Source organism: Gossypium hirsutum, chromosome A12, assembly GCF_007990345.1.
Source record: "Gossypium hirsutum isolate 1008001.06 chromosome A12, Gossypium_hirsutum_v2.1, whole genome shotgun sequence".
Classification (NCBI taxonomy): Eukaryota; Viridiplantae; Streptophyta; class Magnoliopsida; order Malvales; family Malvaceae; genus Gossypium; species Gossypium hirsutum.
Genome location: NC_053435.1, coordinates 89,754,406 through 89,826,494, shown reverse-complemented (window position 1 = coordinate 89,826,494; position 72,089 = coordinate 89,754,406). Strand labels below are relative to the sequence as shown.

Below are 72,089 nucleotides of genomic sequence, written 5' to 3'. Positions count from 1 at the left end.
AGACGACCTATATGATCCGAATGAAGTCGAAAGTGATCAAGGATCAAACATAAGTGAAGGACGAAGAGGTCGAAGGAACCGAGGTAATCGGGATCAAAGACGTGTGGATGACGACTTAAGGAACATTAAACTATCCATTCCATCCTTTCAAGGAAAGTCTGATCCGGAAGCTTACTTGGAGTGGGAAAAGAAGATTGAATTGGTCTTCGATTGTCACAACTATTCCGAGATCAAAAAGGTGAAGTTGGCGACCATAGAATTCTCCGATTATGCTATGATATGATGGGATCAACTCACTACGAGCCGAAGAAGGAATGGGGAACGACCAATATCCACTTGGGCCGAGATGAAGGCCGTGATGCGACGTCGTTTCATTCCCTCCTACTATCATCGGGAACTCTATCAAAAGCTTCAAAATCTCACTCAAGGTTCAAAGAGTATTGAGGATTATTTCAAAGAGATGGAGATCGCAATGATCCGAGCCGACGTCCAAGAAGATCGTGAAGCAACAATGGCGCGATTCCTTGCTAGTCTCAACCGAGATATCGCTAACATTGTGGAACTCCAACATTATGTTGAGATAGTGGACATGGTACACATGGCCATTAAGGTGGAGAAGCAACTCAAGCGAAAGAGTACCACTCGAAGTTTTCCTACCCCAAGCACAACTAGATGGGGGCAAAGTTTGAGTAAAACTAATCCACCAATCCGTGCCAAAGAGCCAATGGTGCCTACCAAAGCAAACAAACCTATGGGCGATACGAGCAAAGGTAAGGCAACCGATTCATTTGCTAATCGTTCAAGAGATATTAAGTGTTTTAAGTGCCAGGGAAGGGGCCATATTGCGAGTCAATGTCCCAACCGCAATGTCATGGTGGTTCGAGCAAATGGAGAAATCGAATCGGAGGAGGAAGAACTTGAAGACGAGCCCAAAATCGTTTCTGAAAGCGATGAAGAAGTTGAACACGCTCTTGATGGAGAACTCCTCGTTGTTAAAAGAAGTCTAAGCATCCAAAGCATCGACGATGAACAACAACGAGAGAACATCTTCCATACTCGTTGTCAAGTACAAGGAAAGCTATGTAGTGTCATCATCGATGGAGGAAGTTGTACGAACGTAGCAAGCACTCTCATGGTGGAAAAATTAAATCTACCAACCACCAAGCATCCAACTCCGTACAAACTTCAATGGCTTAACGATGGAGGAGAGTTAAAGGTGACAAAGCAAGTTCTAGTCTCCTTTTCCATTGAAAAATATTCCGATGAAGTGCTTTGCGATGTTGTTCCGATGCACGCGGGTCACTTGTTATTGGGCCGTCCATGGCAATTCGATCGTCGAGTTATGCACGATGGTTACTCAAATCGATATTCTTTCAAGCATCTGGGGAGAAATGTAACCTTAGCACCATTGACGCCAAAGCAAGTTTATAAGGATCAACTTAAGTTGAAAAATTCTGTAGATCAAATGAGAGAAAAAGAAAAGAAAAATGAAAAAAGAAAAGAAAATTCAAAAAAAGAGAATGAAAAGAGAGCGATAAAATAAAAAGAAGAAAAAGAAAAAGTGAGTGAAAAATTGAATGTCTTTGCAAAAGCAAGTGATGTTCGAAAAGCGTTTTTGGCAAAACAATCGATCCTTGTACTTATGTATAAGGAAAATTTGTTTAATACTAACGACTTATCCGGAGTCCCCCTTCTTCTATTTTGTCTCTCTTGCAGGATTTCAAAGACGTTTTTCCGGATGAAGTGCCAAGTGGTTTGCCACCACTTCGTGGGTTGAGGACCAAATCGATTTAATGCCTGGAGCTATTATTCCTAATCGGCCAGCATACCGAACCAATCCCGAAGAAACCAAAGAGCTTCAACGTCAAATCAACGAACTCATGAAAAAGGGCTATATTCGAGAGAGCCTTAGCCCATGCGCTGTACCGGTTTTGTTGGTACCAAAGAAGGACGGAACATGGCGCATGTGCGTCGATTGCCATGCCGTAAATAAAATCACCATCAAGTATAGGCATCCCATACCGCGTTTAGATGATATGCTCGATGAGTTAAGTGGTGCCAAGTTATTCTCAAAAATTGATCTCAAAAGCGGATACCATCAGATTCGAATGCGCGAAGGTGACGAGTGGAAAACCGCTTTTAAAACGAAACATGGTTTGTATGAATGGTTGGTAATCCCATTCGACTTAACCAACGCCCCTAGCACTTTTATGAGACTTATGAACTATGTTTTACAAAATTTCATTGGTAAGTTTTGCGTTGTGTATTTTGATGATATCCTTATTTATAGCAAATCGATGGATGAGCATGTAATTCATTTGCGAGCTGTTTTGGAAGTTCTTAGAAAAGAGACTTTGTATGCTAATCTTAAAAAGTGTACCTTTTGTTCTGACAAAGTTATCTTTTTAGGTTTCGTGGTTAGCTCGGAGGGCCTCGAAGTAGATAGCGAAAAGATTAAGGCGATTCAAGAATGGCCGAGACCGACGAACATAAGCCAAGTGCGAAGCTTCCATGGCCTAGCAAGTTTCTATAGGCGATTTGTACCCAACTTTAGCACGTTGGCTGCACCGTTGACAAGCACTATCAAGAAGAATTCGACTTTTCATTGGGGCGAAGAGCAAGAAAATTCTTTTAATATTATTAAAGATTGTCTTACTAAAGCTCCGTTGTTAGCACTGCCTGATTTTTCTAAAACATTTGAAATTGAGTGTGATGCCTCAGGTGTTGGAATAGGTGCCGTGTTAACTCAAGACGGGAGGCCAATCGCTTACTTTAGTGAAAAGTTGAATGGTGCCGTGCTAAACTACCCCGTTTATGACAAGGAGATGTATGCACTTATCCGCGCTCTCGAGACTTGGCAACACTATTTGTGGCCGAAGGAGTTCGTGATCCATTCGGATCATGAAGCGTTAAAGCACATTAAAGGACAACACAAATTAAACAAACGCCATGCTAAGTGGGTAGAGTATTTGGAGTCATTTCCCTATGTCATTAAGTATAAAAAGGGTAAGGAAAATATCGTAGCTGATGCTCTTTCAAGAAGGTATACCCTTTTGTCGTATTTGGACTCTAAACTGCTTGGTTTTGCATTGTTAAAAGATTTATATCTTGCTGATGATGATTTTGGAGAAATATTTGTTGCTTGTGAAAGTGTTGCTATTGATAAGTTTTATAGGAGCGACGGATTCCTTTTTAGAGAAGGAAAATTATGTGTGCCGCGGAGTTCTATACGAGACCTATTAGTACATGAGGCGCATGGCGGAGGCCTTATGGGCCATTTTGGCGTTGGAAAAACCTTAGCAACCCTCCAAGAGCATTTTTATTGGCCGAAAATGAAAAGGGACGTTGAACGAGTGTGTGCGCGATGTGTGACGTGCAAGAAGGCCAAATCCAAGATTAAGCCGCACGGGTTGTATACGCCGCTCCCTATACCCGACGCATCTTGGGAGGACATTTCCATGGATTTTGTCCTTGGATTGCCTAGGACTAAAACGGGGAAGGACTCTATTTTTGTTGTTGTTGATCGTTTTTCCAAAATGTCTCATTTTATTTCTTGTTCAAAAACTGATGATGCCATTCACATTGCTAATCTTTTCTTTAAGAAAATTGTTCGTTTGCATGGCATCCCGAGGATGATTGTTTCTGATCGAGATGCGAAGTTTTTGAGCCATTTTTGGAGATCGCTTTGGGGAAAGCTTGGAACTAAGTTGTTGTTCTCAACCACTTGCCACCCCCAAACAGATGGACAAACGGAAGTGGTCAACCGAGTGCTATCAACTTTGTTACGAGCCATCATACGGAAAAATCTTAAGTCGTGGGAGGAGTGTTTGCCACATGTAGAATTTGCGTATAATCGATCCGTTCACTCGGCAACCAAACACTCTCCTTTTGAAATTGTTTATGGATTTAATCCGTTAACTCCTTTAGATTTAGTATCTTTACCTAACGATCAACTTATTCATGCAGATGCTAAAAAGAAGGCCGAGTATGTAAAGGAGTTACATCGGAAAGTTCAAGCAAACATTGAAGCAAGAACCGAAAGTTATGCTAGGAAAGCGAACAAGGGTCGTAAAAGAATTATCTTCGAACCTGGTGATTGGGTTTGGGTTCACATGAGAAAGGAACGTTTTCCCGCCCAACGAAGGTCAAAGCTACTACTGCGTGGTGATGGCCCTTTTCAAGTCTTGGAACGAATCAACGAGAATTCTTATCGACTTGATCTACCAGGTGAGTATAACATAAGTGCAAGTTTTAATGTCTCTGATTTATCCCCTTTTGATGCAGATTCCGATTTGAGGGCAAATCGCTTTGAAGAGGGGGAGGATGATGCGGCCGCGCCTCAAGTCCTACCTAGTTCGAGCAAGGAGCCTTTGGAGTTACCTCAAGGTCCTATCACCCGATCACGAGCCAAACAATTTAAGGAGGCAGTTTCGGCCTTAGTAGATCAAGTTTGGGGCGAGACTTTAGTTGGACACATCGAAGAAGCTTGGACTAATCCGATGAGCTTTCCGTGCACTTTACTACGAGCTGAATTAAATTCCATTTCAGCTCAATGAGCTCGAATCAGCTCAATTTCAGCTCAAATACTTACGATTCAACTCAATATCAATTGGACATTAATTTAGTAGCTGAATAATTATTTTGAGTCAATTTAATTAGTTTATTACAGCTCAATTAATTTTAGTTGTTTGCATAATTTAAAATCTGGAGAAATTTAATTTTGCATCTTAATTGAGTTATTTTTACATGTCATTAGTTTGTCTTAATTTTTACAGCTTATTAATATGTTTTATGCATTTTTAATGAGTCAAATTTCATTACATGTTTTAATGTGTCTTGTCCAAACTAAATTATATGTGCAGATTTTTAGTGCCGAATTAATGTGTTTAACTTGTCAAAGTTTTATTTTAATTATGTTCAGCTAATATTACATTAATTTGAGCTCATTCATGTTTTATGTAGGTTGGCCGAATGTGGATGGAGCATTTAAGCTTGGTGCATGCACAATAGATTCAATGAACCTGGAGATACATGCATCAAATTGGTGAGCTGAATTTGGCATTCCTAGGTGACTATTCAGTCAAGAGAGCTAATGTTTCCAACTCCAAAGCTGTCAATTAATCCTTTCACATTTGCTGGATGCATATTGGCTTTTCGGTTCCATGTGTTCACACTCCATGACTCTTCAATGTTGAGCTTTCACACTTGAATTGGCTGCTCATTACCCTCTTAATTGCTGGTCACTTTTCAGCCAAAAGTTGCAACATAAATGAGCTAATTTATGCCCATTGGCCGAACCTAGCTATCCATGCATCATCCAAGTTTTTTCCAAGTCCAATGCTTCATCTAGAAGGTGTCTAATGGAGTTCCATGTTCAGCCGAATCTAGCTAGTTCATTTAAGTGATTCATTTGCTTAATTTTTAAGGAATGTAAGTGACCATTCGGCTAGCTTAGGTGTTGCTTATAAATAGCTGAAATTTTACTTTGTAAAGGACTTTTGACATTTTTTTAAGTAACGAATTGCTGCCAAATTTGTGAGGCATTTTCTCTCAAATTTCGTTCGGGACCCGTAAGACTTATCTAGCTTCTAGTGGCGTCTTTCCGAGTCTTTCTTTCGAACTTATCACTCCCTAAACCCGAGTGTGGCGTTCACCTTTGATACCTTTGGTTCATACTTTACTAAGTATCGGGTCAAGGTCCTTATCAACCATTTCCAACTCAATTTGGTCCTATAAGTTTCGGGTCGACACTTTTCTTTAGTGTTGGTTCACTCTTGACCTTTTTGAACCCTTACCATTTCGTACCAAATCCCTTACCATTTCGTACCAATTCCCAAATACCAAAACGTACCAAAACCAAATACCATTTCTTAATTAATCCTAAACCGAACTCGACCATTCTAGTCATACCATTTCGACTTAAACCAAATCCATATCCAACTTTGCACGGACTTACTTTACTTCTTTGAACTCAAATATATTCTATCTTCTTCTGGTCTAATATACTTCTTCGTTTACGATCGGGAACTAAACGACTCGGGTTCAACTACTAAACCGAGGTCGTATCATATATGGAGTATACAATAATCTCCCTATTGAAATTCATTTCAAATATATAAAACTATATATTTGAATTTATAATAATTGTTTAATATTTAAAATATAGTTTATATAATCAAATTAAATGTTAGAAAAAATTTATATATATTTTTTTAAAAAAATTATATTAATTACTTAAAATGTATATAAATTTATATTTCATATATTAAAATATTAATAATATATTATTTTATTAAAATAATATAATATTAACGAATTTAAATATATATTTTTATTTATACTATCATATCGAATATTTTTTTCAAAAATATTTCTTCACCACACTTTATTAAAGTTTTAAGTAAAGTACCATCCTGTTTCACTAATATCTTTTTGTTTCATTTTTCTAATAATTAAGACTTTAATAAGAAATTTATGTGAAATTTCAACTTAAAGCTGAAATGATGGATAAAAAGAAAAAAAAACAGGTTATTATCATAATGCATGCTTTTAAGATGGAGGTTTACAACTCCTCGGTCTAGCCCGAAGGCCCGTTCGAAATGTGCGAGGGTTTAGATAAAAATATAAATTTAAAAAATAGGTTTGGGCAAAAAAATAAAGCCCGTTCGTTGGGCATCAAGTAAGACATTTTTAGCTCGAGTCCGGCCCAGCCAGAATTTACTAAAGGAGAAAAAAAAATCTATTTTTCTAATATTATTTTCTTGTTATTTTCTTCCTAATTTGCTACCATTTTACTATTATGTTACTACTATTTTGTTGTTATTGTCTAGATATTATATAAAAATTATTTTATTTTTAATTTTGTTATTATTTTAAAGACATTTGTTAATTTTGTTATTATTTTAGAGACATTTATTTGTTAAGTTGCATCTATCTTATTGTTATTTAAGTATACATATTTTTTAAAATTTATTTTTAATTTGTTAGGAAATAATTATTTTGATGTTTTTAGTATTTTTGATGTATTATATATTTTTTAATATTATATAAAAAATAATATAAAAATTAATATGGGCAGACCGAGTCGGGCACTGATTTTAGCATTTTTATCCGAGTCGGCTTGAGCAAAATTTTAAGCTTATTTTTTGGGTCAGGTCTAAGCCTAGCAAACGAACATAAATTTTTAGTTAAACTCGACCTAGCCCGGCCCATGCACACTTTTATAGAGGTTGAACCAAAAATTATTTTATGATTACAATTTGAAAGTGTTGTTCAGTTTTTGGTTACAAATATAAACAAGCCAATTGATTTTTTTAAAACTTTATTGCAAATTAAAAGTTTTGTTCATGTATTGGAGATGTAGTTTTCTAATTTATAATTTTAGAAAATTTCACTAAAATGAATAGGCTAATTTTAAATACAAAAACAATAGATTGAATTTGGTGGCAAGATGAATTAAAAAAAGGGGTTAATATATATTGTTCCATTAATTTATATATTTGTATTTAGTTGGGATCTAATATTTTTTTTATTTAATTGGTACTTGAATTTGAATTACATCACTTAAATTGGTACGTGCGAACTAACACTGTTAGTTCATCTAATGTGATACTAATAATCAATCTAGAGATGACGTGTGACGACCTCTCAATATACCATGAAAAACATAAATTAAAAAAATATCTTTAAATATATATTGTATATTGTATATTTTTCTTTGATGTATTTTTAGTAATTTCATATATTTTATTTCTTTTATAAAATATTATTTTTTAGGTTGTTATTATTATTTTGAAAAATAAATAAAAATAAAATTATAAACATATATAAAAAGCCTATAATATTTTTAAAAATATACAATAATTATATACATTTATAAAAAATTAAAATTTATAAATTTATGGAATATATATAAAAGAATTAAAATGCAGTCTAGAAAAAATCTAGACAAATGGTCATCTAGATGCATTTGAATCTGGATATAAGTTCATTATTTATGTAAAAACTTTATTATTAATTTATATATTTTTAATTTCAAAATAATCATATAAATATCATGATATTTTATTAATATATATATGTAGAGCATAGGAGGAATTAAATTCCTGGTGTATTAGAGTTTTGTAGATTAGAAGCTAAAATCTGACTAGTTGAAATGGTTTTAGTATAGGTTGAAGAACAGAAGTTATTAATAGAGAAAAATGTTATCCTGGGCTGGGGAGATCAAAAGCCCATTGGAAATTTTCCCTGCTTTTGAAGATGTACAAATTCAACTAGTCCAAGGGGAGGAAGGCAAACAAGATTTGAAAAAGAGAAGCTGGTGGATGCTGCTCTTGCCCAACATATCTCCCATCAACTTCCTTGTGCTATTTTGATTAATTGAGTATTTGGAATAAATAGAGTTGATTTAAGCATTTTAAAATAATTTAATTATATTATTATTTTTCTAAGTTTGTAGTAATCCATCTTAATTAATCATCCTTTTAACTGCTATATGTCATAAAATATGAATTTGGAATCTTTGGAGTTAATTGGGTAATTTAGGTATTTTAAAAGAATTTAATTAAAACTTTAAAATTTAGCATCATATTAATAAAATAAAAATATTCCATAAGTTATTATTGAAAGTTTCAAATTTCATATAATTTTATTTATTTAAAAGTAACTTTATTATTTTTAATTGTATTTTTCTAATTTTTTTACTATATATATTCATTTTAAAAAAAGTTACACAATTTTGCGAATTGAGTCTTAACTCGATTGGCATTGCATTATTGTCAATGTAGGAGGACGTAGATTCGAGTGCATTGAAGCGCATTATCCTCCTATTTAAGGGTTGATGAGGGGTTGTGAGTAGTCCTAATATTGTATCAAAAAAGATAGATATAATAAAAATCTATAATAAGATAAATGTTAAAAAAATTACACAATTTTAAATAAATTTAATACTATCATTAGGTATATTTGCATACTATAATTGATTATGCCATTGCTTGTAGGGTTTTTATGATTGAATTTATAATTTTAAAAAAATTATCTTTATTTTCCTTTTTATTATTAAATTGCAGGTAAAAAATAGGAAATTTTTATAAAATTTAAATTTTATTTTGTTTATCATAACAACACAAACTACTTAAAATGGGAAAGAAAAACATATATAAATTGAAAGATACATGATACAAATAATTATTTTTCATAGAATGGTAGGTATGATTTGTAATATAACTATATTTTTGGCAACATTTATTAAAGTAAATCCATACAATCAAAGAAACAACAAATTGTTAAACTTTATTATTATTATTATTATTTCATTTTAACTCCTTTATTATAGTAGTTTATTAAAAAAATTTAAATTGTAAAATATTTATATTTGTCACAAAATGTCTTTGATCACCTATTTTTCAAATTTTTAAAATTTGAAAACTTAAGTAAAGTGAGTCACATTATTTAGCATATAAACTTTATATTTAAAACTAAAAATATTTATATATAATTATTAAAAAATCACTTGTGAGGTTATATTCCTAATTTTAAAAATATTATTAAATTGATATGGCCAGCAGAAAAGTTTTAATGACGTCTGAAACCACTCTCTTTTTTCATTTCTTTTCTATTGCTTGAAAATTGAATAAAAAAGATTCAAATTTCTATGTAGATATTGCTTTTATTATTATTTTTTATTGGAAACCTCTATGGTTTTATAATTTATTACACTACGTTTCGTTCATTATAATAGAATACGGATGTAATTAAATAAATTTTAATAAAATAGAGCTATTAGGGATGTGTAAATTTCGAGTAAAATCGATTTAACAGACCGAACTGAATTAATTCGATTAATCGAATTAATTCAGTCGAGGGTCGGTTAATAATATTTTAGAAATTCAGTTAACTATTAATACGGTTAGAAATCATTTAATTAATCAAAATTAATAAATAATATTATAATATATAAATATTAGCCCACTGCCTACCTAGACCCAGGCCCCAACCACCAACCCACCCCCAACACTTCTAAGTCCTATCCAATATAAACCCAACGCAACTCGATCTTAAAAACTAAAATAATAATAATAATAATAATTTAATAAATAAAAATAAAAATCCAAAAACTAAAACAAAAAAGCAGTACAAAGACGAGAAATTCCTAACCCTCAAAATTTAAAGTTCCTAATTTGAAATCTCTCAAAATCTCTACTACTAGTACTAGTCACCTCATCATTGACATTCGTCTACCATCGGCCATTGCAGTGACGCACCTTCTATTTGGACTTCATTCACCACCGTCAACACTCACTTGTGGATTTTTCAAGTGTGTTTTGTTAAAGATGTTTTTTTTAAGGGCTTTATTACTAGACTCGAGTGATGAAAAATCTATGGTTGTTCGGTACTAGCCATCCACATCTTTAACTAAGAAATGGGTAATATATGTTTCAATACTAATGGTAAAGGTGCATGCTAATGTAAGAAATAAAAAACAATAATATTATGAGAGAAATGAAATTGTAGAGTTGAGATTCACTGTAATTTCCCTTGTGCCTGCAACTTCATTTCGCATCTCAAAACTGTTGAATTCAATACTCTTTAGCATGAACTTTGTATGGCAAATGTTGGATTTTGAAACTGGGCATCGCTTATCTCTCTTTCGATTAATATATATGATATTTGTTCTGCAATTTTGATTATATATATAAAGAAAAACCAAAGATGATAATCTGCAACATTTTGGGATCCTTGTTCAAGATCAGTAGTAGAAGATTTGATTTAACTTGCCAAAGGTTTCAGTTTGGTCTCTATTAATCAGTTACGATAATAATAAAGTCTAATTAATTTGGTTTATAAAATTTTGTTTTTAAATTAATTTTTAAGTTTTATAATGTGAAAAAATTAAAGTAATAGAGAAAATATATTTAAAATATTAGAAAGACGGATGATCTAATGAATCAAAAGCAGTACTATTAGCATTAAATGGTGTCAATACAGATCCCACTCCAAACTAATGCTAATACAAAGCTTCAACCAACACTTTCCATTTTATCAAATGGAAGAAATACTTCTATCCCAAGTGAAATGAAGTTGCAGTTTGGACCATTTTTTTGTTTCTCTCATTAATTCAGTTAAAAACAATTACAAAAATATTATTACCTTGTTGCTGCTGCTTCTTCTTCCATATTCTTCCCTAAAAATCTATTCCCTATCTTCTTCTTCTTTTTTTCTTTTGTTAATTATTATAATATCAAAATACCTTTAATTTGAGTGCAGGGACTTCTAGTTTAAGTCTAAACAATGCTTGATGTTATTTTCTTCTCTACATATCTAAATATATTAAGTTTTGTGATTCTAAATTTTGAAAAGCTGACCAAAATTTTAAATAGCAAAATGTTAAATATTTTTAGGTTAAATTATTCAAATGTTGACTTAATTATGCTCGTGATTTTGTTTTGGTCATTCAACTTTACATTTATTTTAATATTTTAAATGTATTTTAATTTATTATATAAATTCGGTTAATTCGGTTAATTTTTAATATATTTTATACTTGATTTAACTAAAAATAAAAAATATATATATAAATTTCTGTTAATTCAGTTAACTAACCAAATTAATCGAAAAAGTTCGGTTCGATTTTTTTTTTTAAATTCAGTTAATTCAGTTGACGATTAAGGGTTTAAAAGGGTCGGTTAATTCTGTTAATACTAGTTTGGGTCAGTTAATCGATTGAACACTCCTTAAAGTTGCAATCAATAATTCAATTGTTTGGTTGAATGGAAAGGAATATAGTTGTAATAGTATTTTTATGTTTGGTTAAATAGAATAAATGTTGTAATAGCATAAAGAAAAAGACTTAAATGACCAAAATACCCTTAGTAGATTTTTTTAGGTAGATAATTATTGTTATTGTTATTAAATTTTAATAAAATTATTATTAAATATATTTTAATAAAAATAAAAAATAGAAAATTTAATCATATTTTAACATAATTATTATTAAATACTATTTAATAAAATGATATATAATTTAATAACATTCTTGATATAATTATTATTAAAATATGAATTAAAAAATTATAATATATAATATTATAATATATATAATCTACTTTATTATTTTTAAATTACAATACATATTTCATGTGCTAAAATATCATTAGCGAAACAAATAATTTAATTATCTTCTAAAATAAAAAGTAAAATATTAGAAGTAATAAAGAGCTTGAGAATTATATTTTACATTCAAACATAATGTGCATATATTAACAAAAAGTTATATGATGTCATTAGCTTATATGTCATAATCTATATGTTAAATTTTATAACATAAAAAAGTTACAACATTGTAATGACATTCTATCATGTCATTATACTATACAAATATTACATATACAAAAAGTTACCAAAACATCACCTACACAACCATAATTTTTAATCGTCAGAAAAAAATCTTCTCACCCATTCCAATCGCACAAAATAAGATAAACTAAAGAAAATGAGTGTTTGCGTTGGATGGTCTAGAATTTTGCTCAACGCGCGGTAGTGCTTATCCTCAGTTAATCATTCTACTTCACATAAGGTCGGATGTAATTTTAGAGTATTTTCTTGAATAACCATTTCTGAATTTTGTTGAATTAGCACTTCAGAGGCAATGCTCCTACTTATTTCAAGTCCAACAGTCTGTATGTTTTCTGCCAATAACGTGGCTACATCAATAGATGAAGTAGAAATTTGTTCACTTTCATCAGAAATCTTTTTTTCCTTCTTTGAAAATGTGGAATCATCTTGGTTTCTAGATGGTTGCGGTTGTGTAGTTGAGAGATCCATCTCATCCAAAGAAACATCAGCTTCGCATCCATGGAAACGTGGCTGCACCAATAAATAAAGTAGAAATTTGTTCACTTGCATCAGAAATCTTTTTTTTTCTTCTTTGAAAATGTGGAATCATCTTGGTTTCTAGATGGTTGTAGTTGTGTAGTTGAAAGATCCATCTCATCTAAAGAAACATCAGCTTTGCATCCATGGAAATCACTTCTTTCTTCATGATTATTTGCTGTAGTTACATCCTCAGCATCTATTTCTTCAATAATATCAGTAGCTGTTTGAGTATCTTTCCCAGTGGCTTGATCTTTTTCATAGATGACAGTGAGTTGGTCAATAAGGAAAACTACAACGTCTGAATTGACTGGCTTCTTTATGACTCTATAAAGCTAGTTGAATGGAGTTCTTCTTGTAACACCCCTAACCCATATCTGTCGCCAGAACAGGGTTTCAGAGTATTACTGAGTAACCGTAATTTAAATCATTCATTTTCAAAAATTTTAAAAAAATCATAATATAATTCATCATTAACATGCATATATCAAGCATTGCTTCAATTCACCATATCATACTATGGCTTCAAACACAAACACATGTTTATATAAATACTAAACCAACATTACACTTATAACCTCATTTACAATCTATCCACAAAATAACTAGCATCTAGACATCCTAGGTACATGTCGACACAAAAGATAAACATCACCACATTTGAGTTCGGGATCATTGTTAGATGTTGAATCGGCGATAAAAAGTGAAGTACCTAACCTACGCATGGAAAAACAAAATCGTACGCTGAGTAAAACTCAGTGATATTTTTATATTCCGAACATTTAAAGACAAGAGAATACAAAATGCACAATTTAATTATAAATACATGTTAGTGACTAATATCACAACTATCATATGCCAACCTTTTGAATTCATACATATTAGCACATCATTTCATACTACATTCAATTTACACATGCTATCATATTTCATTTGATTAACAATGTCCCAATTTACACAATTTCTATATAAATAACTATTCACATGTCCAACCACATTTCATTTAAACAAGAGCATTATTCTTTCCATATTCAACTCATGAGTATATAACTTATATATTCCATGTGTTTACAACATATTTTACATTCCATTTTCAATTTACTATATCACTTCCATTTCTCATACCATGCCATTTCAATATCAATTATAGAACTTTATTATTTATTTATCCCCATTAACACAACTCGGATTTGGACGGATACATGGATCCAACCAACACACTAGTTTGGCACCCAATGCCTCATTGGATAAATCTAAAGTAGTAACTGCGCCCAACGCTATAAAAATTGACACCTAGTGTCTCATTAGTTAAACCAAAGTAAATTGACACCTAGTGCCTCATCGACTCGAAGTCAAAGAAACCCCTAAACTCTTCCTATCTTATGGCATGCCATCTATATCTGACTCTGTAACAGCCAAATTTTTCAGTGGTGTCGGAAACAGTGATTCGAGATCACTAAATTCAACGAGTAAGTTTAGAAATTTTAACAAATAATAATTATAGGCCAAGCACGAACTTAAAAGAATTATTTTTAATTAGTGAATTTTGCGATTTTAAAAGAATTAATCAGGTAAATTGGGTTGAAAACGAGGTATCGAGACCTCGGATTAATAAACCGAGCCATAAATATTTTTATAAATATTTATGAAGTGTTATTAAGTTATTATTAAAGTTTCGTTAGAAAATTTTAACGTTTGGTTAGTCAATTAATTAAAAAGGGCTAAATTGAAAATAGTGCAAAATTTATTAAATTGTGATTAAATAGTTTAAGTGATTAAAAATGAAGGATTTAAAAGGCAATTGGACCCAAATTGTATGGGCTGGACGGTTGGGCAAGAAAATCAGCAAAAAAGACAAGGAGAAACAAGGGCAAAATGGGAAATTTTGCAAATTAAACATATAAAACAAGACAAATTTGAAAAATCTAGAGATATCATCATTTTTCTTCAGAAAAAATGCCATGGGAAGTCTGAAAGCTGCTAGTTTTTCATACTTTGACATCTGTGAGTTCAATTCTTGCCCTTTTCTTTGAGATTTTTATGTTTTGTGACTTTTACAATTAGGTCCAAGTGTTTAACTCATTAGTTTTTGATTTTATGAACAAAATTAAAAGCTATCAATGATAATTGTTGGTTTTTTATGATGAAATAAAATGAATTTGAAGCTTTGATTTTGTTGTTTGATGATTTTATCAAGTAATTTCAATAGAAATTGATTTTAGGACCTAATTGTGAAAAAGTTGTGAATTAAGGTTTAGAGTTAAAATTCTGATTTTCAAAGGTTGTGTAATAGCTTAGAATGATGGCATAAAATGTTAATTGAGAAGAATTAGCTTAATAGATGGGCTAATTGAGCAAGGACTGAATTGTATGACCTGTGAAATTTAGAGGAAAAATGGTAATAAACATCTTGAACTAAAACAGTTTTGGACAGAAGCAGTAGGTTGACTTTGAAAAATCACCATAAATTTTAAAAATTGAAGTAGAGGATGAATAATATATGAAATTAAAGCTTATTGAGTCTAGTTTCTCATAGAAGAAACGGTGTAAGCAATTGAATTGTAAATTATGAGATATAATGAATTTTGTGAGACAAGGTTAGAATGAATTTGGGTTCCCCTGTTTTGACTTTGGAAAATCACCAAAAATTGGAGAAAATTAATTAGAGGCTCAAATTTATATTCTTAGAATCCGTAATGAGTCTATTTTCAATATAAATCAACGAGAACATTATCCGAGTTCTGTACTATGATATACTTAATTTTTAGTGAAGAGAGGTCAGAACTATCAGATAGTGAAATAGGGGAAACTTAAATGAATAACCTGTACCAATTGGCTAAACCAAAAATTCTGAAAATTTTATGGTGGAATGATATGTGAGTCTAGTTTCAGGGAAAATTTACGGATCTTAATTTGGAGCTCTTTAGCTCAAATTTTAAATAATTGAGTGATTATGACTCGTGTGAACAGCTTGATGTGAGCATTAATAAGTAAATTGTGAAATTGTACTTACAAGAATGTTATATACATTAAGGATGTGGAATGGAGAGGAGGAGGAGGAAAACAAATGATATATGTTTATAAGAAAACAGTATGAGAATGATACATATCATGACATGTATATATATGACTAGTTTCAATATGATGCTTGTTGGGTATGAAGCTGGATTGAAATGTCTAAGGCAAGTATTTTATTTCGTGCATCTGAAATGTGGTATTTTATAAAGATATGATCTAGCTTTAAATATGAATGCTTGATGATTAAGCTGAAAATATTTGGTAAGATGATAATCATGGTATAAAAGTATAAGTGGTACCATAATAGACAAGGTAAAATGAGTATGAGAGACACATGTATGATGACATACAAATGCTATGTTTTTAGTTTAATTGAGAATGTTTAATCATTAAATACCATGTTATATGCTTTTGATTTTGTATAAGTGTGTAAGAGATTAAGGTTGACCAAGGCTTGAAAAATAGCTTAGATATTGACCACACAGGCAGAGACACGGCCGTGTGTCTCAGCCGTATATGGAACACGACTTTAGGACACGGGCGTGCCATGTGGCCGTGTGCCCCTAAATTGATGATGATGTCATAAACAAAAAGCTCCACGGACAAGGGACACGGGCGTGTGGAATCCACACGGCCTAATCACACGGGCGTGTGGGTACTGTTCAGAAGGAAAATTTTTAAAAAAAATTAAGCGAAAAGTTTTTTGAGAAATCAGTTGAGCTCCAACTTGATTTTGACCTTCATGTTGGGCTTCGAGGGCCCAAATAAAGGTCGTTATATATATGATCTCAGAAAGTGAATAGTAATGTTTCGATTAATCTATAAATGTTCTGTATGTACTGGTAACACTCTGTAACCCTGTTTTGGTGACGGATACGGGTTAGGGGTGTTACAGACTCAGTCCGATACAGTTAATAGGGTTTTAATTTACTTTCCAAATACAACCAATATCCAATTATCATATTTGCACATTATCACATTTACACATATATATTCATTTCAATTCAAATAATAAATACATTCATAATATATATGCCAATTCAATCCATTTCAATCAACTTTAATTCAATTCAATATCAAAGTGCCAAATACTCACCTCAACCATTACCATATGCATTAAATCAAAATACAACAATAAGTAACCAGGTTCGGATTATAGAAATACAAACCGTGGATTCCAAGCTATTCGACGTCGATTTTATCATTCCCCTTTTTAGTCAAGAATTCTAGTACGACATTAGCTACAGAATTAAAACAATTAAAATTTATCAATACAACACAATTCAATTTCATATTGGATATTTCAATTTTTACTCAATATTTGCCTAAATTTCAATTTAGTCCTAAATCGAGACTAATTTTTATTCTTTAATTTAATTCTATATTTTCATACATATTTCACTTTAAAATAAATTTAACTCTCTATTTTCATTTAAACCCCTAAATTTTAAATTTTCACAATTTAGTCCCTATTACTCAAAATTTACAATTTATTCTACAATTTAATCCTTTTTCATTTCTAGCTTAAAAATCTATCAATTTAATACCTAATACTAAAACTATAAACATTTACAACATTTAAAATCTTAACAATTGCTAAAATTTCAACATAGGTTGGGTACTAGGTACCAAGATTCCAAAAATATAAAAGTTACAAGAAAATGGACTAAATTGATTAACCAATTAAACTTTGAGCCTTAGAAACCCTAAGGCTGTGCATTCTCATTCTTTTCTTCTTTCTTTTCATTCATTCTTTTTCTTTCTTCTTTTTACTATACTAATTATTATTATATAATACATATATACATTTAACTTAATAATTAAGATTTCTTAATATTATAATATATTTGATAACATATGCCGTCCACTATACATATATATAGGTATAATTATTACATTGGCCCTTTAATTAATTTTTAATCTATAATTCAACTTTTAACTCAAAAGCGATTTAGTCCTTATACCTAATTACTTTTAATTCAAGTAAATTCGCTCAATCGAAACCTAATTAACTACATAACTAACTTTGTAAATATTTATTAAAAATATTTATGAGTCCGATTTACGAAAATGGAGTCCCAGGAATATACTTTCTGACACCCCTGACTATCGGGTCGTTACACTTCTTTTCTTTAGAGTTTCTGCAATATAGGAAAAAATAAAGGAAGATGATGATAGAATTCATCTTTCTTTTAGTTTAATTAAAATGTAATTACAACTTTGCCCTTTTTAATTTCACTTGATATTAGCTAAAATAAAGTCAAAATCGTCCACTCACCTCCATAATGGTGTAATTACCATTTAAGTACCTTCATTTACTTATCAATTATCATCTTGAACCTTTAATTAATGGAACTCAACTTTTACAAATTTTACAATTCAGTCCTATATACTTAATTAACTATCAAAACGATCAAATTTCTTAACCAAACTTTAATCTGACACTAATGACCTTGTAAATATTATCTAATTAATATTTACGAATCGGCACATCGGAGTTATGGTTCTGAACCACCAAAAAATGAACTATTACAAAAGAAGCAAGGGAAGTTAAGACTAAGAGTGGCTATCCGGCTAAGTGAGAGCGTTTTTGAGGTGAGAAAATAGAAGGTCAAATAGAATTCTTTAGTGACAAATCAACTATTCAGTGGAGATGAAACATAATAGAAATACCCCATATTCCCTATATAAACCCGTAATGCAATAGATCCGTAATAGGCATTCCACTGAACCAAACAATATTTGTGATGGGCCCACAGAATTAAGTTGTAATGGCTATGCCATTACATTCAACCAAACATGGCATTAGTGGTCCTTTAGTGAATGGTATTATTATTTTGGAAACCTCTATAGCTTTACAATCTATTAGTGGTCTTTTATTGATTGTTGAGGTCACCCTTACAATTTTCGTATTGGATTGGTTCTTTTCACATATGTCACAATAGGGACTGATTCTCCACATACAGTTTAGTTAAAGGTGGAGTTGTACATATGGAGAATAGTTCACTTAGTATGGTAATCGATATTGGTACTATTTGGATCAGGATGCACGACGAGACAATTAGGACACTGTCAGATGTCAAGCATGTGCCTGACTTAAAGAAAAATCTCATCTCCTTGGGAAATTTGGACTCGAACAGTTGTAGAATTAACATCTAGTCAAGTGAAATTAAGGTATCTCGTGGGGCTCTCGATTTGATGAAAGGTAAAAAAACTGACAATCTTTATGTTTTGGAATAATCAACAGTAACTGGTGAAACATGAGTCCCTCGTTTGTTAAGAAGTCAAAGTCAACTCGTTTGATGCAAAGACAACTTGGTCATTGGATGAGAAAATATATGATTGTTTCATATAAGAGAGATTCTCTTTTGGATGTAAGTTTTGAAAAGATAGAGTATTGTATTCGTGGAAATCAAACCCAGATCAATTTTGATTTGATAGTGCACAAGTCAAATACTAGAAGCCTTCTAGTTTCTAAGCATAACTTCGAATCAGTTAATATTCTGCATAGTTCAATATAGGCCCGTGATGGGCTTTGGCAAAGAAGGCGTTGTGGAAATACAAGGCATGGTGGAGATTTGTGGAGTATGCCTCGCATTTTTGGCCAAAATAAAATTGACGTCTTGATAAGGAAGAAGAGTCGTCTCAATGACGCGACCACCGATATCCCAACGAGAAGAGACATCTTGTCCCGACGATGCGATAAAAGGTGTCCTAACGAGGTAGTAGCCACATCACAAACAAGGCTACGTGTTATGCAATTTTCTCGGTTTTCTTCTTCTAATCAAAATCTAATTATTTGACATACAAATTTAGCCTATAAATAGACCTTTTTTCACCTAGAAAGATAACCCATTACACATATAGGTATTAGCTTTTACAAGCTTTCAGAGAAACTTGTGTTTACGTTCTTATTTTAGGTTTCGGAGTTTAATTTTATCTCCATCTTTGTACTTTTCGTTTTTATCGTTATAGTGAAATTATCTTTGCCCGTTGTTTTTTATCCTCTTGGGAGGGGGTTTTCACGTAAAATATTTTTGTTGAATCTTTTCAATTTTCTTCGATATTTTACTTGTTCGTTACTTAATTGAGTTTATCCCCAACAATATACTTATATTTAAACACATATAATTAAAGCCATGTAAATTTGTGGTTTTGATAAATCTAAAAACTCATAACCCCTAAAAAATCAATAAATTTGTGATTTTAATAAGCTTCATTCATGATCGTGTCAATAGAATTATCAATAGAGGAACCCGATTTTTCCTATGAAACCTAATTTGTTTGCAATAAAAGAAGTAATTTTTTTGGGGTTTTGATTTTTCTAACTTGAATTTTGGGGTTTTCTTTGTTTTTTTTGTAATATTTTCAATTTTTAGACACATATTTTTATACTTTATAATTTCTTTTATATTTTAAAAATTATATAATTTTTATATATTTTCTTTTAATTTTTTAAATATTTTTATAAAAAAATAGATTATGACATCATTAGTGTCATGTGCCACAACCTAAGAGTGCCATGTGTCCTATATTTAACACTGTTTACAAGAAAACACTAAAACCCTTGACGGAATGAAAATTCGGGTGCCAACTTGAGACAAAAAAAAATCATAAGTACCAAAGTGAGAAAAAAAGTGTTAAGTTCGGGGGGCTAAATGCATATTTGAGCCTTATAATTATAATTAAATATAAACACATATAATTATATAAATAATATAATATTTTGTACTTTTTCATAATATATAATTTATATTTAATTATACGTGTTTGAGGATCAAATTGATAGAATATATAAGTATTGAGGACTAAAAATGTTATTATACCAATTAGAGAAAGGCCAAATAGAAATATACTTAATAATGGGTGACTAATTCTATAATTTACCCTAAATAATATTAGATGTGAAATGAAATGTGTAAAGTCTAAATTGATGTGTAGAAAGATGTAAAAATTATAATTTGTTTAGAAGTTTGAAAAGGATGGAGTAACTAACAATTAATTATGCTAAAAAATTAGCAATATGAGAAGAAAAAGTAAAAAGAGATCACTCATTCATTGGTTTCACTTTAAAATAGTAGTCACCAATACAGTCACCAATAATATGGCTAAACATTTATTTTGGATCCTATGCGAAGACGCACGATAAAGATGGCACCGTCTGGAGTGGACTAAAAATAGAGAGCCCAACAAGACAAAAAAATCTAAATGTCCAAGTCAATCAATATCATAACGTCATGGACAATTTTGTCCCAACACTCACCCTGCTAAAAGTTTCCTCATTTTCATATCTGAAACAAACACAGAGAGGTGGTCCCCTTACCTTTTTCCTACTTTTGTCTATTCTTCTCCGTTTCTTCCCTGTAGACGCCTCACGCGTTTTCCCCTTCCTATTTCCCACAGTTGTGCCACGATCATTTTGTAGTTGTACGCCGTCAGCTTTCTTCAACAATTGACCTTTCTCTCTAACCCTCCTTTGTTTTTCTTTACTCTTTCCCCTTCTCTCAATCGCTCTTTCATCTACTAATGAATCAGCTTGTTTTCTTCTTCTTCTTCTTTTTGTTTGGAAAACTTTGTCTCTGTGATCCAAGAGCTACCGAGGCTGCTTTGATATGCACCAACACAACCGCTTCAATAACGGCGCGCAAATCCTTCGTGGCGAACTTCTTGGCGGTGCTGGACAGCTTTACGCCGCTCATCGTGCGCCAGAGGTACGCCGTCGTTGTCAAAGGAAGCGGTGACACCAGAGTGTACGGCTTTGGCGAGTGCATGAAAGACCTTGAGCAAGGAGACTGTAACATCTGCTTTGCTCAGTGCAAAGCGCAGATCATGAGATGTCTCCCCTTTCAGATAGGCACGCGTGGAGGCAGGCTTTTCTACGATGGTTGTTATTTAAGGTACGATGATTATAACTTCTTTGACGAAAGTTTGAGTGAAACAGACCGAACTGTTTGTGCTACAAAGGATGTTGGCTTGAGTAACGAGACAGGTTTTAGAGCAAATGTAATGCAGTTGGTAAGAAACTTGACCGTGGAAGCTCCAAAGAATGATGGATTCTTCGTAGGGTCTATGGGTAAAGGGAATAATGTGTCGGTTTATGGATTGGCTCAGTGCTGGGAATTGGTGAATGCGAGTGCTTGTGAAGATTGCTTGGTCAATGCAGTTTCTAGGATTAGTTCATGTCTTCCCAAGGAAGAAGGGAGGGTGCTGAATGCTGGTTGCTACTTGAGGTACTCAACCAATAAGTTTTATTACAATTCAACTGCTCCACCAGTTGGTGGGAATCGAGGTAGGTTCAAGTTTTTGTTTATGTTTCTTCCTCCTTTTCTTTAGCTTTAAATATTTTCACTGACACAATATATAATGTTACAATGTTCGTCAGGAAGAAGAAAATTAGCTATTATCCTGGCAACGACATTCTCCACTATGGCTCTAGCACTGATCTTTGCAACAGCGATTTTCTTTGTGAATAAGAAGCTTGTGAAGAAAAGACAAGGTATGGATCGATCCTTGTCATTAAAGATCTTGAAATGTCTTTTTTTTTTTTTTTGGTTACCTTAATTGTGCAATATGAAATTCATTGGTTTTCCTTGGGCATAGAGAGTAAGCAACTAGGAGCATTATCACCCCTCCTGAACAAGTCCAAGTTGAATCTCTCATACGAATCTCTGGAAAAGGCTACGAATTACTTTAGCGACACCAACAAGCTGGGACAAGGAGGATCTGGTTCCGTTTATAAAGTATGGTGTTGTTACATGACGTTTTACTTCTCTTAGCAGATGAGATAACCAAAGGTCATTCAAGGAACTAACAAGTTTTAAATTGCTCTGTCAAACAGGGAACTTTACCCAATGGGAAGGTTGTTGCAATAAAGAGACTCTTCTTTAATACAAGGCAATGGGTGGACCAATTCTTCAATGAAGTCAATTTAACCAGTGGCATTAATCACAAAAATCTCGTAAAGCTATTGGGATGCAGCATTACAGGCCCGGAAAGTCTTCTTGTTTACGAATTTGTGTCAAACCAGAGCCTCCATGATTATCTCTTCGGTTGTTATTTACTAACCTCTTTTTTAGGTAGAGTTGATTTAATATCTCTATGTAGGATCCTCTTGTTTACGAATCTATGAATTGGGTACAGTTAGAAAAGATGTTGAGCCACTAAGATGGGAGGAGCGATACAAGATCGTATTGGGTACCGCTGCGGGCTTGGCCTATCTGCACGAGGAATCCAAGTTGAGGATCATACATAGAGACATAAAACCCAGCAATATTTTACTTGATGAAGACCTGACCCCGAAAATTGCTGATTTCGGCCTTGTTAGACTATTTCCGGAAGACAAGACTCACATCAGCACCGCCATCGCTGGCACTTTGTAAGTTGATGAATATTTGAAACGTTGCACATTACCTTAATTTGCATATTACTAACCATGAATTCAATTACTTGGCATCTCTAGAGGTTACATGGCTCCAGAATACGCTGTTCGTGGCATGTTGACTCAAAAGGCTGATGTTTATAGTTTCGGTGTTCTCGTTATTGAAATTACTTGCGGGAAGAGGAACAAGTGCTTTTCTCCGGATATGGTCTGCATCCTACACATGGTAATTCATTTTGCAGAGCTTATCAACTACGTTATGCTTTTGTGATGATCTTTTTTGTCTCTAATTCTGAGGTCTTAAACTCATGCAAGATATATATATTTGAATTGGAAGGTATGGAATCAATATGAAGCAGATAAGCTTAGGGAAGTTGTTGATCCAGTTATAGAGCATAATTTTCGAGAAAAGGCGTGTAGATTGCTTCAAATTGGCCTACTCTGTGTACAAGCCTCAACAGAATTGCGACCATCAATGTCAACAATTGTGCAAATGCTTACTGATGATACTTGCGAAATTCCTTGTCCGACGCAGCCTCCTTTCTTGAGTCCTAGTAGCTCGGGGGTTAGCCTAAACATTACGACTTCTACTAGTAATTATCAGACCGAATCTTACATCCAGTCTTCGGCGCATAGCACAATGCAAAGTAGGATGGGGCCTAGATGGACCGCCTTTATAGAAAATGTTTCGGACAAGTTTCACGAAGATGGAATCGACACGTTGGGGTGATCTTGATGGGCTTCTCTGTGTTTCTGGTATCACTGGGTGATGAAGTAGTTCATATGACATTCTGCACTATTTGGAGGCGGCATAAATGGATGTGGATATCATCGGATACAAATGATTTAAACTAATAACGTCCAATACGTTTCTAACGCCGATTAATGCTTCATTATCAGTTTGATACTTTTAGTTATACAAAATTAGAAATGCTGTTTGTAAATACTAAAATCATTGACCAAGGGAGATCTTAATTACGTAAGCTAAGGAAGTTAGGTTTATGTACTTTTAACATAATGTTAAGCTATTTCTTTTTTCTTTTTTTAATTTCACAATACAATTAGAATTGTAAAATCTAATCATCATAATACACAGGGAATAGAGAACTGGATAAAAACCAGATTAATCTAAAAAAAAACAGAAACCTATACATAAAGTGGGAGGAGAATCCTCTTATTGTAATTACAAGCGGTGAGATTCAACCATAAACTTCAACTTTTACCAACTATACCATAACATTATTGCCCTGTCATACCATACTTATTAGCAAGTTGTGCTATTTATTAAACTTGTGTTCTCCTGCCTCGTTCAATTAAATGTGTTGTCTTTATATTTTATGCTGAATCTTTAGATAATAGTTATTTGTATTTAATACTTCTTAGTAAAGTTGGGAAAACAGGCTTTAGCTGGAAAATCTTCTGTATTAATTCAAGTCCGTAATAATTTAAGTTTGAGAAAATCCGAACCTATAACAAATTCGAATCAAAAAAATCTAAACTAGAGAAAATACGAGTCCAACAAAACCTGAGCCCGAGAAGGCCGAAGCTCGTAACAGATCTTAGTCCAAGATCAATTTGACTCAAGCCCAAGATAAATTCAATCCAAAACATAAAAAAACTCGATTTTATAACTCAACAGCCATGAGAGATATTAATAATTAATATAATTTTATGTTATTACTTAAAATATAGATAAATGATATTTCTTTTTTTTTTAAAAATGTATTCATAAGCATTGAATATTTATATTAAAATTTTATTAATAGGAAAAATAATTAATAATATTTTTTTATGTTAAACTATAAAGTGAAATAAATTTTTTAAAAGCACTAATTTAATATAAAATACTTTTTTAAGGACTAAAAAATTCAAATAAAAATAACAATAAAATAAATAAATAAATAATCTGAAAGTGAAGTGGGTTGGATACAAAAATCCCAAATTAGTTTTTAGATAACTACTAGCAAAGAACTAAAAAAATCAAAGGTAACATAAATGTCAAAATAGAAATTCCTAACAAAAACAGGTGTTTACATTGAACTTTAACCATTTATTGAGTTTGTTGGTATAAAGAAGATGGTGTAGAAGAAGTTGTGATTCGTGGAGAGCGGAAGGTTAGGTAGAGTTTTGACTTAATTGGGGAGTCTTAACTTTTATGGCAAATTGAATCGTTTCAATTGAGAATCAACAAGTCTAATAGTTCAACAAATACTATTAAACAGAAGTTTATGTAAATTGCTTCAAACTAGTATTAAATCGAAAAAAACCTGCTTGATCGACTTTTACTTTTGGATTTTTTTGAAACTTTTTTTTAATAAAATTTTGGCCAATGGCCAAAAAAAAAAAAACCAAAAAAACCAAAACTTTTGCATGTTTGTGGAGAGTAAAGAACAACACGTCAACTTTTGATGAATGAAATGAAACACCTTCTCTCGACTTCAAAATTTTGAAAGGAGGCAAAGAAACCCATATAAAAATGTAGGAAGTGAAAAGAAATTTGACGTTGGTTAACAATTATTTTTGAAAATTGATTTTTGTATTAATTCATTTAGAAAACTAAATGTAATTAAAAATTTGATTGTAGATATATCTCTTTTCTAATTACAATAAAGAGTCAATGATTACATATCACTCCTTAACCTTGCAAGATAATTAATGCACCATTTAAAATTAGAATGGATTAATATTTATTATTGAGAGCGGGAATAAAGAAGATGTCTCTATTCCTAATTAAGGATTCTAACACAAAGAAGGTTCGATTTTAGGAGTCGAATGCGATTCCTAAAGCTATGGTGTTTGTGGATCCACCACCAGTGCCTTCGTTGTCATAGAAGGATATGCTAGTGGGGAAGGAAATTTTTGATCAGATTAATAAAAGTGATGGCCAATACTTTGCTGATAATTTCTCCCTTATAGAGCAGGATGTCAAGAAATCTTTTGTTGATGGTGTTCCTTCCATTGACTTCTCGAAGAGAGTTTTTCAGCTTTTGGAAAAGGAAATGTCAACCTCTGTGGTACTCAATATGTTGGGACGAAACCTTGGAATCACGACTTTGTAAAATAGATTATATGGGACTTGGAGACCGTCTAAGCCTTTTCAATTTATGGATATTGAAAATAGTTATTTTCTTGCAAAATTTCAGAGTACTGAAGATTATGAAAAGATCCTTTCTTAGGGTCCGTGGGTTATTTTCGATCATTATCTTACCATCTAGCCTTGGACGATCGATTTCAATCCCAATATACCTATTGGAACCCACCCATTGTTTGAAAAGTCAAAAAGGGTGGGCACCGAAAGTAGAAAGTAAAATTGGTTGGCAAGTTGGGTTAAAAGTTGGCATGGGATAATTGCAATTTTGGTCCCTAATTGTATAGGGACATTGCAAGTTGATCCTTGAACCTCAACTATAAATAGGCCTAACCATTTCTTATTTTCTTCATCCCACACTTGCCATTCTCTACTTAAGGCAATTGTTCTCTCTCCCTATTTGTAAACTTTCACTTGTATTTTTGGAGTGAAATATATTTGGTAGTGCCCGAGGACGTAGGCAAAATTTGCTGAACCTCGTTAAAATTCTAGTGTTCTTTATTTTTGTTCTGCATATTTTGCAAGTGTCATTGTAGTGATTTATTGTGCTATTAAATTACGATAGAGGGATATTCTGGCTAGGAAAGATCTGGTATGTAAGCGATCCTCGTGATCCACCTCTCTTTCCTGGGAATTGAACTTAGTGTGATTTTTCAGTACAATAATTTTACTCTTTCACACGCTTCCGCGCAACAATTGGTACCAGAGCCAGGTTCGTACTTGGGGAATACGACCGTTTACGGTACTATTCACGTATACGGCACTATTTACGTATACAGTACTATTCATGTATACGGCACTATTCACGTATACGGTACTGTTCACGTATACAGTAGTTGGGACTGAGGAGAAAAATGGCAGCAGCATCGTCATCAGCAAGGACTACTGTGACAAATGCAAAATTTGAAGTAGAGAAATTTGACGGTACCAATAATTTTGGTATGTGGCAGTGTGAGATCCTGGATGTCTTATGTCAGCAAGAGCTGGATATAGCCCTTGAAGAAAAACCTGACAAGATGGATGACAAGGAGTGGGCCAAGATCAATAGACAGGCGTGTGGTACAATCCGCCTATGTTTGGCCAAAGAGCAGAAGTACTCCGTCATGAGGGAGACATCAGCGAAGAAGCTGTAGGATACATTGGAAGAAAAGTTTCTAACGAAAAGTCTTGAAAATAGGCTTTATATGAAAAAGAAACTTTTTCGGTTCACGTATGCACCCAGTATGTTGATGAATGACCATGTGAACTCATTCAATAAAATTTTAGCAGACTTGCTAAATTTGGATGAGAAATTTGAAGATGAAGACAAGGCATTATTGTTGTTGAATTCCCTTCCTGATGAATATGATCATCTTACCACCACATTGCTTCATGGGAAAGATTCAATCACATTTGATGCAGTCTGTAGTGCGTTGTATAGATCTGAGACTCGAAAGAAAGATAAAAGAGATCACAGAGATACAACTGCAGAAGTCTTAACAGTAAGAGGTCGTTCACACAGCAGCAAACCTGGTAGAAGGGGTAAGTCCAAAGGGAGACCCGCCAAAGATGAATGTGCCTTTTGTCATGAGAAAGGGCATTGGAAAAAGAATTGTCCTAAGTTACTAAAGGGCAAGTCTATTTCTAATGCATGTGTAGCGGAGCATGATGAGGAGTCAGACTTTAGCTTGGTTGGCATGGCAATGGCATGTCAAACAGATGAGTGGATATTGGATTCGGGATGTACTTACCATATGTGTCCTAATAAGGACTGGTTTTCTAGTCTTGAAGAACTAGAAGGTGGAGTTGTTTTTATGGGCAATGATAGTGCCTGTAAGACAATGGGTGTAGGTACAATCAAATTGAAGAACCATGACGGCTCAATCCAAGTTCTGACAGATGTTCGCTATGTACCCAGCTTGAAGAAAAATCTCATCTCATTAGGGGCCCTAGAATCTAAAGGGCTCACAATCACTTTGAGAGATGGATTACTAAAGGTAGTAGCTGGGGTATTGACGGTGATGAAAGGCACTAGAAGAAATAACTTGTACTATTTAAATGGAAGTATAGTTATTGGATCAACATCAACAGCTTCTGCGAAAGATGCAGATTCAGAGGCTACCAGGTTATGGCATAGGCGATTGGGACATGCTGGTGAAAAAGCTTTGCAGACTTTGGCGAATCAAGGCTTGTTGAAAGGTGCAAATTCTTGCAAATTGGAATTCTGTGAACATTGTGTTCTGGGCAAGCAGACGAGGGTAAAATTTGGTTCAGCAATTCACAATACGAAAGGAATTCTGGACTATGTTCACAGTGATGTGTGGGGACCTACCAAAGTGGCTTCTTTGGGAGGTATGCACTATTTTGTCACTTTTCTTGATGATTATTCAAGAAAAGTATGGGTGTATCTAATGAAAAGAAAAAATAAAGTTTTGGATGCATTTCTGAAGTGGAAGAAGATGGTGGAGACTCAGACAGGTCGAAAGGTCAAACGATTTCGATCAGATAATGGTACTGAGTACAAAAATGATCCATTTCTACAAGTATGTCAAGATGAGGGCATTGCGCGACACTTCACTGTTCGAGATACACCACAGCAGAATGGGGTGGCAGAACGCATGAATCGGACTATACTGGAGAAAGTTCGATGTATGTTGTCCAATGCTGGATTGGGCAAGGAATTTTGGGCTGAGGCAGTTACATATGCGTACCATCTAATTAACCGATTGCCATCAGCTGCAATAAATGGAAAAACTCCTATGGAGATGTGGACTGGTAAACCTACTACTGATTATGATTCTTTACATGTTTTTGGTTCCACTGCATATTATCATGTAAAAGAATCTAAGTTAGACCCAAGAGCAAAGAAAGCATTATTCATGGGTATAACTGGTGGTGTAAAAGGATACCGTCTCTGGTGTCCTGATACAAGGAAGATTGTTTTCAGTAGAGATGTAACTTTTGATGAATCAACCATGATGAAGAACGAGGATTCACAAAAGGATGACAAAACCAGTAGTACTTTGCAGCAGGTGGAGTTTGAAAAGGTTAATGATGATCCAGCTAATATTGAAAGAACAAATGATGAAGAAGTTTCGACCCAAGAACTTCTACAGCAACAAGATTCAATTGCATATAGGAGGCCAAGAAGAGAGATTCGTAAGCCTGCTCGCTTTGACGATATGGTGGCCTATGCACTTCCAATTGCAGATGATGATGTTCCTTCCACTTACACAGAAGCAATAAGTAACTCTGATGGTGTAAAGTGGAAGCAAGCTATGAATGAAGAAATGCAGTCTCTTCATAAAAATAGGACTTGGGAGTTGGTGAGACTACCCAAGGGAAAGAAGGCAATTGGATGCAAATGGGTATATGCAAAGAAGGAAGGATTTCCTGGTAAAAATGAAATTCGATACAAGGCTAGATTGGTAGCAAAGGGTTACGCTCAGAAAGAAGGAATAGACTACAATGAAGTGTTTTCTCCAGTTGTGAAGCATTCGTCTATTCGGATTTTGCTAGCCTTGGTTGCGCAATATGATCTTGAACTAGTTCAGCTTGATGTGAAGACAGCATTTTTACACGGTGATTTGGAAGAGGAAATCTATATGACTCAGCCTGATGGATTCAATGTTGCTGATAAAGAAAATTGGGTTTGCAAACTGACAAAGTCGCTTTATGGATTGAAACAATCTCCGAGGCAGTGGTACAAGCGATTTGATCAGTTCATGAAAGGGCAAAGGTACACAAGAAGTAAATTTGATCATTGCGTATATTTTCAGAAGCTACAAGAAGGAACTTTCATATACTTGCTCTTATATGTTGATGATATGCTGATAGCATCTAAGAGCAAAGTTGAGATTGAGAGATTGAAGACTCAACTCAATCTCGAGTTTGAGATGAAAGATCTAGGTGAAGCTAAGAAGATTCTTGGCATGGAAATATGTAGAGATAGAGCTCATGGCAGAGTTAGCTTGTCTCAGAAGCAGTATTTGAAGAAAGTACTACAGCAGTTTGGCATGAACGAGCAGACCAAACCTGTAAGTACCCCGTTGGCTTCTCATTTCAAGCTTTCTGCACAACTATCTCCTTCGACGAATACGGAACGAGAATACATGTTGCAAGTTCCGTATTCTAATGCAGTGGGTAGCTTGATGTATGCAATGGTGTGTACAAGACCCGACATTTCACAGGCAGTTAGTATAGTGAGCAGGTATATGCATAATCCTGGAAAAGGACATTGGCAAGCTGTGAAATGGATTCTACGGTATATTCAGAAGACCGTGGATGTTGGATTACTGTTCAAGCAGGATAATACACTTGGTAAAGGTGTTATTGGGTACGTTGATTCTGACTGTGCCGGTGATTTGGACAAGCGAAGATCAACCACCGGTTATGTGTTTACACTTGCTGGAGGACCAATAAGTTGGAAGTCTACACTACAGTCTACAGTTGCATTGTCAACCACAGAAGCCGAGTACATGGCTGTAACAGAGGCTGTAAAGGAGGCTATTTGGTTACAAGGTATGGCTAAAACCTTGGGGTTGGTTCAGGAGCATATTAAAGTGTATTGTGATAGTCAAAGTGCTATTCATTTAGCAAAGAATCAAGTCTATCATGCACGTACAAAACATATCGACGTACGATTCCATTTTGTGCGGGAAATTATTGAAGAGGGGAAAATTTGTCTTCAGAAGATCAAGACTGCAAATAATCCCGCAGATATGATGACCAAGGTGGTAACAGCAACCAAGTTCGAACATTGTTTGAACTTGATTAATATCCTGCAAGTTTAACAGTTGAAGAAGGCACTATCAAGTATTGTTGTCAAAGGCAGAAAGAATTGTGTGAAGATAAGATTATCCTAATCAAATCTTCAAGGTGGAGATTATTAGAACCCACCCATTGTTTGAAAAGTCAAAAAGGGTGGGCACCGAAAGTAGAAAGTAAAATTGGTTGGCAAGTTGGGTTAAAAGTTGGCATGGGATAATTGCAATTTTGGTCCCTAATTGTATAGGGACATTGCAAGTTGATCCTTGAACCTCAACTATAAATAGGCCTAACTATTTCTTACTTTCTTCATCCCACACTTGCCATTCTCTACTTAAGGCAATTGTTCTCTCTCCCTATTTGTAAACTTTCACTTGTATTTTTGGAGTGAAATATATTTGGTAGTGCCCGAGGACGTAGGCAAAATTTGCTGAACCTCGTTAAAATTCTAGTGTTCTTTATTTTTGTTCTGCATATTTTGCAAGTGTCATTGTAGTGATTTATTGTGCTATTAAATTACGATAGAGGGATATTCTGGCTAGGAAAGATCTGGTATGTAAGCGATCCTCGTGATCCACCTCTCTTTCCTGGGAATTGAACTTAGTGTGATTTTTCAGTACAATAATTTTACTCTTTCACACGCTTCCGCGCAACAATACCTTACCCTAATATGGTCCTCACATAGATTCGTTTTCCCGGTCATCCCAGTCACTTTTATAAAAAAACAGATTCTTATAGAGATTCGAGGGACTGATAGGTAAAGTAACAAAGTTGGATTTTAACACGGATAATAGAGCAAGGGGACAGTACGCTCGTATGGCAGTTTTTGTCAATTTAGGGTAACCGTTAGTCTCTAAGATTTTTATCAATAGTAGCTTTCAAAGGATTGAGTATGAAAACTTACCTGTGGTTTGCTTTAAGTGTGGTTGCTATGGACCTGTTCATCAGCCACACAGACCTCAGGGGTGAAAGAGAAGGGTGAGTCACCGAAACAAACTTCTGTAATTACTGCAGTGGTCGGAGAAGGAGACTATGGTCCTTAGATGTTAATGGAGCAGAAGACCAGGCGCGGTACCTTGGATGGAACTAAAAAAGGAAACAATTTTAAAGGGGAGAAAAGTATGGGATCAAGTTATCAATCTGTAGTTGATTTGGAGGCAACTTTAATGGAAAAGGAAATGATTAAGGAACCCTAGAAAGATTTGAAGAAAAAAGAGAAAACTGCTTTAATTGGTTCCCAAGCTAAACCTTCAACGGGTAAAAAACCTATTAATAATGGTTCTAAAAAATTTAACTTGGGCATGTTGGTGGGGAAATATTTAAAGGGTCAGACCTGTGACTCTAAGGTCACTAATCTTCTGAATGATTATTCCATGGGTGAGACTAAAATGGGCCTGGATTCGCCGGTTTCTTTGGTTGTAAAAAATCTAACTCCTTTGATTAGTAACGAGCAGGCCCTTAGCAATGTTAGCAGTGGGTTGCAGTAAGAGGCCCAGGGTCCAAAAGAATCTGCAGCAGACTTATCTAAACTCTCAAGTGCCACGCATGATTCTTTGTCAAATGCTGAAGGAAACAATCGATATTTAATTTCAGGTAATTCTGTCTCTTTTTTTCCTTTAGTTTTAAATTCACAAAATGTTGTTGACGCGATCAAGTACAAGTGGACCCCCATTTTTCTCTCCAAAAGCAAGCAGAACATGTAGTGCACTTTAATCTTGCTTTTGAAGATAATTCTTTTGTTAATTTAGAGGTGAAGGAAAGTGTTTTTGAGGACAAAAATCATTCGGCAATTGTGTTCAAAAATAGAAATATTTTGGAGCCCGTGAGTGAGGAGACAGGGGGTAGTGGTCCTTCAACTGGAATTAAATTGCCTAGGGAGGTTTTTAAAGGACAGAATGCTAAAGTGACTGGTCCAAAATGTGGTTGGAAACTTAATAAAACTTTAAAAAGACTAGGTAATCGTTTAAAAAATCCTAAAAATATTCAGGTTCCATTTGCTGATTCTATGAAGAGGGCAGCGGAGCTTATTACATGCTATGGATTTGTTGCGGCAAAAAGGAGAGTGAGCGAAGTTTTCTTTTTCCGGTCGCCAATAAGGTAAGATCTTTTTTCCTTTTTAAAATTTTTATTATTATGAATTTGTCTATTTTATCTTGGAATGTACAGGGATGTGTGTTTGATAAATTTTTGCAAGCTTTTCACGAGTACAATAATCAGCATAAGCCTAATATAGTTAGTCTTCTTGAACGAAGAATTAGTGGGACTAAAGATGACACAATCATTACGAAGTTAGGCTGGGATAAATCTCATCGCGTGAAAGTGGTAGAATTTTCTAGAGGTATCTAGATTGGATGGAAAAATTCGATTGATTTGGAGGTGGTTGATAATCATTCTCAATTGATTTTGGCTCGTATCTGTTCTAATTTGCATCCTAATCCGATCTTTGTTGCTTTTGTGTATGAAAGCCCTGACAAACTGAAAAGGAAATTTTGTGGAATGATTTAAGTCTCTCAATTTCACTTGGGTATGATTCTTGGATGGCCATTGAATATTTTAACGCCATCCTCTCTTCAAATGATAAAAAAAGCGGTTATGTCAAAGGTCGCAAATGCTAGTTTTTTGGTGAGTTTATGGATAAAGCTCAATTGCATGATCTGGGTTTTCAGTGGCCTCCTTTTATGTGGCATCGTGGTAATCTCTCTGAAAAACTAGATAGAGCTGTGGGTAACGACGCTTGGATGAAATCTTTTCCTAGCTGTTCGGTTTTTCATTTACCTATAATTAAATCTGATCATCAACCACTTCTTTTAAATTTTTTCATGAAGTTAGAAATGCTCCTAATCGTCCCTTCCCGTTTTTAGCTGGCTGGTTACATCACCAAAATTTCTCTGATTTTGTCAAGAAAAATTGGAGTTTCGACGGTAATATGATTAGCGCGATTATTGGTTTTACTAATAAGCTTAAAAGGTGGAACAATTGTGTTTATGGACATATAAACCAGAAGAAGAGGCAGTTAATGCATAAGCTTTCTAAAATTTAGCATGTTTTGGACCTTTTGGGGTCTAATTCTCTTATTCATTAGGAAGTAATGATTCGAGATGAGCTTGAAAATATTCTTTATCATGAGGAGATGCTCTGGAAGCAAAAATCAAAATGCGAGTGGCTTAATTTGGGAGATCGTAACTCTAGCTGCTTCCATAGATGTACAATTCAAAGAAGGAATTTTAATAAAATTAATGCTTTATGTAATACTGATGGGGATTAGATTTTTGATCCTAAGGTTTTTAAGACCGAAACGGTTAATTTTTTTCTAGAATCTTTATGGGGAGAATCCAGGCCCGTTAAGAATTCTTCCTCTTAGTGATTTTCCTTCCTCAGTCCTGAAGATGTTGATTTTCTCGGGAGAAATGTTACGAATGAGGAAATAATGATTGCTCTTTTCGACATGGCACCCTTGAAAGCCCCAAGTAGTGATGGTTTTCATGCTGCTTTCTTCCAGAATCAATGGGATAATATTGGGGATGCTATTTGTGAGTGGGTCAATAAGGTTTTTGAGGGAGGTACCATCGACTAAGAATTCAATAACACATTTATTGTGTTAATCCCCAAAGTTCCAAACCCAAAAAATTTCTCACAGTTTCGGCCTATCAGCCTTTTGTTGTAACACCCTTAACCCATATATGTGGTCGAAACAGGGTTACACCGAAATATACAAATCAAATACAGACAATTCATATTAATTAACATTCATATAAAAAATTATTCATAAAGTCCCTTATATGAACCCTCAAGGTCCAAAATACACATTAGAAACAAGTTAGGACTAAACCGAGTACTTAGAAAAATTTCCACAAAATTTCAAAATTTTTCCAAGATGTAGGAGACACACGCCCATATGGTCAGGCTGTGTGGCTCACACGGCCAAGAGACACACCCGTATGGGCATTCAAAATGAGGCACACGGCCCTATCCCAGCCCATGTTAGTACCCGTGTAACTCTCTGACTTGGGGCACACGGCCAAGTCATATGTCCATATGCTAGGCTGTGGATTGGTGTAGGGGTCACATTGCTAAGCCATACACCTGTGTGCCAGGCTGTGTGATCAATTTTGAGCATTCTATTTTGAAATTTAAAGAATACATGGGGCACACAGCCAAAACACACACCCATGTGTTAGGCCGTGTGTCACACATGGTTGAGACACACACCCGTATCTCTGCCCGTGTGGACAAAATAAGGTCATTTCCAAGCCTTATTCTCACCCAATTTGTATTTCTCCTTCATCAACACTTTAACATATTCTCAAGCCAATACAATACATCCAAATCAAGCCAAAACAGAGTCTTATACATGACAAGTCAACTCACATGTTCAATTATCCAAACTTACCAAAATAACCATACATACATATAGGCATATTTTACCTAATTTATACTATCTCAAACCAAACCTCAACATACCTATATGATTTCCATTATTTATCCATTCAAACACACATAAACATATGAATGCTACTTTTTACATATCAAAACATATCAATTACAAGCCATACCATGGCTAAATTTCAACCAAACACATACATGCGTTTATAACCTAAAATTTAATTTACTTTCTATACCTAAATGAGCTGATGGATATTGTGAGATATCTCCGCCAAGCTTCCGACCTAACGAGTTTCCAAAGTACTACAAAATCGAGAAAATAAAACAGAGTAACCTAACGAGTTTCCAAAGTACTATAAAATAGAAGAAATAAAATAGAGTAAGCATTTAATACTTTGTAAATTCGTATAACAGGAAATTAACTTACCATTTAATTCACATTTAAGGTAAGCAAATAAACATGTTCAAGCTAATTTGGCCATTTTCCTAAACACATATCCTCATCAAGCATGTTAGTCATGTAATTCATATAAATACCAAGAAACATAAATGAGCTAATTAATATTCAGTTTCCATATAAATGTATTTATCACTTCAAGTATCCATGAACATGTACATATCATATCTTTGTATTTCGAGTATTTCTTATAGTAATTCATCTTAAATTCATATAATCTTATATCGAAACTTTACCCGTTGAATTGTTTAAAATATCGATGGATACAAGGGTAGTACACATAATGTGTACAAAACTATAAACCGTCAATTCATATTCGGGAATGCTCATATGAGCACATAAACGAGAAGCTCTCTTTCGAGCCATATAATGGGAAGCTCATGTGAGCCATGTAACGGGAAGCTTATTCAGGCTGTATAACGGGAAGCTTATAAGAGCCATTATCAAGAAGCTATGCGAGCCAATAACGGGTAGCTCCGAAGAACCATTAATCAGAAAGCTCTAGATAGCCATATATCAGAAAGTTCAAGCAAGCAAATATCGAGAAGCTTTGGAGAGCCATTAATTAGGAAGCTCACAAAGAGCTTTGGGAAGCTCACGAAGAGCCATATATCGGGATGCTCATAAGAGTTGTGGTGTGTCTACAACACATGCAGAATCACAACCAATCGGAATACTCTAAAGAGCTATTAACGAGAAGCTCGTAGGAACCATATAACGGGAAGCTCAAGAGAGCTATATATCAGGATGCTCATGAGAGCTAATAACGGGATGCTCTTTCAAGTTGTGGTGTGTCCGCAACATATGCAAGACCACAACCAATTCGGAAACCCTGTCTCCATCGAATTTCATTTATTCAATCGAGACTTAATATGTATCGAGCATTGTCTGATATGTGACCGATTTTCATACATGTCAATTATATAATACATATACACAACATTCAATTTAAAACATATAAATATACAATTAAATTACACGAACTTACCTCGACAATTGTTCGTGTACGAAAAATCTACTAATCCGAGCCTTTTTCTATTCCACGATCTGACTTCGTATTTAATCTATCCAGATCTATATAAATGAATTTAACATTAATTTATATTCCTTTCAATTCAATTCACATCTTTGGAAAAATTACCATTTTGCCCCTATACTTTTAATTAATTATGATTTCATCCCTAGGCTTGAAAAATAAAATTCATGCAGCTTAATCCTTATTCCAAGCCTAGCCGATTTTTAAATATCACAATAGCAGTTCATGTATTTCATAAAATTTAGAATTTTTTCATGAATTTTAAAACTTTTCAATTTAGTCCCTAGATCATAATTTCATCAAAATTCCCTTTACAAAAGTTATTTATCTATCAACAACCTTTCATTTTCTACCATAAAACTTCATAATTCAACTGTATTCATCTATGTAAAAACCCTAGTACTTTGATAACTTTACAAAGTAATCCCTGAGATAGCTAGATTAAGTTATTACGATATCAAAAATATAAAAATTATTAAAAATGAGACTTGAATATTCACCTAATTGAGCCAAAACAACCTTGTCTATCTTCAAGCTTCAAACTAGGGTTTCCATGTCTTTTGATTTTAGGAAAGATGATAAATGATGATATTTTGTTTTATTTTATTATTTATCATCTTTATTTATCATCTTTCTAACTCTATCCTTTTCTTTTCTTAATTTTCCATTGATGACTAATCATCCTTATCTACTAACTCTTATAAATGGTCTATTTTCCATATAAGGAACTTAAATTTTAAATTCCATAGCTATTTGATACTTATAGCTACTACAACTCAACTTTTGCATTTCATGCAATTTGGTCCTTTTATCAATTAAACATGTAATGAGTAAAATTTTTCTAATGAAATTTTCATACGATATTTATTTCATAATTCAGACTATAAAATAATATTAAAAAATGTTTCTAACAGATTCAGATTTATGGTCCCGAAACCACTATTCCGATTTCACAAAAAACGGGTTGTTACATTTGCTCTGTGTTGTACAAGTTGATCATAAAGGTCATTGCTAATAGATTTAAGAGTATCTTTTCGAAGATCATAGGTCAAGAACAAGTGGGCATCATTGTTGAGAGAAGTATTATCGATAACGTCATTATCACTCAGGAAGTTTTACATTCTATGATAACTAAGAAGAAGCTCCAGTGGATGGCAATCAAGATTGATTTGAAGAAGGCTTACGATAGAGTCAGATGGGACCTTGTAGAAGCTTCTCTCAATGCAACATGTATTCCTTCTCATTTGGTTAAAGTTATTATGAATGCTATCTCGTTATCCTCTATGTAGGTATTATGGAATGGTGCGACAACACGAATGTTTAGGCCAATATAGGGTATTCGACAAGGCTGTCCTTTGTCACCATACCTCTTTGTCCTCTGTATGGAATGGTTGAGCCATAGATTTCACACTGGTATCTCTTCAGGGGAGTGAAGCCACATTCGATTATCACGCATATGACTTAATCTTTCACATCTGTTCTTTGCAGATGACTTGGTGATTTTTAGTCGAGCTGATTTGATTCATAGTGGTCTCCTCAAGAATTTTTTGAGTAACTTTTGTGAGTTATCTGGTCAAAAGGTCAATGCTAGGAAAACGAATGTGTTCTTTTTTATGAGGGTGAATAAACTTTTAAAGAATAAAATCAATAACATGCTTGGTTTTCAAGAAGTTAATGATTTGGATCACTATCTCGGGGTTCGATTTTTTCATCAAAGGGTTACTAATAACATATTTGATTTTTTGGTGGAAAGAGTTCGTAATCGACTTTCTAGTTAGGATGTTAAGAGACTTTCCTTTGCTGGAATACCTTAGCACAATTAGTTCTGTTGTCTATTCCAAGTTATCTCATATAGTCGACTCTAGTTCCTAAAGGAATTTGTGACTGTATTAAAGAATTAGCAAGATAATTCATTTGGGGTGTTGTGGACGAGAAAAGGAAAATGGCTTTGGTGGGGTGGGATGATATCTATCAGCCTAAGCTACACAAAGGTCTCGGTTTTTGATGTTTGGGGGATCAGAACAAAGCTTTCATGTTAAAAATTGGCTACGGCCTTATTACTAAGACTGAAGCTCTATAGGTTCAGGTCCTTAGAGCTAAGTATAGATTGTGTAAAAGTATGCCGGATTTTATTATGAGGAACAGTTGCTCCTATATATGGAAAGCTATTGCCAAAACTTGGCCTCTGTTGCGCAGTAATATGATCTGATCCATTGGAAATGGGAGGACTATTCATTGTTGGGAGGACAATTGGGTCCTTAATATGGGACCTGTCAATCAATATGTTCCGAGTCATGGCAACATTGTTCTTGAGAGCAAAGTTAATGAGATGGCTTTGGTTAATGGCGATTGGAACCTTGATCTTTTCAGACTGTGGTTGCTAGAAGAAGTGGTTAAACGAATCATTAACATCCTTCCTCCTTTAGACTTAGCTAGGCTAGATATTCCATCTTGGTCTAGAACGACGACCAGTGTCTTTTCTATGAAAAGTGTATATTATATGCTGAAGGAGGAGTCTTGGAATCCGAATGAGGTGAATTGAAGCATTGTATGGAAAATTTTGGGGCCCCAATATGTTAAGCAGTTCATCTGGTTAATTCTTAAATAGAGACTTTTAACTAACTCTGAAAGAGTTAGAAGAAGTATTGCGCAAGATGCGTCGTGCCATCTTTGTGGCCATATTATGGAGGATATCCTTTATATCCTTAGGGATTGTTATTTTGCGAAGTAAATTTGGCACCATGTCATCCCTGCTAATCATCTTAGAAACTTTTTTTTGGGTAATATTTCGGAATGGCTTTTCTCGAATTTGCAATCTCTTTCTACCAACAAGACGAGTGACTCATCTTGGGCTTGCCCCTTTGGGATTATTCTTTGGCGCATTCGGAAGAATCGTAATTTGATTATTTTTCAAAAGAATGCTATGAATCTGAAGGATATAATCAATGTCTCTTATAGTTGGGCGAAACATATTTTCTCTCTATCCATAATGAAGCTTTGGTTTCTCAACCGAAACAAACTTCAGGTCGTCAAAATTCAGGTATGTGTGTTTTCCTTAATACTGATAGTGCTGTTCACTTTGTGTATGGTTTCTCTACTACAGATGGAGTGATATTCAATAGCAAAGGGAAGTGAATCCTAGGTTACAATCGCTTTTTGGGAAATGTTCAATAGTGATTGCTGAGTTGTGGGGTATATTGGATTGTCTATTTCTCCTTTAGAAACAAGGTTATGACGAGGTCATTATTCAATTAGATAATCTTGAAAATATAATTTCTTCAGTGAAAGTAAGCTTGGTGGTCCAAAAAACTCCCTGATAAGGAGGATTCAACAAATCCTAACCTTTAAAGAGAAGTGGTCCTTGAATTATGTTCTTAGAGAGACAAATAGAGCAGTTGATGCTTTGGCAAAAATGGCTCTATTGAGTGATGAATCTTTGCATATGTTTGGGGATCCCCATTTGGGGATTACAGAAATATTGAAGGACGACAACTCTTTTGATAATTTGTTTATTATCTACTCTATGTAATCATTTATTTAATTTACCAAAAAAAATCAAAGCTTACGAGTTAGTAGAAAATAACATCAAGCATTCAAACACCTTAAACAATCATTTACCAAATTGTAAAGAGACTCGTATTAAGTTGTATTATGTGGTCAGATCATAATGTGATAAGACAACTTATATTAGTAGGTAAAATAAATGGTCTATAGTCTAATTGGAATTGAGCAAATTGATTAAAAGCCTATTATATTATTTACAAGTCCAATTAGGAAAATATCTTGTCTTGGGTATCGTAGCAGATGACTCCCAAAAGATAAAGACATAAATGTGATTGTTTAGATTCACAATACATTAGGCAAGACCCAAGTATAATAAATTCTAGGTTCGTTTAAGGATTCATTCACCTATGACGTTTATAAAGTGTCTTACCTTAATTCGAAGTAAGTGATTGACTACATGTGAGTAACTCGTATATTTTGATGTATTGAAAGCTTGAGTTTCATTGATAATAAAACTGAAAGCTAGTATGTTGGGTATATGACTTTTGATTTCGAAATTATTTTTATATCAAAACATTAAAAATTTAAAGCTAAGTCATGCCGATCACACTCACCATACCAAAGTGTCAATATAAAAAGAATGGTGTAAAAGAAGATGATGATTAACATAGTGGTTAGAAGTTGTGCAAAGAGCCAATGTAATACCCCTTACTCGCATCAATGATCAATGTAGATGAATGATGTCACATTAACAAAATCTTCACATTTATAATTTTTTTTATAAAATATTTATCATGTAAATGGTTTAAATAAATCTAAGTAAACACTATTCCAGAATTTAAAAGCTTTTGGGCACATTACAAAATCTTATTGTAGCATTTCTTAAATGTTTGAGTACTATAAACATATAAAACAAGTTTTCGGATGCTCATTAGGCTCCTAACACAAGCTATTAGATATAAAAGAGTAAGGGTTGCACAAAACCAAATCATTTTTGCATTTTAAATCTTTGTACAATCATTTTCGAGGTCTTAAAACCCTTTTAAAACAATTTTCAAGGTTTCTTTTACTTAGAATTTGTTTAGAGTTTCTTGGAGACTTGAAAATAGTTTTGTTGGCGTAAGTGAACATGTATCAATACATGGTCCTTTACAAACCAATACATGATCTTGATACATATACCGATACTTAAAAGATTAGACACTATGCAAAAACCCAAAATTAGTTCAAAAACACCTAAAACTTACTACTAAGTTCCAATTCATTTCAAAACCTTATCAAAACTAATTTAAGCACAAATTCATCTTAAAAACACGGTTAAAACAATTCAACACCAAAGTTTATTTTGAATGTATTAAAAATATTATACACATCAAGGAAACACCTCAAAGCTTACAAGCCTAATAAATTATACACTTAATCTATGTATATGTCATTTTAAACTATTCTAATACGGGCTAAATTCTCTATGCCAAACAAACCTTGTACGGGGACCTGATTCTCCCAATACATGATAGTTTCTCAGAATAGTTCTTTTACTTACGTGTTTTAAACAATTAACCCATCAAGATCATAAAACTTAATAAGTAGATTAAATTTTTTCTACTTTACCTTATATTGTATATGTTAGTGTCAAGTTCTTGACTTGAGACTTTCACAACCTAATTTTATATTATCATAAAAATTACAAAATCTTTTAAAAATTTAATGCTATATTTGGTTATGGGTATATTAATATAAAAAAATTTCAACATTTGTCTTAAAATAACTAAAACATAAAATAAATAATAATTAGTATATTAGAAATATGAATAAAATTCTTGTAAAAAAAATATTTTCAAAAGAAACCAAAAAATTTTCTTAATGTTACCAAAAAAAATAATGTGACCAATTTTAAATATTTTAGAACTAAATAATAACAGAAACATATGGAAAAAGAAAAACTTTAACCAAACATAGTATAATTGTTATTGTATTCTTTTCCAGGAAATAGAATGATAAAAACACCATACCAAATTAATGATGCATTCGGGTAAAATACCAATAAAGGCCCATTTCCAACTTTTTTTACGGAAATGGGCCGATTTCTTAATTATTTACTGGAATAGGTTGAAAACGGGGAAATCGCGTCCACGTCAGCGCGAAATCAGGGTATTTGCCAGCAAAGCGCGTCCCTGAGGAAGCGCTTTGTCCACATCAGCAGAAAACGCTTCCCTGAGGACGCGATTTGTGCTGATGTGGACAAAGCGTTTCCTGAGGGACACGTTTTGCCCGTGTTTTTCATCTGTTGGGATTAGGGTTTTTTAGGGTTAGGGTTAAGGTGGGTTAAGATTTTTATGGTTTAGGGTTAGGGTTTTTTAGGGTTTATGGTTTTTGTAAGGGTTTAATTAAATAAATTAGGGTGTAAGATTAATTAATTAATTAAATATTAATTAAAAAATTAATTAAATTCATGTTTAGGGTTAAGTAATTAAATTTGTGTTTAGGGTTTTGAAAAAAATATGCAATATAAATTATGTATTAGTGTATTTAAAATAAATTTTTGGTTTTTTTTCTTCAGTAGTATTTGGAAAAAAAATTTTAAGAAGAAGTTTCTAAAGAAATAGTATCCAAAACGCTTCAAGCAGGATGAACTGTCAGTAAAATTACTGAAAAATACTCACGTGGATGCTTTTTTCTACAGTGGTATCTAAGAAAATAATTTTGAGAAGACGTTTTTGAAAAAATAGTGTAAAAAACACTTTAAGCAGGATGCATTATCAGCAAAAGTACTAAAAAAAGGTCCTACGTGGACGATCTTTTGATACAGTGGTATCTGAAAAAATAATTGTAAGATGACCTTTCTGAACAAATAGTGTCAAAAACGCTTCATGCAGTATGCACTTTCAGCAAAATTACTGAAAAAAGCTCTCACGTGGACGCTCTTTTTCTACAGTACTTTCTATTTGGCCTTAGACTATAAATGAGCCAAATTTCATTTTCAGGCTGCATAAGTTATAGCAAGAGAAACTGAGGTTAAAATAGAATAAAAATTGAAGATGAGTGAACGTATTAGTGCTGTTATTTACTATGATGGTGAGGTCCATGACACCGAGAACGGTGTTGTTTTTTTATCGGAGAACACAGCGTGACTGGTTTTTAACCAGAACATAGATTTGACAGAACTTCGAAAAAGAATTAGGCGTAGAATCTTTGGAATGACGCCAATAAAAGTTTTGTCTATTAATTATCGATTTTGTGCTTCGGTTGATCCCGTGAGATATGACTCATTCGACATCAAAGGTCCTCGTAGCTTGGAGGCAATGGTGGAGACTCATTTTGCTAGTGGATCACCCTACCTCGAGTTATATGTACAATTTGCATTGCCAAATGATACATTTACGACTTCAACATCTATTACTCTTCAAGAAGAATACACGAACTCTGCCCGAGACTCTGCTAGTAGGTGGCAAAACACGGAAGCGTCCGTGTTTTGTAACAATATGGAATATACAACCCCTGGCTGAGACTCCGTTAGTGCATGGGACATGCATTTCGGTGGGTCGACGTTTGATACTGAAAATACATATTGGGGAACGACATCAACTACTGGTGGTTGGCAATCAACATCTGATTGGGGATGTTATGAAACATCCACAAGAAGGGACTATTTACTCCCAACGACGTCCACCGGCGAGGGAACCTCGTTCGTTACAGATGATGGTGGGTCGGATGATGTGTCCGATATAGATCTACCTCGAGAGCCTGGGCCTAATGGTGCAGAAGTTGCATTATTTTCTAAACCGGAGCCTACTCCAACCATACCTGAAGATGTTGAAGGTGGTTCAGATGAAGAAGAATAAGATCCACGATTCAGGGCGTACTCGTCTCTAGCCCACATACATAATGTCGATTTATCTCAAGATGATGCGTTGGAGTTTCTAGATCTACCACATAGAAGGCGTGACCGTACAAGTTCATCATTGGATTCGGGTGAACTGGAAGTTGGTAAGGTGTTTTCCAATAAAGATAGTTTTCTTGGTGCATTGAAACAACATAGCATCATAGACGGGGTTAACTACAATATGGTTAAATCCAAACTGATAAGTTTGAGGCTAAGTGTACAGTGAAAGACAACACATGTTCATGGAAAATTATGGCTTCGTTGAGGAAAAAGACAGGCTTGTGGGAGATTAAAAAGTACAAAGGTCTACATACATATGTTGGCGGTACAGTTTCACTAAACTTCTAAGGTTTCTGAATAATATTGTTATTACGTAATGTTGCATTATTTAACATACTTTGTTTACAGGTGTTTCACAAGGTCATCCAAAGATGGATTCAGATATGTTAGCTGACTTAATACTACCGACGGTGAAGGTAGATCCCAAGACTTTAGTGCCGGTCTTAATTGCCAATATTCGTAGCTAATTGAGGTACACACCCTCTTATCGCAAGGCTTGGATAGCTAAGTAAAAGGCATTGGAAAAGATACATGGTGAGTGGGATGCTTCATATAATGAAGTGTGGCAGTGGTCTCAGGTGCTGAAGAGATATGTCCCAGGTTGCATAACAGACCTTGAAACAGCACCTGCGTACTACAATGGTCGATTGCTCCATGAATGCCAAGTGTTCAAGCGTCTGTTTTGGAGCTTTAAGCAATGCTGAGATGCATTTCTATACTGCAAGGCTTTGGTACAAATTAACAGTACATTTATGTATAGTGATATACCCATCGACTACTGCTAGCTGTGACACAAGATGGTAATGGGAGAATCATTCCAATTGCGTTTGCAATAACACCGGGAGAGACAGCTAATGACTGAGAATTCTTTCTTTCTAGGCTAAGGAGGCATGTCTGCCCCTAACCTGATATCTGCGTTATATCGAATATGGGGCACTGGAATACTATCCTCAATTGAGTGTCAGGGTAGCCTATGGCATCGCACACACCATCGGTATTGCCAAAGGCACGTTGCGTCAAACTATTACGGGCAATTTCGATCTACAAGTGAACGATGATAAGTGACCAACATGGGTATTTAATCTTTACTAATATAATTTCTTTTGTAGTATTCAATTTATTCTGAATGGAAGAATGGTATGTAATTTTCGCTATCATCTTATATTCGAAGGGTATGAGATAAATAAGGACCGTTTTCATGAGATGTTGGCAGTTTTGCTTTCAATTAATAAAGAAGGCCATGACTACCTCTGTAACATACCTTTTGAACAGTGGACACAAGCATACGACGGCGGCCTACGATATGGTCAAATAACCTCGAACTTGGCTGAATGCATAAATTCTATTCTAAAAGGAACGCGTCATTTTCCGATAACATCGGTTGTGCGAGAGACGTGTTTTCGTTTAGCAGCACTATTTTTGAAGCGAGCAGCGAGGTATAAAAGCGAAATACAGGGAGGCCATGTATGGTGCGCGAAGGTATTGCAAGAAATTAATAAGGTGAAGGCTCGGGCCAACACCATGCACACAGTGTGTCACGATAGCTACAACTTATGGTTTCGTGTGACGGAGTTTGACAGACCGAACCAAGGTATTGTTGGTGGACAATATCGTGTACACTTGACAAATAGGACCTGCGACTGTGGGAGGTTTGACGCACTTCGTTATCCATGCGCTCATGTAATTGCAGCTTGTCAGAATCTCCGTCTGGATCCTATGAGCTACGTCGACGAAGTGTACAAAATAGAATACATGTACAACGTGTGGAGACACGTATTCCCACCGGTCCCAGATAAACATAAATGGCCGTCTGTATCGCTTGCTCCGTTTAAGTTGTTACCGGACAGAGATTTGTGTCGTAAACCAAAGGGTCGACCTTACTCGACTAGAATACATAACAATATGGATATTCGAGAAATAACCAACCAACACAAGTTGTGCAGATGGTGTAGGAACCTAGGCCATACAACTCGATCATGTCCAAATCGAAATACCTGATAGTTGTTGTAATAAAATTATGTTGCATTATTTACATTTTATTAAAATGATGGAAAACATTAAAAATATTTCCTTATTCATAACAACTTTTATTCTATTACAAATATAAAAAGAGTAAATTATAATTCAAATACTAAAAACAACTTTTATTTTATTACAAATATAAGAGTAAATTATAATTAAAATATTAAAAACAACTTTTATTTTATTAAATCAAAGAATATAAAAAAGTTTATACAAGTATATTAAAAAAATTAATGTTGGTGCCGGTCGGAATCAGTGCCACATGGGGGTCATCGACGGTTACGCGCTGGATTCCTCCTTGGTTCAGGTTTCGGAGAGGGTTCTGGTTGCTCTGGCGGGGATTGTGGTTTATCCGACTGGAGATCTAGTTGTGGGTGTTGGGAGGATGAGCCACCTTGATAGAATAATGACTGCAGAGGTGTTTGCATTACCTATGGCGGAGGTATTTGAATCCTATAAGGCGATGGGGATTGGTAAAAAGAAGTCCTCCCCGACGGCGCATCGTGCGACGGTGGCCTATAGATCGGCGGTTGATTCAGAGTAATTGGGAACGGAGATGAACCGGGTCATGCATTCCAACCTGCCATAGGACTGGAAAAAGGAAACAAATAAGGGTTAGGATATATATAAGGGCTAGGATATGCATCTGGCATAATCTGAATAGACTGTGATATGGGTGTCATCGGTTGAAGTGTTGGGCCCAGTGACTATGTGGGCACTATTGATGGGCCAGCTGATTGTATGGGCATTGTTGATGGGCCCGGGTCGTTATCCCTTCTTCTTGGATTTAAAGGGCCTCGTCATTCTTTTTGGATACGAATTTGCTATTGCCTCTCTTCTTCGAAAAGTAAATATGGCTTTCTATTGATCTTGAACCATGGCATGTATTCTGGCACGTACGCTAACTCAGGAACGATGATCGGTTCCCGAGTAGGTATATAATCATACCGATTTTCTCACATTTCGATATATGCTAAGTGGAATCTCGACCAATCCGTATGCAATTGCCGTAAGTCCATTTTGTGCTCATCATTAAGCACCTCAAGTGCCACGGGAATCGATTGTCGGAAGCCAAATTACCGCAATACTCGATCTGACTGGTACATCTCCACGATAGCATAGTTGACCAATGGGATCTTCATGTGCCAAACATTCGGATTTTGAAATAATTCATCCAGAATTACTGCCCAAATTGTCGGATCCTCATATGGTGTCCATTGAAACTATATTAATATAATAAAAATATTAGTTGTATACATAATACTAAATACTAAATACTAAATACTAAATATTAAAATACTAAATACAAAACGATTATTCTATTATCTATATATTTTATTTAAAACTTACTTGTGTTTCCGAAAGTTTGTTTAATAGAAGCCATATATCTTCAAGAGATATAGGTATTCCAACATAACTTGCCGAATGGTACCACCTAATTAAATAAATTTTTAGCATACAATTATATTTTAAATCTACGTAATAATTGTAAAATCTAATTTAAAATTTACCTCATTATAAGTGGGAATGTATATGGCTGGACCACTCGAGGACGTAAAAATGGAAAGCGAAACTGTGCCCATGATTGCAGTAGTGATAGGCAATATCTTATTTTGGCTTTGTTCGGTCGCGTCGCCCCGCACATCTTCCGGTACAATGTTCCTAACACGGAAGATCCCCAACTAAGTTCACCAGCTACTCTAAAATTAACGAGTTTCAGCAGCCATATCAGATGTACGCGATTTCGTGACAAGTCCGGCATTAGATAACCTCCGATCATCTCAAGAATGTATGCCCGAGCATATCGTATTCTTTCTAGTTCAGTTGAATCATTATCCGGCTCTGAAAATGTGTCTTGTAACCAACCCATCTCGATCTGACCTCCGTTGATATTGTTCGGAATAGCAACCAAAAGCTAGTAACATACGGCGCCCCAATCAGCAGAATAAGTAGACCCAGTGACCGCGTACCCATCCACCGGCAATCCCAATTTTAACTCCACGTCTTCCAAAGTGATAGTACACTCTCCGCATTGAAGATGGAAAGTGTGCGTCTCGGGTCTCCACCTCTCTATCAACGTACTGATTAGTTTCGGGTCCAACTTGCACCCTCGGCCTATCGTGGCCACGTGCCAAAAACCCGCGTCCCGCAGGTAACCCTCTATCAACGGTGATGGAGGACCAGACATATTACGAATATAGCATTGCAACACTCGATCTACAGACTGTTATAAAAAATTATAAAATTAAAATTAAAATTGCATAAATGAAAAAAAAAATTAAATTGTATTGAAAAATTAATTAAAATTGCATAAATTAAAAAAAATATTAAATACTATTGAAATATTAAAATTATCACTTACCATTGTCATTTGATCGACGAAGATGTGTTTATTATCGAGACGAATTGATTCCCTTTCCATTGCAAAAATTTAATTTAAAATACAACTAATTCAAAAAAAAATTTAAATAGAGTTTTTTTGCAAAAATTAAAGAGAGCTTTGAGAAAATTTGCGAGAATATGAGAGAATTTTTGGAAGAATTTGAGAGAATTTGAATAGGAGGACTTTTTTGTGTACAAAATCAAGGGGAGAGGGGTTTTATAGTTTTTTTTTTACCGTTGGCGGCCCAACAGTCAATTTTTTGATCGTTTGTAAACATGGGTAAAGCGCGTCCCTGAGGAAGCGCTTTGTCCACATCAGCACAAATCGCGTCCTCAGGGAAGCGTTTTCTGCTGATGTGGACAAAGCGCTCCCTCAGGGACGCGCTTTGCTGGCAAATACCCTGATTTCGCGCTGACGTGGATGCGATTTCTCAATTTTCGGCCTATTGTGGTAAATAATTAAGAAATCGACCCATTTCCGTAAAAAAATTGGAAATGAGCCTTTATTAGTATTTTACCCGATGCATTCGTAGCTACCATGCAACCTCGAAATACATGCCGAAAATGGGCAGAGGCCAATGAATTTACTCCTTGACGAGTTTTCATTTCTTTATGAAAACCCATCTGGATTTTGTTTGAGAAGAACTTTTAGATGAGCGAACAGTGTGAGTTAATTTACACAAAATTCACTAATACATGTCACGTGACAAGAAATATTGCAGAGACAGGGGAATTTCTTCGTATAAAAGAAGAAAAAAACATTCAACTCTCTTACCGCGGTTTTCTTCCCTTTTCCTACTCTATTTTACTTGCCTTGCTTTTGTCTTGTTTCTTAAAAGGTTGGCGTGCCTTTTCCCACCGCTTCACTAACGCGCAGGAAATCAGCTTCTTGGTTTGAATTTTAAACCCTAAGCTAATCCTCACTTCCACTGCTGCATTCCAATTGTTGCTCTTCTTTTCTACAAGTCAAGTTGTCTGCTGTTCATTGCACTTAAGGTAAGTTCTTTTTCTGTTTCTGGTATTTGTAGATCTGTTGTTGTTTTCTGGGTCTTAAATCAAGGTGTTTATGTGATCAGACATATCTTTAGTTGTAGACATAATTAATAATTTGGTCGAAGAACAAAATAGACAATTCTACATTCATTTGAGATTTATTGTCAGTTTGAACTTTGAACAACCAACCCTATACTTTCTGTTTTTGTTGATTAATGCTTTCATGGCTCACTTAAGCCTGCAAACCATCTTCTTTTGCCGATTCTCTTTTTATTTATACCATCCAAATATTGATTGTTATTTATCAAGTTAAGATAGGTTTCCAATCATTTCTCACCATCTGTTTTCTTTTCTCCCGCCTTCTTTTTTAAGCTCTGAACGACCTCATTTATTATACCATTTTAATTTTAATTTTATAAAACTAATGAGACCTGTTTTACTTTAAAAGAGGAATAAAACTTTTTTACATGAATTTTGTTTTAATGACATTTATAATAATCGATTGGGTCCTATTGCAACGTGTTCTACTATAAGCGTGGGCGGTACCGACATTACTAAACGCCAATAACTGCTAGTTGTATTAATTTTAATAATTAGATTGGGATTAAATACATTAAAGTGTTTTCTGAATTAGGTTACATCCACTCCTGTTATTGTTCAAAGGTAATAAAATATTTAGATCAAGTTGGGTCAATTTCTATTTAAGAGCCCTTTGTATGACACACAACTACCGAGTTGACCCAATATGAACACGAGACCTTGCCATTTTATTTATTTACTTATTCAATCTAGTTTTCCAGGTGGGCCATTTTCTCTCGCCTTTCGTGCTCGGTTCTTTGACAAAAATGCCAAGGACAAATATTTTTACAACAATTTATCTTTTTCTTTGGTATTTCCATGATTTGCATTTTCTTTTCAGGTTCATTCATAAATTCACTGTTGATGGAACTTGACCAATGTCTTGAGCCTTGTAGTAGATGATTTAGCTTCTCCAGCCTTCAAAGTAACCGTAAAAAATGGATAAACCAGTTCAGGTAGTCGGTTCTGGATATATTTTCTTGGTTCTTATGGGGTTTCTGGCATTACTTGAAGGAGTGAAAGGAGATCCAAGAGCCAAAACAGTGAATGTTTCATGTGGCCACCAACTTGAGCACTACGGGACCATCTATGTTTCTAACTTTGTTGCTACAATGGAGAATATCAATGAACAGATTCGTGATTCGGGCTTTGGAACAGCAGCTGCAGGTTCTGGGCTTGATAGGAACTATGGTCTTGCTCAGTGTTATGGGGATCTATCGTCGCTTGACTGCGTATTGTGCTATGCCGAGGCACGTGCGGTTCTTCCTCAATGCTATCCGTTCAACGGGGGTCGCATTTTTCTCGACGGATGCTTCATGAGAGCCGAGAATTATAGCTTCTTTGAGGAGTACACAGGACCAGACGACAGGGCAGTGTGCGGGAATACAAGCCGCAAAGGGTTGAATTTTCAAGAATCAGCACGGCAGGCAGTGTCGCATGCAGTTGCTGCTGCATTGGGAAATGAAGGGTATGCTAAGGCTCAGGTGGCAGTTTCGGGCACAAATGAGTCGGCTTATGTTTTGGCTAATTGCTGGAGGACATTAAACAATACTTCTTGTAAAACATGTCTAGAGAATGCATCAGCATCGGTACTAGGGTGCTTGCCTTGGTCGGAGGGACGCGCACTCAACACTGGCTGCTTCATCAGGTACTCTGATACAGATTTCCTCAATAAAGAACCCGGAAATGGAATATCAAGAGGTAATTATCACATCTCACTCTTTCAAATATTAGTTAATTAATGCGTTAATCCTTTTTTTCATTTAAAGCTGACTGTGAAACTCGGATTGGTGAACTTCAGGAACCGTTATAATCATAGTAGTTTCTATCGTCAGTTCCCTGATTGTTTTGGCGATCGGAGTTGCTATTGGAGTCTATATCTGGAAGTACAGATACATACAAAAGAAAAGACGAGGTAAAATGTTTATTTACAAGATTTACCTATCAAATTCCCATGCACAAAAAATAAATAAACGACAATAAAGGGATAAAAATATGAGAGCAATAAATTAAGCATGCCGATGCTGAGACCCCTGCACTAAACATTCTGCTCTGAATCTAGGTAACGTAAGTCGGTCAAGGTTATATGAATTATTCAATTACATGGTTTTGTGGTTAGGCAAGTTTGGGGTTAATAATATGGTACTGATTCCAAAATTGTGTTACCTAGTTTTCCACGTCTTCCTTTTGGTTAAAACGGGTTGCCTTCATTTTCAGGTTCAAATGATTCAGAAAAATTTGTGAAACTCCTTCATGATAGCAACTTAAACTTCAAGTACTCTACACTCGATCGTGCTACGGGATCTTTCAATGATGCCAACAAGCTTGGGCAAGGAGGATTCGGGACGGTTTATAAGGCACTTATTCTATTCCTCTGAACTCCATTGCTCGTCTTTGGCATTCTTCCTTTGTTTTATGGTCTGATATTTCGTTTTGTGTCTCTGTAGGGAGTTCTACCTGATGGAAGAGAGATTGCTGTCAAAAGGTTGTTCTTTAACAATCGACATAGGGCAGCCGATTTCTACAATGAAGTCAAACTTATAAGCAGTGTGGAGCATAAAAACCTGGTCAGATTGTTGGGATGTAGTTGTTCGGGACCTGAAAGTCTTCTCGTCTATGAGTTCCTCCCAAACAAGAGCTTGGATCGCTTCATCTTTAGTAAATACCGATACTTTACATATATCGATGACACCAAGCTTAAAATAATATTTAAATATGTTCACTAACAGAATTCTTTTTCCTTCCAAAAACATAACAGATCCCAGCAGAGGCAAATTACTTGATTGGGAGAAGAGATACGTAGTTATTATTGGAACTGTAGAAGGTTTAGTTTATCTTCATGAGAACTCCGAGGCCAAAATTATTCACAGAGATATAAAAGCTAGCAATATCTTGTTGGATTCGAAGCTGCGAGCTAAAATTGCCGACTTCGGGTTGGCAAGGTCTTTCCAGGAAGATCAGAGTCACATCAGCACTGCCATTGCCGGGACCCTGTAAGGATCACATTCCTCCTGTCCTGTCTGTTCCAGGCATGATTCACTATAGATTGGCTAATAGTTCTAAATTTTCAAATTTTACAGAGGATATATGGCTCCGGAGTACCTAGCCCATGGCCAGTTAACCGAGAAAGCAGATGTCTATAGTTTCGGGGTGCTTTTACTCGAAATAGTTACAGGGAAGCAAAACAACAAGAGCAAAGCAACAGAATATTCAGACAGCATAGTAACAGTTGTAAGCTTCAGTCCCTTGTTCTAAATCTGCCACTGTTCTCCTACTTGAACCACCACTTAACTAGCTGACTTTCATTCGAGAACAAAGGATTTCTTATATGTGTTTTGGTTGCGTGTGATGGAGCAGACTTGGAGACATTTTCAGTTAGGGACTGTGGAGGAGATTTATGACCCAAATCTAATGTTACACAATGACAACAATGGCAGCAACGTTAGGAATGAAATTTTCAGAATGGTACAAATTGGACTTCTTTGCACCCAAGAGATCCCGTCACTAAGACCATCAATGTCGAAGGTACTACACTTGCTAACAAAGAAAGATGAAGACCTCCCTGCACCTACTAATCCACCTTTTTTGGATGAAAAGATGGAATTCAATGAGACAAGTGACAAAGAATGCTATCCCCTCAACCGAGCTGATAATGATTCAATTGCCACTGTCACCCACAGTTCCTTCTACGGAAGATGATCTTTAGAACATGGCTGGATGATCCGAGGATTGCTGATTTTGGCTTTGTTAGACTTTTTCCGGAAGATAAGACTCACATCAGCACCGCCGTCGCTGGCACTTTGTAAGTTGATGAATATTTGAAACGTTGCACATTACCTTAATTTGCATATTACTAACCATGAATTCAATTATTTGGCATCTCTAGAGGTTACATGGCTCCAGAATACGCTGTTCGTGGCATGTTGACTCAAAAGGCTAATGTTTATAGTTTCAGTGTTCTCGTTATTGAAATTACTTGCGGGAAGAGGAACAAGTGCTTTTCTCCGGATATGGTCTGCATCCTACATATGGTAATTCATTTTGCAGAGCTTATCAACTACGCTATGCTTTTGTGATAATTTTTTTGTCTCTAATTCTGGGGTCTTAAACTGATGCAAGATATATATATTTGAATTGGAAGGTATGGAATCAATATGAAGCAGATTAGCTCAGGGAAGTTGTTGATCCAGTTACAGAGCACAATTTTCGAGAAAAGGCGTGTAGATTGCTTCAAATTGGCCTACTCTGTGTACAAGCCTCAACAGAATTGCGACCATCAATGTCAACAATTGTGCAAATACTTACTGATGATACTTGCGAAATCCCTTTTCCGACGCAGCCTCCTATCTTGAGTCCTAGTAGCTCGGGGGTTAGCCCAAACATTACTACTTCTACTAATAATTATCAGACCGAATCTTACATCCAGTCTTCGGGGCATAGCACAATTCAAAGTAGGATGGTGCCTAGATGGACCGCTTTTATAGAAAATGTTTCAGACAAGTTTCACGAAGATAAAGCCGACACGTTGGGGTGATCTTGATGGGCTTCTCTGTGTTTCTGGTATCACTGGGTGATGAAGTAGTTCATATGACATTCTGCACTATTTGGAGGAGGCATAAATGGATGTGGATATCATCGGATACAAAGGATTTAAACTAATAACGTCCAATACCGTTTCTAACACCGATTAATGCTTCATTCTTCCTATAAACTTAGTTATAGATCAGTTTGATACTTTTAGTTATACAAAATTAGAAATGCTGTACGTAAATACTAAAATCATTGGCCAAGGGAGATCTTAATTACGTAAGCTAAGGAAGTTAGGTTTATGTACTTTTAACATAATGTTACGCTATTTCTTTTTTCTTTTTCTAGTTTCATAATACAATTAGAATTGTAGAATCCAATCAATATAAAAAATCTGAGTGTTTAACTCATGCGAGCCCGCCTATTTGCCAGCACTAGTAAAGGTGAACATCAAAGTGATGTCAAAGAAGGCAACCACCAAAGTGGAAGCATTGTCAACTTGCAACACACTACTTTATATTTTAAAATGATAAGTTAACCTTAAAGTAAAAATAAAAAAATAAGAATAAAATAAATAAATAAATAATCTGAAAAGCGAAGTGGGTAAGCAAAATGGGATATAAAATTCCCAAATTAGGATCTTAGACAACGAATAGCAAATAACTAAAAAATCAAAGGTAACGTAAATGTCAATATATAAATTCCTAACAAAAACAGGTTTTTACATTGAACTTTAACCATCCATAGGAGTTTGTTGGTATGAAGAGGATAGTGTAGAAGAAGATGAGGGTTCATTCAGTGATTAGTGTAGAACGGAAGGTTAGGTAGATCCAATAGTAGAATCGCTTCAATTGCAAATCAACAAATCTAATAGTTCAACTACTACTATTATACAAAGGTTTATGTAAACTGCTTCAAACTAGTATTAAACCGGAAAAAACCCGCTTGAAACGGTATTTCTTTATCTTTTGCTTTTGGATTGACTCCTCTTTAAGAAGCATAGCAACTAGCAGAATGACTCATCTTTGCATGTTTGTGGAGAGTAGAGAACAACACGTACAACTTTTGATGAATGAAATGAAACACTTTCTCTCGACTTTAAAATTTTGAAAGGAGACAAAAAAACCTCATATAAAAATGTAGGAAGTGAAAAGAAATTTGACATTGGTTAAAAATTATTTTCGAAAACTAAATGTAAGTATTACTTATTTAAAATCTGACCGTCGATATAGCTCTTTTACAATAACAATAAAGCTATAATGTATGAGTCAATGATTACTTAACCTTGCAAGATAATTAGTGCATCATGTAAAATTAGGTTGGATTAATATTTATTATGACAAACAAAAAATGCTATTATTTTTTAGATTTAAAGTCATATGAGTTCGTTGAGAATAATACCAAGTATTCAAACACCTCAAACAATCATTTATCATATCTGTCGAAACCATTTTTTTAATGGGAATCGACGTTGTTTTGAAAATGAAAACGAATAAAAACGGGAGTCATCACCAATCTTTTTTTATTTAGGTGTGATCGGATCACCTCGTAATTTGATTGTTTTAACAAAATATTTTATTTTGCTAAAACAACAATTTTGGTCTACGAAATTCAAGAAAACGGGTTCGGGAGTTAGTTACGTACGAGGAAGGATTAACACCCTCGTAACGCCTAAAATTGGTACCTAATTGATTAATTAATGTTTTAATGTCGAAATTTAAAAACTCGAAAAGAATTTAGAATACGATCCCTCTTTTTATTAATGTTAATTTTGCAAAGATGTTTAGATAAATCGAAGCAGATGTTAAAGACCTTCTCGTCCCGAAGTAATAAAATGTCACATCCAACACGGTAGGATACAACATTTTAAAACCCTCGAGAGTAAGCCGGTCTTTGGATTTTCAAAACTCATGCACCTTAATTTTAAAAGGTTATTCGGTTATCTGGGTCAAACAAAAAAATCGAAACCCAGCACGTTAGGGCATGATCACTCGAATCCCCAAAAAAAAGATTATTACCTTTATTTTTAAAATTTTCTTTTTAAAATATAGCGAGTATGATATTTAATGATGTGCATTATTTTTTTTGGAGTAAAATAAAATGATCCATATTGGATAAGCATGTTGAAACTTAATACACGATACGATGACATGAAATAAGAATATAGTAATGTGCATGGAATAATAATGCATGGATACAATATTATACAAGTAAATAACAATGATATGAAAATACAGAAAAGCGAATTATAAAACACACATTGGCAATAATCACATGGCACACGTCAGTTAAATACCAACAATAGTAATCAAGAGAATGAAATAAATAACATACAACTATTTAAAATAAATACTGAAACAATTTTAAATAAGTAATACATAAAAAATAGGTTTAAAATAGATATTATAGAAAACAATTTAAAGTGAATAATATAAAACAATTTAAAATCATTAATAAAAAAGTCTAAAATAAATAATATGTAATAAGAAATTTAATAATAAAATAAATAATGTAAAAAAGTTTAAGATAATCAATATATAAAAATTTGGAAATAAATAATCCATATATAAAAAGGAAGTTTAAGAATGAACATTATATATAAATTTATAATAATAAACAATTAAAAAAACAATATACAAAAAGAGTTTAAAATAAATAAATAAGGTAATGTAGAATAATTGATATAAAAAAGAAAAAAAATCGAAATAATATGTATTAAAACAATTTAATATGAATATTATATAGAAATTTAAAATGAATAGCATATAGAATAGTTAAAGTTAATTATTGCATGTGAAATGATTTAAAAACAAATAATTTTTATAAAAGAATATCTAAGATAAATAATTTAATAAAATTAATAATCAATAAAAGAGGATATTTAAAATAAATAAAATAAGTGAGTTTAATATAAAATCGGTAAAGCAAATTTAAATACATAGTTCATAATACAGTTAAAGAGCTAATATACCAAAATAAATAATGCATATAAAAAATAATAAATAATAAAAGGATAAAAACCAAACTGCTCAAGGACTAAATTGGAACAAAAATGAAATCAAAGATAAAAACTATAATAAAATAAAAATACAGGGTCAAAAATAAAAGATGTCCAAGGTTTGAGGACTAAACGGGTAAAATACCCAGCCTCCGGACACGTGTCCATCACCCAGCTCATCCGCGCATTAGGGACCGAATTGAACACCAAGAAAATTTGCGTGGCCAAATTTAAAAAATAAAAGGACAATAAAAAAGGGATTAAATTAAAAGAAAACAAAAATGTGGAAGGACCGCGGGTGTAAATAGCCCATCAGAACAAAAGAGCGCTAATCCCCTAGCGGGTCGGGTCGCATGCGCGGGTTGAGGCCAAAAAGGCGTCGTTTTGGCCTATGTATGCTGACACCAAAATGGCGCCGTTTTGTGCACTTATAAATGCAAAAAAATTATAAAAAATTTCATTTTTCAGCCTTCAAAACAAAAGGAGTTTAAAAAACTCTCTCAACCCTTTTTATCTCCCTTCTCCCTTCTTCACCAGCCAATAGGGCTTCGGTCGCCGGAAATCGAAAAAAGGTAAATTTTTTATTTTTTATTGCTATATTTATATAAATATATATATTGTTTTTTTTAAATAGAGAAAACATGTATGTATGTGTAGTCAAAAAATGAAAATAAAAGAAAAAAGAAAGGGGGACTTTGGCACCTTTGAATCTATTTTTTTTTCTTCAATGCTTGCTTTTTTTTTTTTTTGTATTCAAATATATGCTTGAAAACACTGATTTTACATTCACAATCTCCTGATTTTTTATTCCCAAAATCCCCCCATTACAAATCGGTTTCTATGGCTTTATAGCCGATTTACAAATACTGTTTTTCCTTCCTTTTTTGCTACTGATCTTGCATGTTCTTTCTTCTTTGCAGGGTGGTTGGCGGCAGAGCAGTTGGAGTGGTTGATGCTAGGGGCGGTGGCTGACGGCTAGGGAAGAAGACCTAGGTGCGGCGCACCTAGGGTTTGAAAATTTTTGTTTTTTCTGTTATGGGTTTGGGCTAGGTTAGGGTTTGTAATGGGTTTGTTTCTGTTTAATTGTGGTTTGGGCTGACATGATGGGTTTGATGAAATTAGGGCTTTTGATGTTGTAAATAGACTTTAATAATTTTGGACTTTATTTTATATTTGTGTTTTTTTATTGATTTGGGCTCGGGCTGCGCAAAATAAGCCTGTTACAATATCAAATTAAGTAATCAAAATAAAATTTTCAAAACAAAACGATTTGCATAGGATGAAAATGGCCCCAAAATACCATCTATAGCAATTTAGGAAGAGCATTGGTTGCACAATTTCTAACATAAACAAGTGAATGTGTAGCACACTTGCTCATTGCCACCAAAACAAGAAGTGCAACAACATGCTGGCAAATTCCCATCATAGTACAAGTGCCCATACTGTTACCAACGGATTGGCGTCTTTAAATCTTTCTGGAAACAATTAATTGATAGCAATGCTATGTTTGGATGCCTACAAAAGTAAATATTGAAATGATTGCAATATGTTTCATGCTTTAACACAACAAATACAATCCGTTCAATCACCCCTCCCTTTTTAAATTAATGAGATTCTACATATCAGAATTGCTTTTATATGATGTATCTAATATGTGCTCCCAAATGATTTATAAATCATTTAACCTTGAAAAACACATAAAAAATTATTACCTAATAAATATTTTAATCTTAACTCCTTCTATATCAAATTTATCCATTTTAATCCACTAAATTTCCCTTAGTTTAACAATGTTATTAATTTAACATAGGGCAACCTCAAATAAAAATTTAAAAGAAAGTTCACTCAAAATAATACAAGTTTGAAGAAAATACTTTTAAACATAATGCTGTAGATACAAGAAATCAGCTTCTTTAATTCCAAAGTTTGTGATGCAACATTTTTTACATATAATTCTATCAGCGAAAGAGTAAAAAAATACACGTCGAGATTAACCAAAAATATCCCATTAACAAACACTAACTTCGAGTACAACTTAAAATTATCTACACCTTTTAAGACCCTTTTTCACGATTTGGCTTTTAAGTTCTAAAATTTTCATAAGCTTGTAATTCTCTATTACCATCTAATGTCTTTAAAGTTGTTTTATTATTATTATTATATATAATTGTACTTTTTTGAACAGATTGATTTAATAAAATTATATTATTTACATCAATATTGTTTGTATTTGTCTTCAATGATTTTTGCCCGCAAAGAAAAATAAACAAGTAAATATTGGCTCAATGACTACTTGATGTTTAATTCATATTAAGTTGCATTATGTGATTAGATTATTATGTGATAAGATGGCTTATATTAGTAGGTAATATAAATGATCCATAGTCTAATTGGAATTGAGCAAATTGATTAAAAGCCTATTATGCCATTTATCAAGTCCAATTAGGAAAATATTTTGTCTTAGGTATCGTAGCAACTGACTCTCAAAATGTAAAAATATAAATGTGATTGTTTGGATTCACAATACATTAGACAAGACTCAAGTAGAATAAATCCTAGATTTGTTTAAAGATTTATTCATCAATGACATTCATAAAGTGTCTTACCTCTATCCAAAGTAAGTGATGGATTATGTGCGCCTAACTCGTATATTTTGATATACTGAAAGCCTGTGTTTAATTGATAATTAATAGAACTGAAAGCTAATACTTGGGTATATGACTTTTGATGATGGATTATTTGTTATATCAAAATATTAAAAAATTAAAGCTAACAGGATGAGTCATGCCGACCACACTCACCAAACCAAATTGTCAATATAAAGAGAATAGTGTAAGAGAAGATGACGATTAACATAGTGATTAGAGGTTGTGCGAAGAGTCAATGTAACACCCCTTACTCGCATCAATGATCAATACAGATGAATGGTGTCACATTGAGATAATCTTCACATTTATATAATTTCTTTTTAACAAAATTTATCATGTAAATGATTTAGATAAATCTAAGTAAACACTATTCTAAAATTTGAAAGCTTTTGGACACCTCAAAACAAATTTAAGCACACATTTATCTTGACAACACGGTTAAAAGAATTCAACACCATTTTAGCTTGAAAATATTGAAAATATTATACATATGAAGAAAACACCACAAAGCTTACAAGCGTAATAAATAATACACTTAATCTATGTATATATCATTTTAAGCTCATCTAATACAAGCTAAATTCTCTAAACCAATCAAATCTTGTATGGAAATGTGATTCTCCCAATACATGATAGCTTCTCAGAATAGTTATTTTACCTACGCGTTTTAAACAATTAACACATCAAGCTCACAAAGCTTAATAAATTACCGATTATAAATAGTTTAGAACTAAATAATGACAGAAACATATGAAAAATAAAAACTCTAACCAAACATAGTATAATTGTTTATTATATTCTTTTCTGGAAAATGGAATGATAAAAACACCATACCAAATTAATGGGCAGAGGCCAATGAATCTATTCCTTGACGAATTTTCATTTCTTTATGAAAACCCATCTGAATTTTGTTTGAAAAGAACTTTTAGATGAGTGAGCAGTGTGAGTTAATTTACACAAAATTCACTAATACATGTTCCGTGACAAGAAATATGCAGAGACAAGGGAATTTCTTCGTATAAAAGAAGAAAAAAATTCAACTCTCTTACCGTGGTTTTCTTCCCTTTTCCTATTCTCTATTTTACTTGCCTGGCTTTTGTCTTGTTTCTTAAAAGGTTGGCGTCCCACTTCCCACCGCTTCACTAACGCGCAGGAAATCAGCTTCTTGCTTTGAATTTTAAACCCTAAGCTAATCCTCACTTCCACTTCTGCATTCCAATTATTGCTCTTCTTTTCTGCGAGTCAAGTTGTTTGCTGTTCATTGCACTTAAGGTAAGTTCTTTTTCTGTTTATGGTATTTGTAGATCTGTTGTTGTTTTCTGGGTCTTAAATCAAAGTGTTTATGTGATCTGATATATCTTGAGTTGTAGACATAATTAATAATTTGGTCGAAGAATAAAACAGACAATTCTACATTCATTTGGGATTAATTGTCAGTTTGAACTTTGAACAACCGACCCTATGCCTTCTGTTTTTGTTGATTAATGCTTTTATGGGTATGGCTCAGTTAAGCCAGCAAGTGCAACAAGCCAAACGATCTTCTTTTGCAGCTTCTCTTTTTATTTATACCATCCAAATTTTGATTGTTATTTATCAAGTTATGAAAGGTTTCCAATCATTTCTTACCATCTGTTTTCTTTAAAGAAACAAATATTCATACATGGATGAAATATATTAAAAAACTAATGACATGTTTTAATTTAAAAGAGGAATAAAACATTTTTATATGAATTTTGTTTTAATATTGGAAAATGCCGTGACATTTATAATAATCGGGTCCTATTGCAACGTGTTCTACTATAAACGTGGGTGGTACCGACATTTCTAAACACCAATAACTGGTAGTTGTATTAATTTTAATAATTAGATTGGGATTAAATACGTTAAAAGTGTTTTCTGAATTAGGTTACATTCACTCCTGTTATTGTTCAAAGGTAATAAAATATTTAGACCAAGTTGAGTCAATTTGAATTTAAGAGCCCTTTGTATGACAGACAACTGCCGAGTAGCTTGTCTCTGTTTCGAGATGACCCAATATGAACACGATACCTTGCCATATTTTTTAATTACTTATTCAATTCAATCTAGTTTTCCAGGTGGGCCATTTTCTCTCGCCTTTCGTGGTCAGTTCTTTGACAAAATTGCCAAGGACAATTAATTTTACAACAATTTTTCAATTTCTTTGGTATTTCTCAATTTGTATTTATCTTTTTCTTTGGTATCTCTATGATTTGCATTTTCTTTTCAGTTCATTGATAAATTCACTGTTGATGGAACTTGACCAATGTCTTGAGCCTTGTAGTAGATGATTTAGCTTCTCTAACCTTCAAAGTAACCGTAAAAAATGGATAAACCAGTTCAGGTAGTCGGTTCTGGATATATTTTCTTGGTTCTTATGGGGTTTCTGGCATTACTTGAAGGAGTGAAAGGAGATCCAAGAGCCAAAACAGTGAATATTTCATGTGGCCACCAACTTGAGCACAACGGGACCATCTATGTTTCTAACTTTGTTGCTACAATGGAGAATATCAGTGAACAGATGCGTGATTCAGGCTTTGGGACAGCAGTTACAGGTTCTGGGCTTGATACGAACTATGGTCTTGCTCAGTGTTATGGGGATCTATCGTCGCTTGACTGCGTATTGTGCTATGCCGAGGCACGTACAGTTCTTCCTCAATGCTATCCGTTCAACGGGGGTCGCATTTTTCTCGACGGATGCTTCATGAGAGCCGAGAATTATAGCTTCTTTGAGGAGCACACAGGACCAGACGACAGGGCAGTGTGCGGGAATACAAGCCGCAAAGGGTTGAATTTTCAAGAATCAGCACGGCAGGCAGTGTCGCATGCAGTTGCTGCTGCATTGGGAAATGAAGGGTATGCTAAGGCTCAGGTGGCAGTTTCGGGCACAAATGAGTCGGCTTATGTTTTGGCTAATTGCTGGAGGACATTAAACAATACTTCTTGTAAAACATGTCTAGAGAATGCATCAGCATCGGTACTAGGGTGCTTGCCTTGGTCGGAGGGACGCGCACTCAACACTGGCTGCTTCATCAGGTACTCTGATACAGATTTCCTCAATAAAGAACCCGGAAATGGAATATCAAGAGGTAATTATCACATCTCACTCTTTCAAATATTAGTTAATTAATGCGTTAATCCTTTTTTTCATTTATTTAAAGCTGACTGTGAAACTCGGATTGGTGAACTTCAGGAACCGTTATAATCATAGTAGTTTCTATCGTCAGTTCCCTGATTGTTTTGGCGATCGGAGTTGCTATTGGAGTCTATATCTGGAAGTACAGATACATACAAAAGAAAAGACGAGGTAAAATGTTTATTTACAAGATTTACCTATCAAATTCCCATGCACAAAAAATAAATAAACGACAATAAAGGGATAAAAATATGAGAGCAATAAATTAAGCATGCCGATGCTGAGACCCCTGCACTAAACATTCTGCTCTGAATCTAGGTAACGTAAGTCGGTCAAGGTTATATGAATTATTCAATTACATGGTTTTGTGGTTAGGCAAGTTTGGGGTTAATAATATGGTACTGATTCCAAAATTGTGTTACCTAGTTTTCCACGTCTTCCTTTTGGTTAAAACGGGTTGCCTTCATTTTCAGGTTCAAATGATTCAGAAAAATTTGTGAAACTCCTTCATGATAGCAACTTAAACTTCAAGTACTCTACACTCGATCGTGCTACGGGATCTTTCAATGATGCCAACAAGCTTGGGCAAGGAGGATTCGGGACGGTTTATAAGGCACTTATTCTATTCCTCTGAACTCCATTGCTCGTCTTTGGCATTCTTCCTTTGTTTTATGGTCTGATATTTCGTTTTGTGTCTCTGTAGGGAGTTCTACCTGATGGAAGAGAGATTGCTGTCAAAAGGTTGTTCTTTAACAATCGACATAGGGCAGCCGATTTCTACAATGAAGTCAAACTTATAAGCAGTGTGGAGCATAAAAACCTGGTCAGATTGTTGGGATGTAGTTGTTCGGGACCTGAAAGTCTTCTCGTCTATGAGTTCCTCCCAAACAAGAGCTTGGATCGCTTCATCTTTGGTAAATACCGATACTTTACATATATCGATGACACCAAGCTTAAAATAATATTTAAATATGTTCACTAACAGAATTCTTTTTCCTTCCAAAAACATAACAGATCCCAGCAGAGGCAAATTACTTGATTGGGAGAAGAGATACGTAGTTATTATTGGAACTGTAGAAGGTTTAGTTTATCTTCATGAGAACTCCGAGGCCAAAATTATTCACAGAGATATAAAAGCTAGCAATATCTTGTTGGATTCGAAGCTGCGAGCTAAAATTGCCGACTTCGGGTTGGCAAGGTCTTTCCAGGAAGATCAGAGTCACATCAGCACTGCCATTGCCGGGACCCTGTAAGGATCACATTCCTCCTGTCCTGTCTGTTCCAGGCATGATTCACTATAGATTGGCTAATAGTTCTAAATTTTCAAATTTTACAGAGGATATATGGCTCCGGAGTACCTAGCCCATGGCCAGTTAACCGAGAAAGCAGATGTCTATAGTTTCGGGGTGCTTTTACTCGAAATAGTTACAGGGAAGCAAAACAACAAGAGCAAAGCAACAGAATATTCAGACAGCATAGTAACAGTTGTAAGCTTCAGTCCCTTGTTCTAAATCTGCCACTGTTCTCCTACTTGAACCACCACTTAACTAGCTGACTTTCATTCGAGAACAAAGGATTTCTTATATGTGTTTTGGTTGCGTGTGATGGAGCAGACTTGGAGACATTTTCAGTTAGGGACTGTGGAGGAGATTTATGACCCAAATCTAATGTTACACAATGACAACAATGGCAGCAACGTTAGGAATGAAATTTTCAGAGCGGTACAAATTGGACTTCTTTGCACCCAAGAGATCCCGTCACTAAGACCATCAATGTCGAAGGTACTACACTTGCTAACAAAGAAAGATGAAGACCTCCCTGCACCTACTAATCCACCTTTTTTGGATGAAAAGATGGAATTCAATGAGACAAGTGACAACGAATGCTATCCCCTCAACCGAGCTGATAATGATTCAATTGCCACTGTCACCCACAGTTCCTTCTACGGAAGATGATGTTTAGAACATGGTTGGACGATCCGACACCACTCGCAATTTTTTTAAGGGGAATGCTTCAAAATAACGTATATATTGGGGGGATTGAGATAAAGGAGCATACGACTGGAATGTACAAAACTATAACCGTACTATGAATTTTTTGTGTCCATTTATAGTTCATCAGATCATCTATTATTGATACGGTAAACATATAGAAAATAATGATTCAGTTCTGCGGAAAATTCTGATAATAATTCAGATAATTCTATAAACTTGGAAGGTATACACGTTACAAGTTACAAATTTGATGAAAAAAATATTTTAACAGTGAAGAAGAAAATATAGAAATATCAAAACTAATGGATACTGATCAAACAAATTATAATTCTAATGGAAAAAAAAATCAGAGCCAGATATTCAAAAAGATGATTATTTAAGATCTTTTCATAAAAACTATGAACAAGTTGAAAACACAACTAGAATTTTTTGTAATCAAACCGAAAATATTGTTGCTAATGAAATAAAATCAGAAAATATAGGAGAATCAACTACTCAACCAATCCCACATAGAATAGATGATTTAAATAAAGAAAATGTTGCTCAAGGAAGAATATATTTAGATTTAATTAATATTCCTATAGCAGACTATGAAAAAACCATAGATGATGGGGCACAGCCTATGACTATAGTTGTTAACAACATGTTGTCAAAAGAAAATATTTTAAACTACTTTGTCAGAACATTTCAAGGAGATGTTTTACAATTCCTAAGAAGATGGGAAGAATCAGAAAAAGGAAAAGAACAAAAAAGACAGTTAATCAACAGATTCAAGCTCCCAACGATTTATTAAAAAAGTGTTAACTTATATTCTAAAAACATAAATTTGTGGATACACTGATAAAAAAAGATCAAATTATGTGTTATTAGATATCTAGAAGAATTTTCTAAAAAATTTCTTCATGAATATCAAAAACTAAAAAATAAAAAAAAGTTTAAGGAAAAACTAATATTTCCATAACTTACCACCACAATGGGATGAGATTTGTATAAAAAAATACGATTCTTATTTAGAAAAGCATAGTAAAATATCTGGTGTAGAATCAGAAAGTATAGATTCTATAGGAAATAGAATTAATTTTGCAAAATAAAGAATAGCTATGCATTGTTTACAAAGTAAGACCTCTAAACAAGTTAAGCATAAACTAAGTAATAAGCATTGTACAAAAATTATAGAAAATGAATGGAAATTTAGAAGTAAATCAGTACATCTAAATACTTATAAAAAACATAAATAGAAAAATAGAAAATATAAGCTAGTTAGATGGAAAACAGAAAATAAAAAAAATTCTGGTTTTAATAAAAAAGAAAAGATTTATTAGAAGAAAAACTTCTAAAAATCCTAAAAAAACAAAAATGTAAGTGTTTCATATGTGATGAAGAAAGTAATAAGCACTAAATTGTCCTAATAAAGGAAAAAGTGTTAGAAAAATGATTAAAACCTTTGAAGAACAAGATTTAGAAATATGTTCAGAAGAGGAAATAAATCTTGAGGAAATATTATACGAATTAATATCAGAAATAGATTCTGATACAGATGAAGAAGAATATATATTTACGTTTAATATAGGAAGCAGTTCTAATAATCAGTTAGAAGAAATTCCTAAGAATGAACAACAAGATATAAAATTAGGAAATATAATCAGAGAATAAAACTTTTCTGATGAAATGATAGAAAAAAATTAATAAAAATTATATTTCTAAAGAAGAAGCTTATAAAATATCTAATTATAAGATATGGTGTCAAAGACATATATAAAAAATAAGTGGTAATACAGTTGCCGAAGATACTAGAGGTGGATTAACAGAAATCTCACTATTTAATAAAGATAAAGTTAAGAGGATTAAAAAGAAATATCCCCAAGTTGGATATATACATTTAGGAATTATAATGATAACCATAAGTTCTTTATTTAGAAAAGGTCATGATATACCAATAATAGCAATTTTGTTAGATAAAAGATTTGAAAATCCAATAAAAGCACTTATTGAAGGAATTCAATCAAATTTACATGCAGGAGTAATAGGATTTAAAGTTAAATCAAATTATTTTATATCTATTATAGATCCTTTGATAGAAGAATATTTATGCCTTAGAATTCAGATAAAAAATTCTGAAATTAATGATTTAGCAGAAGATCTAGCAATCAGTTGGACTTCTATTAATGGATATACTAATACAACATAAGTAGAAATCAAAGAAATTAATAATAAAATTATTGAACTCCTTGATCCTTATAAAATTACTACTGAAATACTACAAAAATTATTACATTTAAGAGATTTATCAATACCAAGAGATTGGATGATAGATAGGAAAAGTAGTGCAAGTACTTCTAAACCAGTAAGTACAATAGAATATGTGTCGCGATCCGATGATAAATTATATTTTAAAAATACAGCTATAACAAATACAAATGATAATTTGGTTTTACCCTCAAATACTTAAATAGAGGAAGAGGAAAATCCAAGTAGAAGATTTATATCTTCAACACCGATAGAAATGAAAACAGTTCATATTCCTATTTTTCCCATAGAACCAAGTAAAAACTCTGTATCTTCTAGAAACACTAGAATGGAAGAAATACAAACTTCAATAATAATCCAACAAATGAAACTTGGAAGAAGTGATGTAATTACATTTTCAAATTTCCAATCCAGGAAATATTACACATATATTGAAATTACATTTCAATTTAGAGAATATAAAACATATTCTTTACATGCTTTATTAGATACTGGAGCTAGAACTAGTAGTTGCAGAAAAAATGTCATTCCTTTAGAAAAATAGGAACTTATGAAGCATCCAATAAGAGCTATAGGAATAGATGGTAATGAAACCATAATTCAAAATAATGTAAGATTTGTGATACCTAAAATATTATGCTTTCCAAAGATGCATGGAGATATATTATTAGGTAATAATTTTTTATATCAACATTTACCATTTTCTATTGATAAAAATTTAATTATGTTATCTATAGAAAAAACTTTTGTAGGAACACCATTAGTAGAAAATCATAAATTTGTTTGTGATAAGAAATTTACACCACCAAGAAAAGAACAAATTAAACAACTTGAAATAAGTCATTGGTTGTTTAAAATATTAGATAATAATTTTAGTGAAGAACCATTAAAATTATGGCAAAATATCCCTAGATATTGTGATATTAAATTAGAAAATCCCAATAAAATTATTAGAGTTAAACCAATGATCTATACTAAACAAGATATAGATGAATTTGACATACAAATTAAGGAATTATTAGAAAAAAAAGATTAATAGAAAAAATTAATAGTCCACATTCTAGTCCAGCCTTTATGGTTAGAAATCATGCTTAAATAAAAAGAGGAAAAGCTAGAATGGTCATTAATATAAAAGATTAAATCAAAATATTATTTTTATGGATATTTTATTCCAAGAAATGATGTTTTGATTAATCAAGCTAAACAAGCAAAATATTTTAGCAAATTTGACTTTAAATAAGGATTCTGGCAAATCACGCTAATAGAAAAATCCAACCTTTGATAGTTTTTAGTGCACTTAATGGACATTATCAATGGAAAGTAATGTCATTCGGATTATGTAATACACCACAAATCTTTCAAAGATGGATGAATTCTATATTTAATAAATATAAAAAATTTTGTGTAGTTTATATAGATAATATTTTGATATTTTCAGATACACTAAAATTATATAGAACACATTTAAATATCATTTCTTAAGAATTCATAAAACATGGAATCTTACTAAGCCCTAAGAAAATCGAGCTAAAAAAAATAGAAATAGAATTTTTAGGATTAAAATCATCTACAGATGGTCTTAAACTACAAGATCATATGATAGTAAAAATAAAAGAATTCCTTAAAAAAATTGAAGATAAAAAGCAACAATTTTTAGGAATTATAATTTATGGAAAGAATTTCTTTCCTAATTTATCTAAAAAAATAGGTATGTTATATGAAAAATTAAAAAAGGATAAACCTTTTATATGGTCTAAAACAGACTCGAAAATTATAAAAAAAAATTTAAAATCTGAAATCAATCAAGCTCCAAAAGTTTATTTACCTAAACAATGTGATAAATTAATTTTAGAAACAGATGCTTCACAAAATCATTGGGGTTGTATTTTAAAAGTTAAAACAATAAATAACAAAGAATTAGTATGTGGATATAATTCGGGAAAATTTAAACCAAATAAAATTAATTATGTCATATATGATAAATGAATTATTAGCAATAAAGAAAGGAATAAAAAAACTTTCTTATATATTTAGCACCTGAAAAAGTTATCATAAAAACTGATAATCAGGCAGTTAAACATTTCCTTACTAACAAAAGTTTGGAAACTGTACCCAAGAGAATTAGATGGTATAATGAATTATGTACTTTTAATTTTGAAGTTTTATATGTAAAAGGAATTGACAATATTATTGCTGATTATCTTAAGAGCCCAAATGGATAGAGGTAAACAACCTCTAAAAAAAGTCGGTGAATGGACTATTGTTTATAAAAGGCCCAAAAAAGGAAACACTTTATGCTGAAATCATAAAAGGAGCAGAAAAATTTTGTGCATTAGAAAATTTGTTGAAACCACAACAAATTCAGGAAATAAAATATTTTTATAATCCAGGCTTACCATCAGAATTATATAATTTTATTAATGAAATATGGGAAACCCATATTACTGAGCAAATAGTTAATTTCAGAAGAGCTCTTACTAAGCTTTTACAATTTTTAGTTGAAAAAACAACTAAAGAACAAGAAGCTCATGATTTATTATTAAAATCCATTTTATATCGGGATTGGGAAGAACTAGAAATTGGTTATTTAGATATTAAGGAGATAAATAATCTTCTTGATATATTTTAGTATTTTATTAATAAGGGAACAAATAACCCGATTATAAATAAAATGTCCAGGTTATGTCTATATAATAAGGCTACGAATATTCTACCTATAGAAATACTTACAAAAATAAATGGAGCTATTTGCAACCAGCAAGCTCAATTTCAAAAAAGCCTTTTCAAAATGCTTTCTACAAGCTTATGTTTTCATAAACGATTTAGGTGAAAAATTCCCTATTATAAAGTTTAGACTTGATCATGAACCATTGATATAAGCAGTATTGAATAGGGTTTTGTTAAAGAAATTAAAGTTCAAAATATTGTTTTTCATTTATTAAAAGATTTTTTTGCATTTATTAAAACTATGTTATTACGAATGGTATATGAAGATGATTTTTATTATTATTTTCATCTTGAAATCAACAATCTTATTGGTATAGCTGAAAAAGAAAATTTTATCAGCCATATCAAATTTGGATCATTAAAAAAATGTTTGGAGGTCCCAACCTTTCAGCAGCTAAAGAGGAGAAAGAATACTTGACAAAAAATATTGACAAGTGTTACAATTATAACACTCCTATATCCGGTTCGACCCAAGGAACCTAATATAGGAATATTACATTTGGTGCCAAAGTGATTTTGGCAAATCACTAATATATTTGAACATTAAAAAAATAAAATTGTTATAATTTATATTTTAGTCCCTACTACTTGGAAGACACTTGATATTTTTAAGTACATGCCATCCTATTCAAAATTTTGAAACATACATGCCATTTTATTCAAAATTTTGAAACATACTCTTTTGGCACTTGGAGATGTGATGAGATGGATGCTCACAACCTCAATTACAACTCTTCAAAATCACTATACCTAATCTGCACACGGAAAACAAAACCGTACGCTGAGTAAAACCTCAGTGGTATTTATATAATCTGAATATTTAAAAATAATATAATATAATATAATAGGCACAATTAAATTATAAGGACATATTTATGTCTAGTGTCATAACTATCATTTTTTATTTGTTAAAAATTATCCTAATTTACATAATTGCTATATAAATGATTATTCACATATCAACCATATTCATTCGTACAATGGCATCAATCATACAATACTCAATTCATGAATACATCATTTCATACCATACTCAATTCATGAGTATATAACTCATATATTCCATGTATTGCCAACATATTTTACATTCTATTTTCAATTCACTATATCACTTCTATTTCTCATACCATGCCATTTCAATATCAATTTCAATTCACTATTTCACTTTCATTTCTCATAACATGCCATTTCAATATCAATTATAGAACTTTATTATTTATTTACCCCTATTAACACAACTCGGACTCGGATTCAGACGGATACATGGATCCAACCAACAAACACCAGTTTGGCACCCAGTGCCTCATCGAATAATTCGAAGTAATAATTTTACACATAGTGTCTTATTGGTTAAACCGAAGTAAATTGGCACCCAGTGCACCATCGAATTAATCCGAAGTAGTAAATTGACACCCAGTGTCTCATCGACTCAAACTCGAAGAAATCCCTGAACTTTTCCAATCCTATGGCATGCCCATATTCGACTCAGCCCGATACAGTTAATAGGGTTTCAATTCACTTTTCAGATATAATCAATATCCAATACTGATTTTTCATATAATCACATAATTACACATATATTCATTTCAATTCAAAAATCAATCCATTCAGTATATATATATCAATTCAAATCATTCAATCAATTATCAAAATATCAATTACTCACCTCAATAATTACCATAAACATTTAATAAAAAATACAACAATTAATAACTAAGTTCGGATTATAGAAATACAAACCAGGAATTTCGAGCTATTCTACGTCGACTTTATCTTTCCCCTTTTTTAGTTGAGGATTCCGATACGATGTTAGCTACAAAATTAAAACAATTAAAAATCATCAATACAACACAATTCCATTTCATATTGAATATTTAAAATTTTACTCAAATATTG

General features: G+C 33.6%; 3 protein-coding genes across 10 annotated transcripts; all 3 read left to right on the top strand.

Moving 5' to 3' along the window:
• Window positions 1-21,191: 21,191 nt before the first annotated feature.
• Window positions 21,192-54,763, top strand: LOC107928699 (cysteine-rich receptor-like protein kinase 3). 3 transcript variants are annotated; one of them, XM_016859955.2, is made up of 7 exons: window positions 21,192-22,177; window positions 22,271-22,384; window positions 22,489-22,628; window positions 22,727-22,937; window positions 23,029-23,263; window positions 23,348-23,492; window positions 23,604-24,314. In XM_016859955.2, the coding sequence occupies exons 1-7, from the start codon at window positions 21,415-21,417 to the stop codon at window positions 23,994-23,996; spliced, it is 2,001 nt and encodes a 666-aa protein (XP_016715444.2). In that variant the 5' UTR covers window positions 21,192-21,414; the 3' UTR covers window positions 23,997-24,314. The 3 variants fall into 3 exon arrangements, with proteins under 3 accessions (XP_016715444.2, XP_040938966.1, XP_016715445.2); XM_041083032.1 differs by lacking the exon at window positions 23,604-24,314 and adding an exon at window positions 54,040-54,763 and having other exon boundaries at window positions 21,229-22,177; XM_016859956.2 differs by having other exon boundaries at window positions 21,229-22,177; window positions 23,582-24,314.
• Window positions 50,625-65,342, top strand: LOC107928690 (cysteine-rich receptor-like protein kinase 2). Of its 4 annotated transcripts, none has more exons than XR_005906282.1 (9): window positions 50,625-51,599; window positions 51,700-51,813; window positions 52,116-52,255; window positions 52,346-52,556; window positions 52,657-52,891; window positions 52,979-53,129; window positions 53,256-53,700; window positions 53,848-53,929; window positions 54,040-54,763. XR_005906282.1 is itself a non-coding variant. In XM_016859943.2 (8 exons), exons 1-7 carry the CDS (start codon window positions 50,837-50,839, stop codon window positions 53,595-53,597), a joined length of 1,956 nt encoding a protein of 651 aa, XP_016715432.2. In that variant the 5' UTR covers window positions 50,628-50,836; the 3' UTR covers window positions 53,598-53,607; window positions 65,191-65,342. The 4 variants fall into 4 exon arrangements, 1 of the variants encoding a protein (XP_016715432.2); XR_001692675.2 differs by having other exon boundaries at window positions 53,785-53,929; XR_001692676.2 differs by having other exon boundaries at window positions 53,785-53,929; window positions 54,018-54,763.
• LOC107928689 (cysteine-rich receptor-like protein kinase 2) lies at window positions 60,828-65,342 on the top strand. 3 transcript variants are annotated; one of them, XM_016859941.2, is made up of 8 exons: window positions 60,828-61,343; window positions 62,492-63,178; window positions 63,283-63,396; window positions 63,699-63,838; window positions 63,929-64,139; window positions 64,240-64,474; window positions 64,562-64,712; window positions 64,839-65,342. In XM_016859941.2, exons 2-8 carry the CDS (start codon window positions 62,590-62,592, stop codon window positions 65,178-65,180), a joined length of 1,782 nt encoding a protein of 593 aa, XP_016715430.1. In that variant the 5' UTR covers window positions 60,828-61,343; window positions 62,492-62,589; the 3' UTR covers window positions 65,181-65,342. The 3 variants fall into 3 exon arrangements, with proteins under 3 accessions (XP_016715430.1, XP_040938967.1, XP_016715429.1); XM_041083033.1 differs by lacking the exon at window positions 60,828-61,343 and adding an exon at window positions 61,674-62,167; XM_016859940.2 differs by lacking the exon at window positions 60,828-61,343 and having other exon boundaries at window positions 62,166-63,178.
• Window positions 65,343-72,089: the final 6,747 nt, after the last annotated feature.

Bases quoted from the DNA above. Each gene is read 5' to 3' on its own strand.
- LOC107928689 (XM_041083033.1), top strand. From the start codon at position 62,059: ATGACAGACAACTGCCGAGTAGCTTGTCTCTGTTTCGAGATGACCCAA. The intron at 62,168-62,491 runs GTGGGCCATTTT...CATTACTTGAAG, and splicing joins AATTCAATCTAGTTTTCCAG to GAGTGAAAGGAGATCCAAGA. The intron at 63,179-63,282 runs GTAATTATCACA...GGTGAACTTCAG, and splicing joins CGGAAATGGAATATCAAGAG to GAACCGTTATAATCATAGTA.
- LOC107928690 (XM_016859943.2), top strand. From the start codon at position 50,837: ATGGATAAACCAGTTCAGGTAGTCGGTTCTGGATATATTTTCTTGGTT. The intron at 51,814-52,115 runs GTAAAATGTTTA...CTTCATTTTCAG, and splicing joins CATACAAAAGAAAAGACGAG to GTTCAAATGATTCAGAAAAA. The intron at 52,557-52,656 runs GTAAATACCGAT...AAAACATAACAG, and splicing joins CTTGGATCGCTTCATCTTTA to ATCCCAGCAGAGGCAAATTA.
- LOC107928699 (XM_016859955.2), top strand. From the start codon at position 21,415: ATGAATCAGCTTGTTTTCTTCTTCTTCTTCTTTTTGTTTGGAAAACTT. The intron at 22,385-22,488 runs GTATGGATCGAT...CCTTGGGCATAG, and splicing joins GCTTGTGAAGAAAAGACAAG to AGAGTAAGCAACTAGGAGCA. The intron at 22,629-22,726 runs GTATGGTGTTGT...TCTGTCAAACAG, and splicing joins GATCTGGTTCCGTTTATAAA to GGAACTTTACCCAATGGGAA.